General features: G+C 33.8%; 1 protein-coding gene and 1 pseudogene across 1 annotated transcript; both read left to right on the forward strand.

Moving 5' to 3' along the window:
• The first annotated feature begins 23,334 nt into the window (after nucleotides 1-23,334).
• On the forward strand, nucleotides 23,335-42,286 carry LOC120133693 (annotated as a pseudogene).
• Nucleotides 42,287-49,120: 6,834 nt separating this feature from the next.
• LOC120133562 (germin-like protein subfamily 1 member 13) lies at nucleotides 49,121-49,997 on the forward strand. The gene is made up of 2 exons (XM_039150127.1): nucleotides 49,121-49,281; nucleotides 49,369-49,997. Exons 1-2 carry the CDS (start codon nucleotides 49,158-49,160, stop codon nucleotides 49,920-49,922), a joined length of 678 nt encoding a protein of 225 aa, XP_039006058.1. The 5' UTR covers nucleotides 49,121-49,157; the 3' UTR covers nucleotides 49,923-49,997.
• The last annotated feature ends 19,368 nt before the right edge of the window (nucleotides 49,998-69,365 follow it).

Consider the following 69,365-nt stretch of genomic DNA (forward strand, 5'->3'; position numbering starts at 1 on the left):
ATTTGATATCTATATTTATCAAAATCTCCAACAAAAAATAAATAAATTAATTAATTTTTTAATTAATTTTAACTATTAAATTTTAATAGTTTTTTAAAACTATTACTGCTACGTAAAGTTAACTTTAAATCTAATATATATTTATTAAACTCTCCAATCAAAAAATAAATAAATTAATTAATTTTAACTATTAAATTTTAATAGTTTTTTAAAACTATTACCGCTACATGATACTTTACGATCCGATCACGTGAAATGTATAATTTTAAAAAATATATATAAAGAATTGTTAATATTCTAAAATAACTCTAAAAAGTTTAAAAATAAAAAATAATAAATTTAAAGAAATATCACTTGACAACATTATCGAATCATATGTGACTTCAGCTAATTTAAAAAAAAAAAAGTGTTCAATTTAGTGATTAACATCAATCAAAATGATAAATTGTGGAAATTTTCAAGTTGAAAGACTAAATTGAGTAAAACAAAAATTAGTGAATAATTAATATTTTTCAAACTTTTGAAGACTGTATTTACCTTAAATCAAAATATTAAACTAATAAATAATATTATTTATAATATTAATTTTAATTATATATTTGTATTTAACGCATTTTAATAAAGAATGTGATGTAAATGTTATTATTTGACTTAATTTTGTGGTTTAATTAATGAATAAACAAAAGTGAATAAATGTATATCGTTAAATTATAACGTTGTCGTATGATAAATAATATTAAACGTAATTAACCTGAAATATTGAACGTTTTCTTTTATTGTATAACTTCTCAATCTTATGTCTTTTTTTTTTGTTACAAAGGAAAAAAATTACGCCCCTATGGTCTATCTCTAACCATTGTGAGACCTCCATTGGAGGATCATCGAAGACCACAAAATCATCCTCAAGAGCCAGTCCCATCTTCGAAAGAGCATCGACACAAAAATTGCCTTCGCGGTAGGTGTGTTGGAAGACTAGCAACCGATTCCGTGATTTAAATTCATGAATATCCTCAATAAGAGAGCGGAGAGGGTGAGTTGATATGTCATTTGACTCTAGAAGCCGAAGAACAACTTGTGCATCCACCTCGCATTCGATATCGTAATAACCAGAACTCCAAGCAATGGAAAAATCGTAACGTAAGGCAAAGAGTTCCGTAACAACACTCGAACAAAACCCGAGATGTGCAGCAAAACCCATGATCCACTCCCCCGATGCACTACGAAGAACACCCCTCGTACCTGCAATACCCGGGTTCCCCTGACTTACACCATCCTTGTTCAATTTGACTCTTCCAGCTCGAGGGGGACGCCACATTAAACACTCGGAACAGCGGAACCGCAGGATGGAGGTCCGTGAACTTGCAACTGCTCTTTAGTTAACAATGTCTTTTAGTTTTATTAATTAATAATAATTTTCTTGATAATAAATCTTGTTTGAAATTAATCTTACAAGTCACATCGAAGGAACAACATTCCTAGACAGTATGATAAGCCTAAATACTTTTCTTTCCTAATAGTTTTATTTATAACGATTAGTGTGGTGATAGCTATAAACAATAATAATTGAATAATTAGGAGAATACCTGTGAAGTTAAAATGGGCATGCCTTGTGTTATGAAAGTTTTCGATAATATACTCAAAGAGGGGAGTATTTCTAACAAATGTTGCCGTAAACTCCTTTTATTAGAAAAAGTGTATCACTTGACATTGGTAAAGAGGACTCTTAAAATCATGTAATTAAACACGTGAATTCAAAGACAATCATTGAAAAGAGTGCTAGGACTTGAAATTATTGCCTCGTATTGACCCTTCACCTTTACTATCCGCTTAAAGATACTGACATACTTCAATTAACAAAGAATTATAAAACATAACAACATCAAATAAGTAATTTTTTGTTTTTGATATTGTTTCGTAATATTTAATTTAATTCATGCCAAGTTAAAACATATTTCAAACCATAAGAAAACATAAAATGATTCTATAGTAACTTTTGCTTAATAGAAAATATGTTCTATGTTAACAGCGTCTTTTTGTGGCTGCAAATTATATCTTACACTTTTGTATTTAAAACTACAAACCATTTCATATTGAGTATTAGACTTTTTCTATAGTTTTTATTTTGATAAATATCAAGATTATATATATTTGGATTGTTCTTATGAACTGAAATTAGAAATTCAATGGAATGGTGAGTAATTTAAATAATCTCTCAAACAAGCATTTTAAATATCATATAAATTTATGGTATTATTCTCACAAATTAAGAATCTTGACTAATTATTGTTACTATTATTATTTGATCATTAATTAAATTAAAATATTCACTATTTACTAAAATTATTTTGTCAAAACAACTTAAAGTCAATTAAACATTTTGATTCATTTCGCTATAAAAGGTAGGCGAGTTTGTCACATTCGTCGAGCAATGATAAACACCACTAACGATGAGCGTCATTAATTTAATTTATGAAAATTTAAAATTTTAAATGACTCAACGAATAAATATAAATTAGTTAAAAATTTAAAGGTAAATTATTTAAAATAAAGGATAAATTATACCAGTTACCACTAACTATTCTCTCATTTCATTTTGACCACCATTTTTGAAATTTTATCAATCATGACACTCAACTATTTAAATGCATTCAATTAAGTCACTTGTCGTTAATATTTATCGGAGAAGCTGATGTGGAAGTTAAAATATTTGGTATAATTGTCGAAACTTTTTTTTCGAAGGGGAAAAGGGGGTCTTGTTTCAAAATAATTCTTTGGTGATCGGTTAATGATAAAACGTGGTTCGAGGATTCGCTATCAATTTTTGATTTGGGTGTGATTGGGCCCAAAAACATATTTGTCATTTTAATAAAATATTAATTTTAATTAAAACAACAAACATGTGGTATGTGTTACCAAAATTCGAGTTTTGGAGTCGGTTACTTGTGGGGAAGGATTAGCACCCCCCACAGTGCCCTAAATCGGTACCTAGTCAATTAATTAGTTGTCTGTGCAATGAAATTTACAAGTTCGAGTCTAATTTAATTTAAGATCCTCTAAAAATAATATTCTTTGAATTTTTGGATGAAACATGATAATATATAATATTTCCTATTGAGAATAATTGATCTCTCAAACCTTAAAGCAATCGATTCTTACTCCAATCGAAATAAAGAAATATTAAAATTCCATTCTAAAGTTCACTATTAATTCGAAATAACAACACATAAAATAATTTTAAGAGTGAAAACGATAATATTTAATTATTTCCAATCGAGAATAAATGACCTTTCGTGCCTTAAAACAGTCATTCATTACCCTAATTGAAATAAAGAGATATTACTATTTCGTCTTAAAATTAGATATCGATTCAAGCGAAAACGATAACATCTAATGATTTCCAATTGAGAATAAATGACCTCTCATACTTTAAAACAGTCATTTATTGCTCATGTAACACCCCCAACCCGTACCAGACTCGGATACAAATCTGAGGTGTCACATTAACTTTCCAAAACTTTGACTTTTTGAAATTTGTTGATAATTTAAACTTTTATTTCAATATTAGTGGTGAAACTCTCATACAAAAGTAAATATCGAAAATTTATAATTCACAATGAAAATAAATACTTAATATATTTACATAAAATCAATATAGTATGTTACAAAACTAATCAGAGCATTTCAATTTAAACTTTTATGATACATGCCAACAAAATTACAAAATAATAAGAAACCTACAGTTCAAATCGTTCTGAACTGATATTCTTCAAGTGTATGATGCCTTTTCCTAGATTTACTCCTCGGATCTCTTTGAATCTACGTGTGAAACAATCACACGCTAAGTCGTAGACTTAGTGAGGCATAATGAGTATAAACATATTTAAAATAACTTGCATACAGAGATCAATGTACATTTCATGAAAATCACATATACTGTTACACATGGTTCAATTAATATCACTTTGTTTTATTAGCCCAATGCATATCACTGAGAACTCAAGGTATGTGAGTACATTGAGTTTGTGCACTATAACTGCAGTCGAAATTATCGCGTAGAATTTGCACCGAAGTGCCACGTAGAATATACACCAAAGTGCCACATAGATTTGTCCCAAGGGACCGCGTAGAATTGTCTCGAAGGACCGCATAAAATTGTCCCGAATGACTGCGTAAAATTATCCCGAAGGACCGCGTAGAACCCTTGACTTTTGGCATGCCAACTATACCTCTACTTCTCAAAACATATACTTTGGGCTTTAACCATATGATTATTTCACATGTCATTATTCAAAGTATCTCTTATTCACATAGATCACATTCACAAAGAACATTTTCACATAGAACATATTCATATATATCATATTCACATATTAATAAAATCAAAACATTACTTAAGAAATACAATTTATATAAAACATTATAAAAATATTGCATAATATAAATAAAACTATTTTCGATCGAAAACCTTCGAGGTTGGCTTATCACAAGTCATCCTCATATCTACTATAAAATAATAAATTGCACTCACATTTGCCTCACGTAAGTCTTAAACGAAATCTTTAACTTTCGTTCAATCTCTTTACTACGTCGCTTTGTTCGGTACGCTTTCAATCCAAATATACACACCAACATGTCCAAAATAAATATTGAATCTCAATTAAAGACTAACCAATTAGCATTTACATAAACTAATTAAAACCCCTAATTTAACATTTCAGACTGAATAGTATCGGTACTCTTCTTAAAGTACTGATACTTCTCTTCTATGGTACCGATACCTACTTCAGTATCGATACCATTTTGGCATTCTGGAATTTCATCTTTAATTACAGTATCGATACCTTACTCTTGATATCGATATTTCCAAATCAATATCGAAACTACTTTAATCAGTATCGATAATGTTCATCATATTCATACCATTTCTTTCAATCTAACCTTATATTATCGGTATTGTTCTTCTAGTACTGATACTCTTACCCAGAATTCAGTTGTTTTAACTCGAATTTTACCCAAAATTCACTTAAATCCCTTACTATTACCTTCATTCATTCACTCTAATTCATTATCACTTATCCCAACTAACTTACATCCATTAATCTCCTTTTTAATATCCAAATTTCTCCATAGAATACTTAAAACTAAAAATCATACCTATTATTCAAACATGTTCTTAATCATTTATAATACTTCAAATACCTTAATTAGATCCTTGAAAAGTCAGATATACCTTTAAAATCCACTAACTACTCAAATTTCATCATTTCCTTTCAAAACCCATTTTACTAATTCACCAATAATTCCTCAATCTCTTAGCTTCTAATCATCTTTAAGCTTCATTAAGTTTCTATACCACCCAAGGATTCAAAATCAAAGAAAAAATAAAAGAAATAACTAACTTCAATCACTTACCTTAGCAAAAGGGGAGGGTCACGGTAGAAAGGAATGAGAGAAGATGAAGATGAAGTCTAGATGTTTCTTTTTCCTTTTTCCCTAATTCATCACATTTTAAATATCCTTTAAAATGAATTTTAAATTCATTTCCTGCTAAAAATCCATAATGCCCTCCTTTTCTTCAAGCTTTAATAATAAGTCCTAGCCATAAATTCCCAAAATCAATCCTTGTACTTTTCAATTTATCAAATTTAACTGCTAAATTTTAAATCCTTACATTTTAGTCACTGACCCGATGTTTGGGGTATTACAATTCTCCCCCTTAAGAAAATTCGTCCTTAAATTTTCACTATACAAAGAGAAGAGAAAATTATCTTTTCATATCCTCTTTACGTTCCCATATCGCCTCTTCAACTTTGATACTTCTCCAAAGAACTTTAACTAATGGGATCATCTTGTTCCTTAGTTGTTTGACTTCATGTGCTAAAATATGTACTGGTTCTTCCTCATAGATCAGGTCACATTGAACTTCTATTTCTTCCCGTGCTATAATGTGAGAAGGATCTGATCGATATCTCCTGAGCATCGAAACATGAAAGACATTGTAGATCTTTTCCATTTCTAGAGGCAATACTAACTGATATACTATTGGTCTCACTCCTTTTTATAATTCTATATGGTCCAATGAATCTAGGAATGAGATTTCCTTTTCGACCAAAACGAAGAACTTTCTTCCAAGAATAGACTTTCAAAAATACTTTATCTCCTACCTGATACTCAATCTCCTTTCTTTTCAAATCCGCATAGGACTTTTGTCTGTTTGTTGCCACTTTAATATTATGTTGGATCATCTGGACTTTTTTTCTACTTTTTTAATCAAATCAGGTCCCAATAATTTCCTATATTTTAATTCAAACCAATTTAATGGTATACGACACTTCCTTCAATATAAAGATTCATAAGGTACCATATTGATACTCGATTGATAACTATTAGTATAAGCAAACTCTGCAAGCGATGGATACTTCTCCCACAATCCATGGAAATCAATCACACATGCCCTTAACATATATTATAAGCAAACTCTACAAGCGGCAGATACTCTGCAAGCGACGTAATTGAATCCTTTTTATTCGGTGTCAATGGTAATCCCATTACGAAATCCATCGTAACGCTTTCCCATTTCCATTGAGGAATAGAGATCGGTTATAAAAGTCCTGAAGGCACTTGATGTTCAGCTTTCACTTGTTGGTAGGTTAGACACTTTGTAACAAACTCTGTCATAGTTATTTTCATGCCTGATCACCAATATCGCCTTTTTATATCCTGATACATCTTGTTCCCTCTTTGATGCATAGTAAACGAACTACCATGAGCTTTAAAAAGTATATCTTTCTTTAATTTTTCATCATTTGGAACACAAATTCTATCTCTGTAGTATAAGAATCCATCATATTTTATCTCAAAGTCCTTGATTTTACCTTTTTCCACTTGAACCAATCTTGCTAAACACTTATCATCTCTCATCTACAATTCCTTTATTCGCTCCAGCAATAAAGACTTTAGATTCAATTCAGTCATCACAGCACCATTTTCCTTTAACGAAAATCGAGCATCTAACATGCGTAAAGCTGCAAAAGTCTTCATGCTAAGTGCATCAGCTACAACATTAGTTTTCCTGGGTAATAGTCTATAATTGCATCATAGTCCTTAAGTAGCTCGATCCATCGTCTTTGTCTCAGGTTTAGCTCATTTTGAGTTAGCAAGTACTTTAAACTTTTGTGATCAAAGTAAATATAACAACGCTCACCATATAAATAGTGGCACCAAATCCTCAATACAAACACCACCGCTGCTAACTCAAGATAATGTGTCAGATAATTCTTCTCATGTGGCTTAATTTGTCTCAAAGCATAGAATATTACTTTTCCATCTTGCATCATAATATAGCCCAGACCGTTATGGGAAACATCACTATAAATTGTATAACCCTTGCCCGATTCTGGTTGCACTAGCACTGGAGCTTCCGTTAGAACCTTCTTTAAAGATTCAAAACTCTCTTGGCATTTATCCGTCAAATTGAATGGTACATCTTTTCGCAACATTTTTGTCAATGGGGAAGAAATCATTGAAAATTCCCTTATGAACCTTCGATAATATCTAGCCAATCCCAATAAACTTCGTACTTCAGAAACATTTCTTGGAACTTCTCAATCTATAATAGCCTCAATCTTCTGAGGATCCACCCGAATCCCCTCTACAAATACCACATGTCCAAGGAATTCCACTTTAGATAACCAGAACTCACACTTAGACAACTTAGCATAAAGCTTCTTGTGTAGTGTTCGAAGAATCACTAGAAGATGGGCGTCATGTTCTTCATTCGTCTTTGAATAAACCAAGATATTGTCAATGAAGACGACCATGAACTGATCGAGGTATGGCTGGAATACCCTATTCATGAGATCCATAAACGTTATAGGTGCATTGATTTTCCAAACAACATTACCACAAACTCATAATGGCCATAATAGGTCCTAAAAGCCATTTTTGGAATATCCCTTTCTTGTATCTTCAGCTGATGATAGCCAGAGCACAAATCAATCTTGGAGAACACCGAATCTCCCTTGAGTTGATCGAACAAATCGTCGATTCTGAAGAGATGATGCTTATTCTTTATTGTCACCTTGTTTACAAATAGTACATGTATATCGAACCATCTTTCTTCTTTACAAATAGCACAGGTGTACCCCAAGGTGATACATGGGTCTGATGAATCCTTTATCTAATAGCTCTTGCAACTGAGCCTTTAATTCACTCAATTATTTTGGGGACATTCTATAAGGAGCCATCGAAATTGGTGTCGTTCCAGGCATTACCTCAATTTGAAACTCAACCTCTCTGTCTGGACGTAATATCGGTAACTCCTCTGGAAACACGTTTGAAAATTCTCAAACCGTCAGAATGTTCTCAAATCTCATCTCCTTGGCTCGAGTATCGATCACATTGGTAATGAAAGCTTGGCATCCTTGCAACATTGACTTCTTAGTCGATATTACTAATATCATACTAGCTAAAGGATTAAGTCTCTCGCTAACCACAAATACTTCTAATCCATCAGAACTTTTTAAAACTACTCATTTCAATCGACAGTCGACATAGGTATGATAATGATACAACCAATCCATTCCCAAAATAAACTTGAACTCGTCAAAGGGTAATTCCAATAGATTAGCAGGGAATTCAATTCGCTGAATCGTTATGGGACACCCTCGATAAATCTGGTTCACCTAAGCACTATGCCCTAACGGGTTAGTTACAATCACATCACTATTTATAGCTTCTAATTGGATTTTCAAACTCTCACCAATTTATTACTAATATAAGAATAAGTTTATCATGGGTCAATTAAAACCAAAACACATTTATCAACTAACTCCAAAGTACCTGTAAAGATCTCCAGATTATCACGATCTTCACTAGTCTGAAGGTTGTACACCCGAGTAGTCAAGCACATTTCAGGTTGAGTGGCCGATTCAGATTGATTCCTTCCTTTGCCTCATCTTCTACCTCTCTGAGGTACATTAGCAGATCTCTCTGACCGTGCAGGCTCACCGATCATCAATGGGCAATCCCAGATAAAATGTCACGTGTCCCCACATCTGAAACATGCCCTGGAGACTATTTGACATACGCCACTATGATTTTTGCCACAATCCTGAAATTGACTTGGCCTTCCAGCTCTGGATTCAGTAGATTGAGTCTACTTAACTCTCACCGGGTTTGATCATCTTCCTGAGGATGCAACTGATTCAGATTTAGACTGAGGTCGAAACCCGAACCTTGGATTTTCTTTGATTGTGATGCACTCGACGAGGCATCTGCTCTTTTAGTCAATTGGGTTTTTTGTTCCCCAAAACTTTCATTCTAAGTTTGCTCCAAGGATTTAGCTCAATTTACTACCTCTTGTAATGTAGAAAGGTTATGCACTATCAATAGTTTCTTTAATCTTGGGTGTAAACCCTCTATGAACCAATCACATGAATCTTTTTTTGTTAGGACCAACTCAGCTGCAAATCTTCTCAACTTATTAAGCTTGCACTCGTACTCATACACAATGCGATTATATTGCTTCAAATTCACAAATTCTTGTTTAATTTGTCTGATGAATTGATTATCGATATATTTGTTCTTGAACTCTTCCAAAAATAACGGCCATGTCACTTGGTCCCTAGGAGCTCTCATCATCACGTTAGACCTCCATATACGTGCTTGTCCTCGTAGCAATGAGACTACTACATCCAGTTTATCTATTTCAAAACAATGGAGACCCTTAAGCATAATCTTAACATCCTTTAGCCAAAAATCTGTAGAAACAGGACCTTCCTCAGCTTCTCCTCCAAACTCAGGTACTCCTAAACTCTTTAGCTCATTAGCCACATTAATCCTAGGAGCTAGGGGAGCAGGTGGTTGGAAACGCGTCATAATCGCATACAACGTCATGAAAAAGACCCCCTGATCTTGCACAGGCACTCCATAAGGCATCAATCAATTGACCATCACCAATTGGAACAAGTTAAATACAATTGTAACATTCATTCAATCATCAATCTCAATGCCCAAAACTCAACACCTTACCGGGATTCACTCAAATCACTCAATGTGTTTGGGGTATAGAAACGCTCAATGTCAGAACAGACACGATATTACTATAGGCCTGCAAGTAAATCATATCTTCATTCCTAATAAGAACAAGATGCATAAATCAAAGGGTCTTTTATTGGTTGTAACAGGGCTTAGGTAAATGTGGGAAAAATGCTAAATATATGGCTAAAATTCAAGAAAATGAACTACAAATAAGTACAAGTCCATCAATCGACTAAGTACAACAAGATAAAAAACACAATACCATCAAACAACACATTTCCTTTCAAATTAAATTTGAAATTTCCGCACTTTTATTGTTGTTTTGTTTTTCCATTTTTTATCATGTCTCTTTCTGTTTTCTTTTCTTTTTTTTCTTTTTTTCTTTTCGAACTTTTGGTTTTTTCTTTTTTTAAAATAAAAGAGTAACCTCTTTTTTCTCTCCTTTGCACATCACATCATACAAAAAATTCTTCTGTTCATAGAGCATACACTGGATAAATTGTTCATTTGTCCTGAAAATGGTAGAAAAGAGGGATAAAATAAAAAGGCTCAAGTTTATGAATATAGTGAAAACAAAAAATGAAAATAGGCTTAAGAGTGGTTAATTAGGGAAAATGCATGGGTAGGCAATTTTAGTAGGGAAAATGGAATAGTTAATCATAAGGTGCCCAAATCATTTTTAAGCATCATGTTCGTGTGTAATCTCGATCGTATTTAAAATGCATGTTCTAGAATACCAAAGTCAAATTTGACACACTAAATCCAACAAAATGAGAGCAAAATGATATGCTCGTAAAGGATCAAATCTCACCAAATTGTTTTCATGCATTTAGCTAAACACATTTCAACCAACAAAATCATGGAATACCACAATAAATCTAACTTGATCACAATTCATGGTATCCACTATCAATAATATCTTAACCTAACCAATTATGTGTTCTTAAACAATCATGGCATTCCAAAAAAATATTTAACAGGACAAAGAAATTAAATGGAACTTTTCGCAAATCCAATCAATACATACTAGCATCAAAACATAGAGATAAGCAAAGGAAAATTCAACCTAGACTCTACTCCCCATCACTTAAGGCGTTTTGTCCTAAAACTTAAAATTAAAGTTCAAGAGAAGGAATAGAGAACTCCCAAGATTTATTGGTGACCACGACCACAGTGGGAGGTGCTGGGACGAAGATATGAAATTTTTTTAGCAATGTTCGTCTCAATGGTGTTGAGGCGATTGTAGACTTCATTCATTTGTGTTTGTACGTCCTGGCGAGGTGTTGCAGGTGGCAGTTGTGGCACATTGTGATAAAACAAGAACTTGCTCGCTACGAGGAGTAAGGAAACCAGGTGGAATAAAGTACAGTGCGCTCGGGGTTCCAACAAGTAAGCCCATCGAGTCCAAAAATGGCTCATCCAAGACATTTGTAGAAAAACATAAGTAAATCTGGTAACATCAAAATTAGTGATACAAGAAGCTAAATGAGTAATATAAAAGCCAAGGATAAACTGGCGGTTAGACCGAATAATGATCTCAAAAGCCCGAACAAACCCAAAACCTAAGTTCACCAGCTGGCCGACTGATATACACCATAAAAAGAAAAGTTCAACTCGGCTCAAGGAAGAAGACGAGTAATTTCGGCTAGAATAATTGTAGGCGAGGAAGCGATGTATGTATCATAAGGTTGGGTCGTGTATATGATGAGCTCGAGTCGAACGAACATTGAACGTATGGCCAACTAAGCCAATGAGTGTCTCGTAAGCCATATCGGCATCAAAATCTTATGGAATCTTAAGCAGAGCAGTTAGATACACATGATTCATGAAATCCGTCATGAATCCCATAACAAGATTAAACTCAGAAATAGACATTGAAAAATGATTTTTGCATAATCGAAATATAACGACATCAGGAGAGTTAACATTAATAAGATGATTATGGGGAAATGTAAAAGTGGCGTAAAATTCAAAGACAAGTTCATAAAATGTCCACAATTAATCATCAGATATAATGTCCAACCAATGGTAGCAAAGTAAGCATTGACCGATTCACATAAGTGCAAAGTTTCTAAGGTTCAAGTCGGAATATATTTACCTACATGAAATTGACGATGTCTTACCGACTCAAAGCGTACCAACTCCTCGTTTATGAACTGTAAGTAACCTTCCAAAGTCTTTTCGGTAGGGATAGCATACGATCGACTCCATCGGTTGCGTTCAGGATTTTCATGGGCAGGTGGTGGACTTTCAAGAGAAGGGAAATCGTTCAGGATAGATGAATGAGACGGTGAAATGGGCTACCTTGGTTGATGCCATGAACTAGGGATCAGAATTTACCTGATGGTAAATTAGTAATGGTTAAATGGAAATAGGGATCAGAATTTACCTGATGAGTGTTTTCGGATGCCGTTGAATGTATGGAGCATGAAAAGAAGGCCATTGGTTATGGATGAGAGGAATAAGTAGCCAAAAATGGTATGGAATAAAAGGATAGGGATGGTGAACGCAATAGAGATGAACGACAGACAGTGCTCAGTACAGGGCGAAGGGAGGCGGTGGGTGCAAACGTTGAGTGATACGACGTGGATGAAGAGTTTTGTACGTGGCCTCGGCCTCGCATTGGGTGAGGAGCAGGTGGCGGCAAAAAGTAGTCAAAGACACTGGGCAACTCAACGAATGCCGGCGTCACCCATCGAGGATGATTGGTAGTGGCGTCGTTTCATGGTTCTGCTAGTTTCGTGTACGGACCATTGTAGAGAGGAGTGGACGGGTAGAAGCACATTGGCACGAACAAAGTAGTGTAGTAAGGTCGGTGAGGGTGAGCTTGATAGAGAGGAAGAGGCGATGGATGGGTTTTCGGGAATAGGTAACCAGTTTGGAGAAAAGAGATAAGTTTGGCTTTAATTTTTTTTTGTTTAAAAGAGAAGAGATAAGAATAGAGGTAGGGCCTGTGGTCAAAGGAAGAAGGAAGATGAGGGGGTGAAATGGGCGGCAGCAGAATGTCTCATAATGGGCTGCAAATATGACTTTGGGTTCGGCTAAAATACACCGGCCTTCAAAAGGACTTGCTAACGTTCGTTGTTTAATGAAACTGTGCGCACGGTAGAAACAAATTTTTTCACCTCGCAATTGCCATTGCTTCCTGGTTCCGAACTGGACACTGTTCGAATATAGATTGTGCGAATCTTCTTTGTTTAAGCTTGATTAAAAACATTTGGTTCATGAAAAATAAAAATAAAAATTAAATGAATTTTTCTTAGCCGAAATAAAATAAGAACAAAAATGCAACGGAATTAAAACAATAGATTGCCTCATACGAATCACTTTTGTTTAACGTTGTCAGCTCGACAACCTGGTTCAGACTACAGGTTCTTCCAAGTCGAGCTCTTCAATTAAGCAAACCTGACTATTCATATAATATAGTTTTAATCTGTGTCCATTGACTTTAAATCGAGTGCCTGAATCATCTTCAAGTTTGACTACACCATGAGGAAAATTTTCAGTTACCGTATAAGGTCCACTCTACTTCGATCGAAGTTTACCTGCAAAAAGTTTCAATTTTAAATTAAAAGAAATAATTTTTTATCTGACAGAAAAAGATTTAAAAATAATTTTTCGATCGTGAAATTCTTTTGTTTTGTCCTTATATATCCCGGCATTATCGTAAGTATTTCTCCAGATTTCCTCAAGTTCCTGTATATGTAACTTTGGTGCTTCGCCTACCATTTCCAACTCCATATTACATTGCTTTATAGCCCAATATGCCTTGTGTTCCAACTCGACTAGCAAATGACATGACTTACCGAATACAAGGCAATATGGCGACATGCTGATAGGTCTTTTATATGTAGTTCGATAAGCCCATAAGGCATCAATTAATTTTAAGCTCCAATCCTTGTGATTCAGCTTGACTATTTTTTCAAGAATTCTCTTGACTTTTCAGTTTGATATTTCTGCTTGTCCGTTCGTTTTTGGATGATAAGCCGTGGCAATTCTGTTAGTTACTCCATGCTTTTTCATAAGATCATCAATTACCCGATTGATGAATTGTGTGTCGCAGTCGCTTATTATCACTCTAGGTGTGCCAAACCTGGAAAAAATGCATTTTTTAGAAACTAAACAGTAGTTTTGGCATCATTGTTTCGATTGGCTTTGGCTTCTACCCTCTTCGAAACATATTCAACAGCAAGAATTATATAACAATTGCCAAAAGAAGAAACAAAAGGACCCATATAATCGAGTCCCAAAACATAAAAAAATTTACATATATGAATATGATTAAGGAACATTTCATTTATTTGGGTCAAATTACCTGCACGTTGGCATTTATCACAGGATTTACAAAATAAGTAAGCATCACGAAAAATATGAGGCCAAAAAAACCCGCATTCAAGAATTTTATGAGCAATCTGCTTTGGTCAGAAATGGCCACCGCACGAATAAGAATGACAAAAATTTAAAATGGCCATCATTGGTGGATTTAGCCGGATTTGTCCTTCGTGGGTTGGTTTTGTGCCTTATTCGGTTATAATTTTGTGCATACATGTGGATGGACTTAATCCTTTTATATCGGTGATGGTCCATCCTATAGCCTCTTTGTGTGCGCGCAAAGCCGTTATTAAATCTCTTTCTTCTTCTTTGGACAATCATTTCGATATGATCACTGGAAAAATGTTGTTCGCTCCAAGGAAAGTGTACTTCAAGTGATCCGTAAATAGTTTTAATTCAACTTCAGGCGCCTCCAAAACAGAAGGAAAAACCTTAGGCTTAAAAGAAATCAATTTTAAATTGACACAATTTGAATATATTTTTTCCAACTTCCTAATTTCCTCATCATGATCTTCTAACTCCCTGCATAGATCAAAAGGAAAAATAGTCCTTAAAAATTCATCGGCCAAAGGATCAATTATATCAACAGAATTTATACTCTCCACTTTGTCAGGATATCTCATTGCCTTATACACATCAAATTTAACGATCTCTCCATCAAACTCCATGGTCAGAATCCTGCTTCCTACATCAATATTTGTGTGTACAGTACTTAGGAAGAGACGCCCCAATAGAATATCAGAAGAAGTGCTGGTGTGATCATTCTCCATGTCAATTATATAAAAGTCAGCGGGAAATATTAAGTTGTTTACATCTACCAGTACATTTTCCAAGAGTCCTTCCGGGTAAATGACAGATCTGTCGGTAAGCTGAATTGATATTTTTGTGTCCTTCAAAGGCTTGTTAGTGATCATATTATAAACAGAGAGAGACATCACATTAATAAAGGCACCAAGATCACACATGGCTCGCTTTATCCTAACTTTACCAATTTTACAGGGTATTACAAACATACGTTGGTCTATCAGTTTTGATGACAACTTTCGTTGGAAAACAATTGAGACATGTTCTCCCAAATTAACTTTTTAGACCCCAGAAAACTTTTTCTTTGTTCTACAAAGTTCCTTGAAAAATTGAGCATATCTTTGAACCTTTCAGATAACCTCAAGGAGAGGTATATTGATTTCCACCTTTCGAAATATGTCTAGTATTTTCAGCTTGTTTATCCCTTTTTACTAACCTTGATGGAAAAGGTGGTGGCACATCATAGGAATATGGTGTTGGATTCGTTTGTGCTTTGTCTCTCTTCTTCTAGGATCCTGAGTCAACATTCTTCTTTCTTTTTTGGATTGCTTCATCTTCTGGAACAGGTGGAGTGACCACTGTACCACTCCGAAGAGTGATTGTGCTGACATTCTCCCTTGGATTTACCTCGGTTTGAGACGGAAGTTTACATTCTGATGTCAAACGTTCTATAGTCTGAGCCAGTTGGCTCATATGCTTTTCCATCTCTTTTAAGTGGGCTTCAGTACGAATCTGGAACTTTTCCTAGAAAAAAGCTAATCTTTCAACAATTGATTCTAACGATGTCTTCTGTGACTGTGGGAGTGGTGGAGGTGGCCTTGGTTGATAAGTTTGATTTGCCCTTGAGTTTTGAGCATAACTGAAATTTGGATGATCCATCCATCCCGAGTTGTAAGTATTGTTATAGGGATTATAAGCCCACTGGGGAGGTCCTATAAAGTTCCCCACTGCATTAACTTGAGTTGTTGTGTCATCTTGAATCAGTGAACAACCGTATGTTGGATGATCAGGTAATGCACATATTCCACATAATATGTTGGGTCATATCTTTCCTGCAATAAGAGAATTGACTACTTTAGTTAATTTATCTATCTTACTTTCTAATGATTATGAACTTATCTCATGAACCCTTCGAGGAGGTTCATTAGTTAGACAAAACTATTGATAATTTGTGGCCATTGTGGAAATTAAATCCCTGGCCTTAGTAGGAGTCATGTTCACCAACAGTCCCCCACTGGCAGCATTGATCATCTTTAATTCCAAGGGAGTTAATCCTTCATAAAAGTATTGAAGGAGTGTTTGTTCGGTTAACCCATGTTGTGGGCAACTAGCATATAATTTTTTAAATCTCTCATTGTAGTCATAGAGTGACTCTCCATCAAGTTGGTTGATTCCAAGTATTATTTTTCATAACTCAGTTACTTTCGCTGCAGGGAAAAATCTGTCAAGAAAAGGCGAGTCATTTGAGCCCATGTAATAATAGAATTTAGGGGTAAATAAAATAACGACTCCTTAGCCGAATCGGCTAAGAAAAAAAGGGAAAAGCTCTAAGTTTGATATGGTCCTTAGTTACTCCATGTGGTCTCATACTGGAGCATATCATGTGAAATTACGTGAGATGTTTATGTGGATTATCGTTTGGTAATCCGCAGATGGTAGGGAAGAGATGAATAAGGCTAGTTTTAAACTGGTATGGAGTTTTGCCTTAGGGAAAATCAATGCACAAAGGCTCTTGTTCAGTAGAAGCTGCTCTGATAGTAGGATCGACCATCGGATTTGGTTCGGTATTAACAGATTCACTTGAATTTAATTCTGAAATCAACTTTGGATTGATTATTGTCTCCTTCTTTCCCAAAGTGTCTCCGAGCTCTGGTTTTGATTTCTGGGTCTTACTCTACTAATTCACCCGGTTTTATCCTGGTCATAAATAAAAAGCAAACAAAAATTAGTAACTTTGGCGAAGTCCCTAACCACAACGCAAATTTGACAACTGTCATTTTGATGTCAAAATAATTTCCTTCTTCTCAATTAATAAATAAATGAATTACGTAGTAAAGAGAAGTAAGGGTCGATCCACAGGGACATAGAAAATTCCTAAATTTAGGTTTGAATTGCCTTGACCATGTGTTATGCAGTAGATAAAATGGGGTTTTGTAAAAATGATTAAATAATAAAAAGTGATTTAAAGTAAAAATAAAGAAAATAAAGAATGAAAAGTTGAAAATGAATATGGTAAAGACACCCTCAAGCCTTGCTTTGAATTAATTTTTTGGATTATCGAATTAGATTTTCCTATCGGGATTCACGTTGGTGACTTTGTCAATAGCGACAATCCTCGTGACTCTTCTTTGTATACCGAATACCCGAGGCAATCTTTGATTCTAGCTTTGGAAAATGATCTGATCAACATCAATTTTCGTAGATCAATAACCGTTTAAGTTTGTGAAGACCGACTCGGATTGTTGTTTCAATAACTAGTAATTTCGATCTCAATTCCCTCTTGGCAATCTTGCCAAGTGTGTTCTTAGGAAGTCAAATGTGCTTTCAATAAGCTGATCTTTCCTCCCACACATTTAATCACAACAGCATCTTGACCAAAGTCAATCTTTTATTTTGAAAGCTGTTTTGATTTTGAAAATAGCGCAAATATTGAGAGAGATATTCCGAAGTTATTCAAGTTCTTTTCAATTCTCACGTTGAAATTGAGTCATCAGTTTAGCCCTCGGATTATGAGAAAATTAGCTAAGCATGACAAAAGTCATACTTAGCATGTTTAAAAATAAAACTTAAAAAAAATGAAAATGAAAATGAAAACTTAAAAAGAAAAGAAAAGAAAGAACTTTATTAAACTAGAAATAAGAAAAATAGTGAAATCTGAGTTGTGAGTTTAGGCTTACCCCAAGAGGGTATTTATAGCTTTTAAAATCTAGAGATAAACACATAAATTAAAAATAAAAAAATCCTAAAGATAATTCCAAATGTTTTCTAAATTCAAACTTTAAATTTTAAAAATAAATCTCCTAAGATATCTCTGCCCGTCCACATTCCAGAAGGCTCTGACTAGATCTTCTAGAAAATTGCTACTGATTGGATCTTCTAGAAACTGCCACGTCAGACCGTGTCATGCCAGAGTCGTGGCCATGTCTCTATTAGTGACCAAATATTAAAAAAAATGTAGAATGTGCCCTATTTACTACTAATTCTGGAAAATAAGACCATGCACAATAATAAGCATAACACAATCAAATCAATATAAATAAATCCATAAGATTGAATAATAGACAAACAAATATTATCGATTTAGAACACTCATCACAGACCTGGTCCTCAACTGGGAAAGTTTCAATTCATGGTGACTGAAGGTATCATGTTGGGACACAAAATTTCTTGCCATGACATCGAAATAGACAAGGCGGAAATTGAAGTAATCGAGAAGTTACCTCCAACAACCACCATAAAGGGCATTTTAAGCTTCCTATGATATGTAGGCTTCTACAGGAGGTTTATAAAAGATTTTTCTAAGATCTTAAAGACTTTATGTACTTTGTTGTAGCAAAATATTCCCTTTGTTTTTAATAAAGAATGTTGTAGCACTTTTAAAGAGCTTAAGCAAAGACTTATCGCAGCACCGATCATGGTGAATCTATATTAGATAACACCATTCGAATTAATGTGTGACATAAGTGACTATACTATCGGTGTTGTGCTAGGGCAAAGAAGAGGTAAAATTCTTCATGTCATCTATTACTCTAGTCTCACCTTGAATGAAGCACACGTAAACTACACAACCACTGAAAAAAAATTACTTGTTGTGGTATTTCCTTTTGGTAAGTTTAGGTCTTACTTAATAGGCACTAAGGTTATTGTGCATACCAATCACTCGACCATCAAATACTTAGTGAATAAAAAAGATGGTAAACCTAAACTTATTAGTTGGATACTTATTTTTGCAAGAATTTAACTTAAAGATTATGGATAGGAAGGGCAATAAAAATCAAGTAGCCGATCACCTATCTACATTATAAAACAAGGTTGCATATGATAATAAATTAGAAATGAAGAAGGAATTCCCTAATGATAAAATATTATTTGTTGCAAAACTTCTGTGATACGCTGACATAGTTAATTTTCTTATTAGTGGTGTTTTGTCTTCTGATTTAAATAGCCATGACAAAAAGAAGTTCATACATGATGTGAGATCCTAGTACTAGGACAAGCCTTATTTATTCAAGTAATGTGTTGACCAAGTGATTTGAAGGTGCGTCCCTGAAGAAGAGCAAAGAGAAATTTTATTCCATTGCCACACTGCCCGTTGTGGAGGCCACTTTGGTGGAGTTAGGACTACTGCTAAGGTATTTAATTTGGCTTTTACTGGCCCACACTATTTAAATATATGCATGGCTTCTACAAAACATATGATTGCTTTTAATGCACAAGGAACATATAAAAAAAAGAAATGAAATGTCATGGAAAAACATTTTAGAAGTAGAGCTCTTCGAAATGTGGGGAATAGTATTCATGGGACCTTTTCTATCCTCCTTCGGTGATCTTTACATACTCTTGGGGGTTGACTATATATCCAAATGGATTGAGGCCGTGACAACTCCGAGAAATGACTCCAAGATCATGCTCAAATTCTTGCACAAGAACATATTCACCAAGTTTGGTGCACCGAGAGCTATTACCAGTGACAAAGACACCCACTTCAACAATAAATTGATTATTAAAGTATTACAACGCTATAGGGTATGACATAAAATTGCACAATACATCATCCTTAAACCAATGGACAAGCTGAAGTCTCCAACCGAGAGATCAAGTAAATCCTTGAGAAGGTGGTGAACCCAAAAAAGAAGTAATGGTCACCAAAGCTAGACAAAGTGCTCTGGGCGTATCATACGATATTCAATACACCACTAGGAATGTCACCATTCAAGATTATTTATGGCAAGACATGCCATATCCCCGTCGAGCTCGAGTATAAGGCATATTAGGCATTCAGGAAACTCAACTTTGATGGCCAGCTAGGAGGAGAAAAAAGATTACTAGAGTTGAATGAAATGGACGAATTTTGTGCGCAAGCGTACGAGAACACACATATGTATAAGGAGAAAACAAATAAGTGGCACGATCGAAAACTTTTGCCGCATCATTTTTATGCAAGTCAACAAGTCCTCCTATACAACTCCAGGTTGAAACTATTCCCAGGCAAGTTCAAGTCTCGTTGGTCTGGACCATTCCAAGTCCACAAAATCTACCCCCATGGGGTAGTCGACTTCATGAACCTTGATGATGGGACCATTTTCAAAGTAAATGAAAAAATACTGAAGGCTTACTATGGAGCCCCCATCATGCGAGACAAATTGGTAGTCTTTTTCCACGATGCTTGACAGTTGGGTCATATCCTTAAAAATATTTTGATATAGCATTTATTTTAGAAGTCTATTCATAAATAATTTATTTATTTTAATTTACAAGTGTTCTATTTTGTCTTTTCAATTTTATTTTAATCTTTATTTTTGTCTCTTATTTTTGCATCATGATAGGTGGTAGCTTAGGGTTGACGCAACGAAAGTTAGAAGATAAAACCATAGGGTTTAATTGTTTGGGAGGCAAAAAGAAGGGAACAAACATGTTTTATTTATTTTTTCCTTTTTATTATTTCAAACCAACCAATAATAATCTCCCTAATAATTACACCATTTTCTCTTTCTTACTTTTCATTAATTACCCTGCCCAAAACCACCCACTACCCACAGTTTTCTTTGAAAACCACCCAACTTCTCTTTTTCTTCTTTACTTTGCCTTTTCCTTTTCTCTTTTCACTTCCATTCTCTCATTCTTTGCCTCACCATTGAACCTCCATTTCTATCAAAACAAAGCATTCCTTCTCCCATTTTCTTTCATTTCTCATGTTACAACCATAGTACGAATAAAAAAACCCCAAAAGCCTCTTCTTCTGCTTGCAATACCGACCATTTTTTGTAGTTCAAGGACATAGCCGTATAGGCACATTTTCAAACTATAAAAATCGAACCGTCTAAATAGAAAATAGTTTTCTCTTTTCGGAGGAAGGTGAAGAATTGTTCAGACCTGAGGTTATGAAGGTGGTTAAGAATAACAAATGGGAACATTTCGTAAAACATCTTGGCGATGTGCCACCAGCAAAGTTGACAATATAGAGAATCGTCACGTAAAGTTCATCATTGAAGCCAATACTGAAACATACAATGGTGTTTTGGAAGATCTGTGGTTCCAGTTGGCCAAATGGAAAGGCAACACACCCAACAAAGTGAGTGTGGAACATAGCTTCCTTAAGCCTCATACAAAGTTATGGAACCACTTCCGAAAGAGTTATTTAATGTCGACCTCCCACCATACAATAGTGCTACTGCAGCTTTCACTCCTCTTGCACTTTATCATTTATGGGCAACCAATTAATGTGGGGGAGATTATTGTGAAGGAATTATATAAATGTGTAAAGAGGAAGAAATGTGCGTTGATTTTTCCAAACTTGATTACCGCACTGTGCAAAAAGAAGGTCCTTGAAGAGCCCTTTGAGGAGTTTATTCCAACCAAGAAGGGGATTACGAAGAAAAAAATCCTTGAACTCGTGAGCTTTGATGATGAAGCCCCTAGGGATACTTTAGAGAATAGAGCAAAAACTTTTTCCACGGCAAGAATAGCCGTTGTGTGACTGCTTCGAGGGAGACAAGAGAAAAGCTAGATAGACTAGAGGGCCAAATACGCACATTCTTAAATTATTTAAAGGAAATGGATGCCATGCTCTCCTTCTTCTTCAAGGAGTTGTTACATATAACCGCTGATGAACTTCCACCCTTTCCTGCTGAGCTTGTTGCCACTCCAAAGAATGTTGCAGCACTAAATGTCCCGGATGACCAAGAAAGAGACACTCCCGACCCTAGCTGCACCGACCCCTCCACATTATTCCCCAGTGGTCAAGGCCGAGGAGGATCAAGTTGGTGAGTAGAGTAGCCCGGTGCCCTCTGTTCATACCTAGGTGTTAGAGCCTAAACTATTTAATGATGATGGAATAGCCCAGCCAAAGCCCACTACACAAGCCACTAAGCAAACTACTGAGCCCCCTCCAGAAAATTTTCCATAGCAAGTGAACTCATCCAGGACGCGACGCCGCCTCAAACAATCTGCTGGACGGACGAGTACTCCCAAACCTTACTGAAGCACTTATTTCTTAGCTTGTCAAAAACTTGTTTTTCATCTAAGGCTCTAAACCCGAGCTCCAAACCCATTTTTAAGTGGGGGTGAAAGCGACACCTTCGTGAGAATTCATTCTCCACACTAGCCTAACAAGTAACCTTCGGGATTCATATACCTTATGTCTTCGTGTAAATTTATTCATCGCACAGACATAAGGGAATGTGTCCTCTCGAATTTAACTTAGTCCACACAAGCTTATAATGTGCTTAAGACTAAGGGTCTGGCAAGCCCAAGGAGGCACTAGCAATGAGAACTCGGGTGTCTTCTTTAGAACCTAAATCGGGAGACTACAGGGAATTAGAGCCCACCCCAAAACCTCATTTCAAACCCTAGGATGCTTTGATATTATTTCCTGCTTTATTTTATGTTCAAAGCATGTGAACTAGAAATTTATGCGGTTAGGACTTGTTCAAAATCAACTTGTGGGATAGAGATCATGATCGGGTAGGAATAATAAGCATGTGGGGTAGATATCATGTGACGTAGGACTTTTATTTTCTTGATTGTTTTGATTATTATCTTTACCTCACTAAATCTTTTCATTTTTTCTCTCTTTTATTCATTTTCATCATTTGCATTATTCAAAAGAGGTGTTAATCCACCAAAAATGTGTTCGTTGAACGTAAATAATCTACATTAATGGGCAAAGGGGTTATGATATAAGAGATGAAAAGCTCAGAAGTCCAGCTATAGTCAGAAAAGACTCAAAATGGACCGGGTTTACACCAAGGACGTCAAAAGTTAACTTTTCCAAAATGAGATGGCGAAAGTTGCTGGAGGAAGATAAGAAAAATGTTACAGACCTGGAGAGTCCTTTCAAAGACTACGAGAACAAGATGACAAAAACCCTAGCTGAGCTGGATATCATTACTGACGAATTCAAGAAACAAGCAAATGAACTTCAGATAGCTCTTAACGATGGAGGACTTCAATTGCATTTTCGTTAAGGAACAGACTCAACAAAGAGTGAAAACCAGAGATGCATCCATTCGAGATTTCTCAGGACAAGTACAAAAAGCATCTCAGAGAGGCCGAAATGGTTCGACAGGGTATTTAATAGGTGACAGAAGAAGCCAGAAGATGATTCAACCTGTTAGAAGCCGTTCGGGGTCTAGAAATGTGCATTTAAGGGTTTTTGTCTCTTATAGAAATAACATTTTTTCCCAATAAGGATTATTTATAATAACAGACACATTTTTGGATCAATGTCTCGATCATTTCATGCATCATGCATTATGGCATATTTCGCATTATTTTTCTCTTTTTCATTACCTTCACATGTCTCATTAAAAATGAGACCATTTTGATCCTATTCCCATGACTTATAAGGAACTTAACAAATAACTTGTGATACTCACGTAATGTCACCATACCTGGTGAAATCCATGAAGCCGCTATACCCCAGGTAGCATGATGAGAATGATCATTGCGAATATCATAGCGGTGTCCCAGGGCACACTATTGAGAACTACTTCGCATTCAAGAAAATCGTGCAGAAAATGCATAACAAGAGTTGGATCGACTTCAACAACTCAAGGGCATCCAAATAAGGAAGAAGATCATTTCATCATTTGCAGTATTTTGTGTGAATTTGTTTTTCTTCTTTTCTCAGTTCTTTTTTAAGGAGGTTTAAATGAATTTATGCTACTTTAAAGATGGTGAGCAATGAATCAAATTTACAAGACTTGAAATTCGTTGAATATCAAATGAATTAAAAACTCTGTAAATGATCGGAGTTACAAATCTTTGATAAAGTGACATGATCAAATAATGACCCTTAGTTTTACCCCAAAAGACACACTCGAACACCATATCCTTCTTTTACAAGAACCGACATAGCCTTCTCATTTCATAAGGGAATGAACAAGAGGCTTGGTATTTAGGTAAGTATAGGAGCGGGCAACATGGGGCTTCTTTTGCATATGACATTACTATACATTTTTAGATGTTCAGTGATGATAATGATCTTCACAGATAGAATAGTCAAGTAGGTGAATCTAATTTAAGTCAGTTGCTTGGAAATTAAACTCTAAAGATGAAATTTTTTACTTTCAATAAACACCTAGACTATAACAGGTTCTTCTTGACAATCTTAAGAAATTAAACCTGTAAAACTGAGCTATTCCACTAAGGCAATTGGTTATAGAGGAAACTCGAAAGCCCTGGCTTTATGAATAGATTGTGTTCAAACCATGACATTACTCGAACACTTGGAAACTCGGTGTTTGCTCCACTGGTATTGTCAGGCCAAAGACTTTGTGATGATTCAGTTAACCTGATAAAAGTGGTTATAATCTTAAGCTGTCCCTCTAAAGCAATTGGTTAAACGCCCCAGATTTATGGATTCGGCTAGCCAGACAATGGAAAATTAAATCAAATTTATCTAAATAATGAATTTTTGGTAATGATAGACTAAAGGAGTTAAAGAACACCTGTTATAGTCAATTTCACACGAGCACTTAAGAATTTCATTGTTAGACCGATATTTTTGCACTACCTTTGTTATAGGAGCCTACGAAGCTTAAACAAATGGAGGATTTCAGAGGACCGAAAGAAGGTTTAGTAATTGATCATGCTAGTTGCGTTATTTTGTCCGCATCAAATTAAAATGTCAAGCCAAGAAAAAAGTATGTTGCAATGACTGAAAAAATGACCTTTTTTTATGGCTGAAACCTTAGAAATTAGGAAGGCAACCTAGAGCCAACTTATCAATTCAGATATTTGTCAAAGAGCTATAACTCTGAAAGAATTAAAAGAGCTATTGATTCCTTTGATATACTTTGAACCCATGTTTATGATTTGATTCGATTGCAAGCCTGAATTAAGGAACAATGTTTTACAAATTTCCTATACTTTTTTCCTCCTAAAATAAGAGAAATGAAAAAAAACATTTTCAAACATGACAGTCTCAAATGTGAAAGGCTGCAACCTGAGAAGAAAATGAGGCATGGTCAATCCTGAGTACAAGATTGGCAGACAAAAATGAGACTTCATCCCGAAGATAAAATAACCAATTCATGTTGCATGCATCTTAGACTTACTTAAGAGCATCACATTCATCATTTTTTTTGCATACATAATTTTTTGCAGCTTTTAAAGTCAATTTCAACTTCACAATAAAGGATATTGGACTCAACAAACAACTTTTCAGTTTCATTCAGAGTCAATTTCAACTTCACAGCAAAGGATATTGGACTCAACAAACAACTTTTCAGATTCATTCATAGTCAATTTTAACTTCACATCGAATGATATTGGACTCGAAGCGACACAATTTACTCGAGATTGGATTTCAACTTCACGATGAAGGATATTCAACTCAAGATTGGATCTTAACTTCACGACGAAGGATATCCAACTCAAAACCAATTTGGTGAAAGAACCCTTGGATTTCAACTTCACAACGAAGGATATCCAATTTAAGGCTAAACTTCACAACAAAGGGGCTATGTACGATTTCAACTTCTCGAAGAAGGATATCGTGCTCACCAGCAACATTCATCTTTAGATTGGATTTCAACTTCACAATGAAGGATATCCAATTCAAGGCTCAACTTCACAACGAAATGGCCATCCACGATTTCAACTTCATAACGAATGATATCGTGTCCACCAGCAATATCCATCTTTAGATTGGATTTCAACTTTACGATGAAGGATATCTAATTTGAGGTTTAACTTTACAATGAATGAGCCATCTATGATTTCAAATTCACGACGAAGGATATCGTGCCCACAAGCAGTATCCAATTATAGATTAGATTTCAACTTCACAACGAAGGATATCCAATTCAAAGCTCAACTTCATAGCAAATGAGCTTTCCAGTTTCATTTAGAGTCAATTTCAACTTCACGGCGAAAGATATTGGACTCGAAACAATGCAACTTATACAAGATTGGATTTCAACTTCACGACGAAGGATATCCAATTCATGGCTCAACTTTGCGATGAATGAACTATCTATGATTTCAACTTCACAACGAAGGATATCGTACCCAAAGTGAATGACCTAACTTCACGACGAATAAGTCATCTGTAACACAGCAACACCGAAGTCTTTAGGTCAAGTTTTAGCTTCACGATGAAGCATCTTGGGCTAGAAGACGATCCATGAGCCACTTGCCAAAAGCTTTGAGCTCTGTTTCAACTTCACGACAAAGGATATCGTGCTCAGAGTTCACCAGTTCAACTCAACCTCACGACGAGGGTGCCATTTCGTGGTTCAATCCAAATTGACAAACCTATCTTAATATCATATTTCAACTCTACGACAGAGGATGTTCGATATGGACAAAATTTGTGTCTTTTAATCATTGCTCTATTCTTGTTACACGATAATGAGCAAAGAGGGGCACCTGAAGACACCAAATTTTGACCGATTAACATTATTATATTGTATAATTACAAATTATATTATATAATAATGTTTACATTTATTTTGTTTTTTACAGGGTCCAAATACAAATTAAATTCACCCCAAAAATTGGTAGTCCTACAATGACCATTACACGCGGCCCAACAGTGGCCTAAAGTGAAGCAACCCAAACTGTGACCCACTACCTGAATAAACCCGGATCCACTTGTGTCCGAACCGACCCAGAAGGCTAAGGTTTCCAGAACTCTAGCAAGCCATTCTCCTCTGCACCACATCTCTCCATGCCATACGAACCACACAACCTGTCGATTTTCACGGCGCCATCAACAACATGTTTCAATAGGACTCATCCACAACCAACGAAATAGAAGATTAGTTCAAATAGGATACTTGAAATAGGCTTAAAAATAGGATTATATCTACTATAAATAAGTTGTAAACTCTCATCATTTTTTAAATTGAATACACATAGAGATTACACACAAATACTCAAAAATACGCAAGATTCGAGCACTTGTAGCTTTCGAAAGCAAGAAAGAAATAAAGAAAGGTAGCATTTTTACCTTTGTTTCGATTGTTCTTGGCATTCATGTGATGTTTTTTTGCTTGTTTTTTTCCCGAAAAATCGTTCGACCGATGACAAAAAACGGTTATTTTCGAAACTATATTTTTTATATCTACGTAACCCTGAGGCCATTTTGTAAAAATCATTCGGATATTTAAAACTGGGGAGAATGGCCTTGTTTGAGTATAAACCTGAAGCAACAAAAAAAAGTTTAGAAATTTTTAGACCACAATTATTTACACGTTAACTGTACTTCTCTTTTTATACATTTAAACCATAACCTCAACCTTCTCTCCCTCTCAACAGCCCTTCTTCTTCCTTGCTTTGAATTGCATCTGACTTCTGGTGATTCAATAAGAAAAAAGAAAGAAAAGATGGGAAAAACAACAGCTCCTGGTTCTTACATGGTAAACATCAAAATTATTTTTGGGGATGCATGTAAACCCCTTCCCATAACTATTTCAACTCTACAATTAGCGGCTGCATGTAAATATCAATATCATTTTTGGGGCCTTTCTCACCGGGGATTATCATGGATAAGATGAAAGATGATTGTTTCATGCAAATCCAGGGAGGTAAATTGTATGGAACAAGTACAACAGGCCAAGTACTATACGAAGTACTCATGATTTTGAATGGATTAAACCCATCAGTTGCAAGACCGAGCCTGACATTTTGAGGATCTCTCGCAAAACTTGGATACTTGTTGTCAAATGACTTCCAAGCTGAAGAATCCGCAGGACACCGTAATAATCTATCATCGGTTCTACCATCATGATGCCACCTCATAGACTCAGTAGTCTTGGAGGACATAAACAATCTTTGTAGCCTAGGTATGAGAGGAAAATATCGGAGAATCTTAACCGGTTTCTTTCTCGATTGTGCTTGAGCTTCATCCTCAGTAACATTTTCTACCTCCCTACTCATCCATCGAGATTTTCTGCATACATGACAAGACTCCTAATTTTTTCGATCACCCCAATACAACATACAATCATTCGGACAACTATGAATTTTGTCATATCCAAGACCTAAATCTTTTATCATTTTCTTCATATCTTTACATGATTGAGGGACTTTTGCAAAAGGAAACAATTCTCCTAGTAACTCCAACAATTGCGTAAAGGAGTTCCCAATCCACCCTCCCAGGCATTTTAAGTGGAAAAGATGAATGCAGAAAGAAAACTTTGATCCATCATAAAGTTGTTCATTCATTTCATTCAGCAACTTGTAAAACTTTGCCGCTTCTCTATTTGGCTCTTCACCACATCCAATTCTTCCTATCTCAATGGAATCATTAACATCATTCTGCCAATAATTTTCTGTAACATAGGGATGACTCTTGTGCATATTAAATGCATCTCGTAATATCCCTTCCATGTCATCTTCTCTAAAAGTTGGATAGTGAGAAGGAGCAGGATAAGTCGAATAACTCTTGGAAGCAGATCTATCTGATACAAACTCTCCATGAAAGATCCATTTTCTATACCCCCGAACAAATCCAAAAATAACTAGATGTTCGTACACAACTTCACGAATGTGCCAGTTAATGTTAACACAATTCTTACAAGGGCAAAGAATCATATTCTCTTGGCTTGCATTCAGAAAAGCTAAATCTAGAAAGTTTTCAACTCCATTTCGATATTCGATGCTTACCCTTGAGAAATCCATCCAAGTCTTATCCATTTCGTATTTCTGGAGTTTAAATTTCAAATGTTAAATGGTAATATTATAGAAAAAGTTAAAACCTAAACATAAGCATTAAACTATCATATTTAGTGCATACTAATATTTGCATAGTATACAACTAATCACTCCTAAATTATAAGACCTTTAAATTTATAAAATGTTATGGGAGCAATTTTATCTCTGTTCTTTTATAAAAATATTTAAAATTACAATAAAGAAATTCATTAATATGAAATTGAGGGCATACCTCTAATCAAACAAGATGAGTTCTTCACAACAGATAGCAGTAGATCTAAGTGTAGATAATGCAAGACAAACCACCTATTATCGACAACCAAAACAACACAAATAAACCAATACTTCAATTGTCTGTTAAAATCAATATGAAAATGAAATAAGACAACAGTAAAAAATAAGACAACAAACAAACTATACCACTTTCTATCATGTACCCAAAATTCTCTCCCCAGACATACGCTCAAGCATCTACTCCATCAAATCATAAATTAACATTGAACATAGGTTTAAATAAGTGTCTAAAGACAACATGTATCAAATGTAATAAAGAAAATATAAAATCTTTTTTAGTTGTGAGAAAAATATATATATATGCATTTCATTTGTTTTATTTTATTTTATTTTTTAAAAGTTTATCCTTTACGTTATTACTGTTGAGTTAATCGATCGATGGAAGCGGCCAAGAAGGGGGTGAATTGGCAATTAAAATTTTGGTGGAAGCTTTTGCAGAAAATTGAAAGTAATTGCACAGCGATTTAGAGTGGTTCGACTTTGTCAATCAAAGTCTACGTCCACTATCTTAGCTATCCACACTAAGGATTTTGCAACAAATTCACTAATTTGTTCTTTCTTTTGAGGCCAAAGAGATAACCTTACAACTCCCTCAAGAATATACCCCAATTCTTGAGAACACTCTTTCTCAAAGAGAAGATTACAAATTTGCAAACTTACAAGCAAATCCTCACAAGGTAGAATGTTTTCAATTTCTAGAACAAAGAAAAGAACACTAAAAAATGAATACAATTGAGTACAAGTAGTGTTCTTGAAAGCAAAATGAATATTGAATGAAAAATAGGCTTGAAATGCTCAAACTTGAGGTTTGATGCTTTCTCTTTGATTCTCTCTTGATTTTAGTTGATTGATGTTTCTTGTTCTTGATCAATTGCTTCTAAGCTTGTTTAAATACACCTTCAATTGATTCGGAATGTTGGGGATGATTAGTGGAGTCAATAGAGTCGTTTAAGTGTGAAAACAATTAATATTAGTGGTTGGGAGCGTCTCATGCATCGATGCATACCCTAGGTGCATAGCTACATTAAGTGTAAAATTCAAATATTTTAACTGTTGGACTCTCAGTGCATCGGTGCACTAAGATTACATCGATGCATAAAATACATTCGATGTTTTGAAATAGCCTGAGTGCATCGATGCATGGTCTTGTGCATCGATGCATCAAATGCACTAAGTGCATCGATGCATGGTATGTGCATAGATGCATAAAATGCATTCGATGTTCAATTAATTCCATGGTGCATCGATTTATGGATTGGTGCATCAGTGCATCACTTTGAAAAATTGATTTTAGGCTTGATTTTGGTTCAAAATACTTTGTGAAAATTGTTTCAAAAATAGTTTAAGTATAAAACACAATTTTACACATTTAATTAGGTTTGAAATGATCTTGAAAGACTTGGAGTAATAATTTGATATTCGATTAATTGAATCGAATATACTTTAGAAAATCATTTGTAAAATATTAAAATTCATTTAATCTTAGTTTGTTATATCAAAATATCAAAATGTTTTCAACAATCTCCCCCTTTTTGTTATAACAAAACTCTTGAGTAATTTTAAGATTTTCTTTGAAAAGAAGTTTTGAAATCAATTTTGAAATTACTCCCCCTTACTATAACAATTCTCCCCTTTAAAACTTTTAACACTTCTCCCCCTTTTTGTTAAATCAAAAAGACTCAAAAACTGTGTGAAAGAAGGCTTTGAAAAACATAGCCAATTGATTAAACATTTTAATTGAATATAGCTTAAGCTGCTAAGATCAAAGATCAAAAGAGAGGTTAGCCATTAGTGTTCATAATCAATATTCAAATCAAATGTGAAATGGTAAATTGGTCATAATGCAACTAAGATGTCAATAATGAAAAAATTAATAAACATGAAGCTCATAAATATCAAACCAAATAAATAAAAAGTTCAAACATCCAACAATAGTTAAACAATTCAAAAACAACAAATTTTTTTAACAATCCAAGTTTTAAGTTTTAATCCCAAATACAATCAAAATAAAATAAGTCTAGTCATCCATAGAAGGATCGGGAGGTGGAGGAGGAAATCGGGCTTGCATCTCAAGAGAAAGAGAGAGCATCCATGCGTGCAAGCATCTCCCTTTGAAACTCCATCTGACGAGCTTCCAAAGTGTCTAAGCGTTGATTTACTGCTTCGTGAGTAGCAGTCAAGTGGGATTCGATGAAAGCACACCGTATATCAAATGTCTCCAAAAAATGAACGAAAATATGGAGGCAATTGATCCTCTTGTGGAGCTGGTTCCGGTGCAGGCTCGTCACTGGGTACGTGATAATCGATATCTTGCATAAGCTATTGAAATTCAGGATCATCGTCGGTAACTGGAGCCGGAGGAGGAGGAGGAGGAGCACGAGAGGAGCTAGGAGTAGCTCGTGAGGAACTAGCTCCCGGAGTTTGCTTACCGGATCTAAAAACCCATTAACCAGTTACCTCGTCTTGTTTCCAATCTGCTTTCTTCAAGGATGTGAGATTGATTGGGTTTTGGAGAGGAATAGGATTGTCAAGAGAGACATCCAGACCGTGTTTGATAAAGAGATTACTAAGAAGATAACCATAAACTAATGTTTCAACATGTTTAGACGGGATAATATTTACGGTATCGACTAGCACACTAAAGATAATATGTGGAAGATTTATTTTGATCTTATTCTTAATACAATACATCCGCCATAAATCCCTAGTACGAAGAGTGGAGTACCTACCCACAGATGGTCGAAACCACCATGAGATCATTAAATGAAGAAAACGACCGTGATGAGATCGAAGGGTACTAACACTAGCGTTTAGGAGATATGGATATTCCACAGTTTCTTTTTCGTCATATACACCATTGTCATCTAATCCAAATTTTGAAGCTATAGTTGCAGAATCAATAAGAATATATTATCCTGAAAGGTAGGATCTAATTCCTATAGTTCCACATTGAGTTTCGTTTTGAATACAGACCACATTAGAATAGAAAATGCGGACTAATTGATGAAAGACGGCAGGTCTAAGAGAAAATAGTTTATCAAACTTCCATGTTCTAAGAATCGAGAGGTATTCAAATTTAAAGTCTATCATGGCTTGTAGAGATGGAATACGTTCTTCCCTAATTCTATAAGATTGGAAAGAATCCATGTACCTATGGTACAATTCTTCTCTCCGACATTCATGCATATTAAAACATGTACTAATTATGGTCTTTTGAGGATTGTTTGGATTTTGTGGTGGAGGAACAGGAGGACGATTTTGGTTTGACCGACTCGAAGAGGACCTAGGACGTTTGGGATTTGACATTATTTAAAGATCGGAAAAAGGAAAGAAATAGATAACCTGAAAATTGAAAAATATGTATGCACAATAATCAATCCTAAAACTCAATTGAGTCCGCAATAATCAAGGTTCTCTAAAACAATCCTAATGGGCAAAGTTTTGAAAACTATTTGAAAATATCATTGGAAATATTGCAATGCATATAGTTTTCATAAAAAAACAATATAATGAAGTCAAAAAATCAATGATTTTCGAAAATATTTTTTTTAATTTCGAATTTCAAAGAAAATTTTGAAAGATTGTGTGTTTTTGATGAAATTTGTTGTAAAATCTAGTTTAGAATCATCATATAACCAATGCCCGATATAATTTTCATCCTAGAACTAATCAAAACTAACCCTAAGATCGAAAATTGATAAAATGAGTTTTTAGAAAAGTTTACCTTGAAATTTCGGATTGAGAAGGATGTATTGATGTTTTGCACGAATTAATGATTGAAGCAGGATTATGAGTTGAAAAACTCGAAGATTCCGATAAAAAACCAAGGATTTTGAGCAATTTTGAGGGTAGGAAAGAAAGAGGAGGCGAACGGCTAAGAGAGTTTAGTTTTAGGTTTTGAAACAAATGAGAAAATAAGCATTTTTAACCTAAAACCTGACGGATGCATCGATGCATGACCCTATGCATCGATGCACATTCAAGGCGTGCATTGGTGCATCAACAAGATGAATCGATGCATATTCAAAGGGATGCATCGATGCACTATTAAGTGAATCGATGCATTAAGCACAAAAATGTCAAAAATCCATTTTAAACACTCAAAATGCTAAATTAATTAGCTCTAGTGGTTTTGGTAACTCATATATTGAAAATTAATCATGTTCAATCAATCAAATTATTCCTTAAACTACATTTGAACATAAAATTAATTTTCACCAAATAACATAAACTCCCCCTAATTAATAGCATAGAATGCAATCAAAAATTATTATTATAAGCATTTTTCATTTATTCTTAAAAGTGCTAAAATTATTTTAAACACTAAGTGAAGATAGGTTGGTTAAACCTAATTCTCTCCTAAGTGTCTAAAATCTTTCCTTGTCTAAAGGCTTTGTAAAAATATCCGCTAATTGGTGCAAAGTATTAACAAATTCTAGAACTACATATTCCTTAGTGACATGGTCTCTAATGAAGTGATGTCTTATTTCAATGTGCTTAGTTCTAGAGTGTTGGATGGGATTTTTAGTGAGACAAATAGCACTAGTATTGTCACACTTGATAGGAATGATACCTACTTCAATTCCATAATCAAAAAGTTGTTGTTTCATCCATAAAACTCGTGCAAAACAACTACCGGCTGAAATATATTCTGCTTCAGTGGTAGATAATGCAACATAATTTTGTTTCTTTGAAAACCAAGAAATCAACATATTTCCAAGGAATTGGCAAGTAACGGATGTGCTTTTCCTATCTAATTTGCATCCTCCATAATCTGCATCAGAAAAGGCATGCAAGCTAAAGCTAGAGTCTCTAGGATACCAAAGTCCTAAACTAGGAGTGTCCTTAAGGTATCTAAATATTCTCTTAATAGCTAGTAAATGTGATTCCTTAGGGCATGATTGAAATCTAGCACATAAGCAAACACTAAACATAATTTCCGGTCTACTTGCATTTAGATAGAGCAAAGAACCAATCATTGACCTATATAATTTAACATCCACACATTTACCTCCTTCATCTAAGTCAAGCTTTGTAGAAGAGCTCATTGGAGTGTCATGAGGTTTCCCATTTTCCAGTCCAATCTTTTTGAGCATATCTTTGACGTATTTAGCTTGATTGATGAAGATGTCATCTTTTCTTTGCTTGATTTGAAGTCTCAAGAAAAATGAGAGCTCCCCCATCATGCTCATCTCAAATTCGCTTTGCATTAGCTTAGAAAATTCTTGGCAAAGAACATCATTAGTAGAACCAAATATTATATCATCAACATAAATTTGAACTACTAATAAATCTTTACCTTTATGCTTTAAAAAATGTAGTGTCAACCTTCCCTTTTGAAAAACCTTTTTCAATTAAAAAGTTTGACAATCTTTTATACCAAGCTCTAGGAGCTTGTTTTAAACCATAAAGTGCTTTTCTCAATTTAAAAACATAATCCGAAAATTTTGAATCTTCAAAACCTGAAGGTTGTTCCACATACACTTCTTCTTTAATAAAACCATTTAAAAATTCACTTTTAACATCAATTTGATATAATTTAAATTCATGAAAACATGCAAATGCTAATAAAATTCTAATTGCTTCTATCCTAGCTACAGGAGCGTATGTTTCATCATAGTCTATGCCCTCTTCTTGAGTATACCCTTGAGCAACAAGTCTAGCCTTGTTTCTCACTATATTACCACTCTCATCAAGCTTATTCCTAAATACCCATATAGTACCTACAGTAGATTTATTACTAGGCCTTTCAACTAGTGTCCAAACTTTACTTATCTCAAATTGATTTAACTCTTCTTGCATAGCCATAATCCAATGTTCATCATTTAATGATTCTTTAATATTCTTAGGCTCTATGCATGAGATAAATGCAACATAATTACAAATATTTCTAAGAAAAGATCGAGTTGTTACCCCTTTGGATGGATCACCTATGATTTCACCATCCTTGACATAGTTGTACTCTCTTGGGTAAGATACTTCCCTTTCTTCAATGGTTGGATTTTCGAGAGGATCATGAGTTTTCTCATCTTTCATTTCTTCCTTTGATGATGATTCTCCAACGTCATGTCTAACGTCATTTGTATTTATAATACCTATATCATCATTCAAACAAGAATCCTTCCTCGGAAGGAGATTATCATCGAAAATAACATGTATAGACTCTTCTACAACTAAAGTTCTTTTATTAAATACTCGATAAGCTTTAGAACTTAAGGAATAACCCAGAAAAATTCCTTCATCACTTTTAGCATCAAATTTGCCAAGATTGTCTTTACCGTTGTTTAAAACAAAACATTTACATCCAAAAGGATGAAAATAGCTAATGTTAGGCTTTTTATTTTTAAAAAGTTCATATGGAGTTTTCTTCAAAATAGGCCTAATCATTACTCGATTAATAACATAACAAGCAGTATTTGTGGCTTATGCCCAAAAAATATTGGCAAATTGTTTCACAAAGCATGGTTCTAACCATTTATTCTAAAGTTCGATTTTTCCTTTCAACAACTCTATTTTGTTGAGGGGTTCTTGGTGCTAAAAAATTATGACTAATACCATTAAAATTACAAAATTTAGTAAATCCAAGATTTTCAAATTCAGTTCCATGATCACTCCTAACACTAGCTATAGAGTAACCTTTTTCGTTTTGGATTACTTTTGGAAACGTGATGAATTTTTCTAATGCTTCATCTTTTTTACTTAAGAATATAACCCAAGTATATCTAGAATAGTCATCTACCAAGACAAATGCATATTGTTTTCCACCCAAGCTAGTAGTTATAGATGGCCCAAAAAGATCTAAATGGATCAATTATAATACTCTACTAGTTGATACATCATTAATGGATTTAAAAGAAACTCGCTTTTGTTTTCCTTTAGCACAAGCATAATAGATTTTATCATTATCAAATTTCAGTTTAGGCAGCCCTCTTACTAAGTCTCCTTGAATTAACCGTTGCAAAACACTCATACTAGCATGTCTTAGTCTCCTATGCCATAACCAACTATCATGCTCATCCTTAGCAACTAGGCATAAATTAGTCATAACAATAGAGTCTAAATGCACCATGTATATGTTTCCTATTCTATGACCAACAAGCATAATTCGATTAGATGCAATGTCAATAACTTTACAACCATTGGTTTCAAACATGACATTGAATCCTTTATCACATAATTGACTAATACTCAAAAGATTATGCTTTAATCCATTCATATATAAAACATTCTTAATTTGCATGGAAGAGGTATTACCTATAGTGCCTATACCTTCAATTTGACCTTTTGAGTTATCACCAAAAGTCAATTCTCCTCTATTTTTGGCGTTAAGCTCAATAAACTGGCTTTTGTCCCCGGTCATGTGTCTCGAGCATCCACTATCAAGGTACCATGAATTTGAATTTGTTTCACGTTCCTTGTAGCAATGCTCCTTTTCCTACAAACATAGATTAATTTTTAATTTTTGGTACACAAATTCTTTTGGTTTCATATTCATTAGTTTCCAAATCCTAGTCCCCTTAGGTATCCATTTGTGTAGGATATCTTTATCTTTAGTAGTAATGAGTCCTTTAGGAACCCATATACTTTTAACAATTTTTCCATTAGAGGTTCTTTGGGGACCTCTATGATTGTAGTTTTTAAAACCTTTTCTAACAAATTTGGATTTTGAATTTTCTCCTTTTCAAAATGTTTTGTTCCAACTTTATCAAAAGAAGCTTTAAGATCACCAATTTTCTTTTGATGATCATCATTGACCTTTGAAAGTAAATTTTGCAAATCCGAATTTTTCTTTTCAAACTCTTCTAGTTTGATTTGTAAATCTTTGATTTTACTTTCAAGATCGTTGTTGGTTTTGGAAATGAGTTTATTTTCATTTTTCAATTTTGAAACATCATTTTTATATTTTAAAAACAATTTCTCATAATCCGAAGCCAACCCCATTATATTCCTCTAATAGCTCATTATAAGATAAATCATCAAATTTAGATGAGTTAGAGGTTACCTTAGAATCTTCCCCGAATGCCATCAAACACAAGTTTGCTACTTCTTGTTCCTTTTCATCAGAATCCTCTTTATCGCTCCATGTAGCCACATGAGCCTTGTGCTTATTCTTCGATTGACCTTTTCTTTTCAATTGTGGGCAATCATATTTTACATGCCCCAACTTTTTGCATTCATAGCAAATGATCGGGTCTTTCTCTTTTGGATCATTTTTAGGCCTTCATTTCGTTTGAATTTTCATCCTCGGTAAGGTCTCATCATTTTCTGAACCATTTGGCAAACAATGCCATTTCCTCGTCATCTTCATCTTCATCCGAATCACTCTCATCTTTTGTGGATTTGAGAGCAACTCCAATGTTTTTCTTCTTCTCCTTCTCCTTTGGTGTCTCTTCAATCTTATCGAGGTCCACCTCATCTTCAAGCATCATTTCATGAGTGAGGAGAAAACCGATTAGCTCTTCAAGAGTTAAGGACTTTAGGTTCTTAGCCTCGGTGATTTCCGTCTTCTTGGATTGCCATGATTTTGGAAGTGAGTAAACTAACTTCCTCACAAGCTTCTCGTTAGGAATGATCTCTCCATATGATTTGAGACCATTGACAATAATTGAGAATCTATCCGTCATAGCTTTGATATCTTCATTTGGTTTCATCCTGAAATTTTCATAACTGTGTTAGAAGACTAATTTTAGATTCTTTTACCTCGTCGGTGCCTTCATGAGTGAGTGACTTGTAGTTTATCCCATATTTCTTTGGTGGTTGTACAAGATGAAACTCTTCCATATTCATATGGTCCAAGAGCACAAAATATGATATGGATAGCTTTGGAGTTGAGCTGGAACATCATTGTCTCTCCTTCACTCCACAATCTTGGATGAGTGAGAGGTTTGATATACCCGTCTTCTACAACATTCCATGCTCCCATGTCACTGGCTTGAATGAAATACATCATCCTATTCTTCCAATAGGCATAGTTAGCTCCACTGAAGAAATGAGGCTTGTTGACGGGCATCGAATCGAGACAGGAGTCCACGTTTGAAGTGGAGGCCATTGATGACTTTGATTATCGATGTAACTCTTCCCAGATCTACTCAAGAGGCGGTTAAACCTTCAAATGAGTCAAGCTCTGATACCAATTGTTGAGTTAATCGATCGATGGAAGCGGCCAAGAGGGGGTGAATTGGCAATTAAAATTTTGGTGGAAGCTTTTGCAGAAAATTGAAAGCAATTGCACAGCGATTTAGAGTGGTTCGATTTTGTCAATCAAAGTCTACGTCCACTACCTTAGCTATCCACAGTAAGGATTTTGCAACAAATTCACTAATTTGTTCTTTCTTTTGAGGCCAAAGAGATAACCTTACAACTCCCTCAAAAATATACCCAAATTCTTGAGAACACTCTTTCTCAAAGAGAAGAATACAAATTTGCAAACTTACAAGGAAATCCTCACAAGGTAGAATGTTTGCACAATTCTAGAACAAAGAAAATAACACTAAAAAATGAATACAGTTGAGTACAAATAGTGTTCTTGAAAGCAAAATGAATATTGAATGAAAAATAGGTTTGAAATGCTCAAACTTGAGGTTTGATGCTTTCTCTTTGATTCTCTCTTGATTCTAGTTGATTGATGTTTCTTGTTCTTGATCAATTGCTTCTAAGCTTGTTTAAATACACTTTCAATTGATTCTGAACGTTGGGGATGATTAGTGGAGTCAATAGAGCCGTTTAAGTGTGAAAATAATTAATATTAGTGGTTGGGAGCGTCTAATGCATCGATGCATACCCTAGGTGCATCGATGCATCAAGTGTAAAATTCAAATATTTTGACCGTTGGACTCTCAGTGCATCTGTGCACTAAGAGTGCAACGATGCATAAAATGCATTCAATGTTTTGAAATAGCCTGAGTGCATCGATGCATGGTCTTGTGCATCAATGCATCAAATGCACTAAGTGCATCGATGCATGGTATGTGCATCGTTACATAAAATGCATTCGATGTTCAATTAATTCCATGGTGCATCAATGCATGAATTGGTGCATCGGTGCATCACTTTGAAAATTTGATTTTAGGCTTGATTTTGGTTCAAAATAATTTGTGAAAATTGTTTCAAAAATAGTTTAAGTATAAAACACAATTTTACACATTTAGTAAGGTTTGAAATGATCTTGAAAGACTCGGAGTAATAATTTGATATTCGATTAATTGAATCGAATATACTTTAGAAAATCATTTGTAAAATCTTAAAATTCATTTAAACTTAGTTTCTTATATCGAAATATCAAAATGTTTTCAACAATTACCATTGAAGTTTATGTAATATTAATGAAAGACAATATTATTCCATTAACTCATTATTGAAATAAATATATAAATAAACGTAGTCTTTTTATACCTTAAATGCATTAACTCATATCATTGACCATATGTTTGACAGTGGATATTTAAACGTGCAATAAGGTACCATATAAACATGAGAACTTGCATGGCTCAATGCCTTACCTCTGTAGACTAAGCATAAGAGGATGAAAACTCGCCTACAAAAAAGGATTCATTAGAATAAAATTTTTCAAGAAAAAACTGTGCAAATCAATCAAGGGTCATGCAATAAGAGGTTAATAAATCACATCAGATGAGTTTATCACTTTTGAATAGTAATAGTACAAAATATCAGTGACTCTAAATTTACATGAAATTCCTTATAAGATGGCAGAATGAGCAACAAGAAAAGTAACAACATTATGTTTAAAGATGGCAGGAAATGAAACTACCTATTGGCTGAAGCAGCACGGTGAACAAGAGGAACTTAAAAGATAACCTGACGCAATCCAAAAATCTTGTTTTGTTTCTTACAAGATGCCATGCCATTATGGGAATCATAATGTGTCACAACTGATACAGTGCAAAAATTGCAATCATTTATTGAGTACGACATGCTTTGAGAATTGCTTACCACACCCCAAGTATTCAAGTATAATTAAAATTTGACTGATATAGGGTTGTCTAGCAATAGGGTTGTTTGCAAAGATGCAAAAGTTGGATGCATAGTTCTAAGATGGTGTAAAGTGCTAATAGTAAGTTATTGATTTGATGAATGCAAAATTGTGTTTCATTTGTTTTGAGGTCAAGGTGATGTGGGTTTGAACTGATTTTTATTTTTTGGAAATTATTTATTCATGCATTTAAACATATTTGCTTGTAGATTGACATGGAAACTATAAAAGTCAGCAACCTGAATAGACAATTTTTGTTTCGGCAATCCCATGTTGGGTAGTCCAAAGCCAAGGCAAGCACATTCACAAGCATTTTTCCTGTTTGCTTGCAGGGTTACTTATATAAGTTGATGATTTGTATTTTATTAGGTTGCTCGAGAGGCAGTCTTGAGATTCAGGCCCAACATAAACATTACACCATATCATGCAAATGTTAAGGAGTCTCGTTTCAACGTTGATTTCTTTAAAGAATTTAATGATGTTCTAAATGGGCTGGACAACTTAGATGCAAGGCTCCATGTTTGCTTGGCGGCGGATGTTCCCTTAGTTGAAAGCGGGACCACAGGATTCCTAGGACAGGTAATTTAGTTTTTTCATGTCTAGAAATGTTATATAACATTTATAGGTTACTCATATTTATTTTTCATCAATTTTTTCTTAGTTTGTGCAAGTACAATTCCAGTCAGAGTGCTTTGATTTTACATGCTATATAACTGATAATCTGAAGTACTGCTATTTTATGCAAATTAAAACTTATTGGTGAAACTCACTTCCAGAGCTAGTGACCTGTTTATCTTATATACAAGTAGTACCATCCTAAGTTTCTGTTTGGACATAGTCTATTTCTTATTAAGTTCTATTGAGGGCTTTATGAAATATTATATAAAATGAGTCCTATACTAATATTATCTATGCTGATATGCAGCTCTAAAATATGCTTGAAAAGTTGTTGTTTTTATCTTCTTCATTTGGTGGAAAAACATTAATGTTTTCTTTGTATAATTCAAATTTTACTTGTGTAAGAAAGTGTACATAGCAATTTAATTTTGCAAAAGAATGTCAAAGTGTCTGTTTGCTTGATTGTTTCCCTTTCTCTTTATTTGTTTTGTAACATGATCTTATGATTGCTCTAGGTTCTGAAGTCTCACCTATGTTTGGCTACTAAATTTGTTGGTTATTTTACTTGAAAAAAATGAGTATTGTGTTTTCTTTTATTTAGCACTTTCTCATATACACGCTATAAGATTATTTTTTGTTCTTATTTCTTGACCTTGTTTCTTTTTATTTTTGCTTGGCTTCAACATTGCTTTTATGTTATTAATCTGTCTGTGCTTGTGGTGATGAATGATGACCATGTCACCGTATTGTATAACTATAACTGGTGCAGGTTACTGTACATTTGAAGGGAAAAACAGAGTGCTTATGAGTGTCAGCCAAAACCTGTTCCAAAGACTTATCCGGTCTATACAATTACAAAATTGAGAAAATTTCTTTTGCTGGGGTTAGGGTGGGATTTCATTTATTTCGGTCAGAGTTAACCAGTAGTCACTACAATTATTATTTACATCTAGTTGTTTCCAAGGAAACTTCTATGTCAGAAGTCTTAATCATATTGTTTGAATTGTAGTTTGTTCATTGTATCGTGTGGGTGAAGGATCTACTTTTTGTAAAGTTGTTTGGGGAGAAGAATCAAGAAAACGATTTGAATGTGCACTCTAGTGATACTACAAACTCATTGGAACAGTCTGAAGATGTATTTGAATATAGAATATATGAAGATATGAAGATATTGATCGATATGGAAGAAGAATATATGATCATGTATTTGGTCATAACATAGAAGTGGCTCTGTCTAATGAAGAAACTTGGAAAAACCATAACAAACCAAGGCCTTTATATAGTAAGGACGTCTTGCCTGATATTTTTTATTCCTCAAACTAGTGAAATTGTTAGAAAAAGCAATTACATGGCACTAAGGTAACCAAAATGAAATTAAGTGCTCGAAGCACAGGACTACAAAAATAAACTCTACTAGTACAATCTAATGTTAATCAAGCCTAATACGTGAAAACGTTCAACTTGAAGTTAACGGACAAGAAAACATTAATCAACAACTTATTCTTAAAGGATATATATATATATATATATATATATATATATATATATATATATATATATATATATATATATCCAGCATATTAAAAATAAGGGTTAACCATATGCATGGAACAATTTGGAAACAAGTAAACAGTTTCAATTCCTGGAGTTGGACCAAAATTGGAACCAGATAAAATGGAAAATAAGGGGGGAAATAGTATATAATAGAAATTTGTGGAAACATACCTCAAAATCGGCCAACGTTGCCGTGACCTTAAACGGCCAACAACACCGACAATGTCAGTAGAAAGCAAACTCCAGAGGCTCCCACACCGAACCAGAGCCGATCAATCGTGAACCAAGTCAGCTAAGCCCTACCTCGACGAAAACCCAACCCCACGGTAGCCTTAATCGGCCAAAAAACACCCCAACGACGGTGATTGTGAGCCAAAGTTGTTGGTTTCGCACTCCAAAACAGCCCCTAACGACAACGAAAACAAGGGTCACAACGTGAGGGGCTTTAGGGAAGAAGACCGAGGACCTTACCCTTAAGAACGAATGGTGACGGAGATGGGATGAGTGGACAGTGGCGGGGTTGAAAGATAGAAAACAGGAGGGTGGGGGCGATACTCGTGAAAAAGAAAAAATGGATAGGTTTTGTGATATAGAAGACCATTTATTTTACGGCATTTTCTAACAAAAACGCCACGATTGATAAAGCCTATTGCGGCGTTTGGAAAAAAGTCATGAAATTACACTTTATACCGGCGTTTATTACAAAAATGCCACTATGAATGAAGCTATTGCGGTGTTTTTAGATACAAACGCCACTATTAATGAAACCTACTGTGGCGTTTGTATAAAAACACATATAAAGTAATCTTTATCATGGCGTTTATTGAAAAAATGCAACTAAAACTAACCTTATTACAGCATTTGTAGCACAAACGCCGCTATATTACTACTTTATCGCGGCATTTTTTTTGAACAAATGCCACTATTTGATAAACATTAAATTAAATATATGGATGTACCTATTGCGGCGTTTTTTTTATAAAAACGCCACTATTGATAAACCTATTGCGACATTTTTTGAGATAAAAGCCGCAAAATGTCATGTATATAGCGGCGTTTTGGATACAAACGCCGCTAAATACCTTTATTTATATAAGATTAACAGATTTTAAATATTTCAATTCTTCTCTACATAAACTAAATTTACTACCATATATTTTTATGTAATTAAAAACAACCATACTTTTTAATTAAGACAAAAGTTATGCATAAAACTACTTAACAACAACATACATTATAATTCAGAAACATTAAAGTTATGTATAAACAGTCTTCACCCATATTGTTCACTACAATTTAGTCTTCATTGCTCCTTCGTGGGCATCGTTAAGTTTTTCCTCCGTGTAAACTCTATATGGACAAACTCTTCATCCATTTCACCAAATAAATCCCCTACCTCTGGTTCACCAAGAAGACTCCTTGCGCGCTTCAGTGCTTCACTTGAAACAGATAACGACCATCCACATACAGTATGAAACTTGATCGGAGGTGGCTTGGGAACTGAATCAAACATTAAAATAAATTTAAATAGATGATATAAACGTTTACTTGGAGTAACAGTAGAGGCAACGTCGTCTTCATTGAGGATCGATACTGCTTTTGCAATTGAAGATTCTTTCAACGCCACAGAGTTGCCAAATTCAGTTCTAAACATCGGGTATTTATCCATTCCTCTATCATCGTTCTCAATAAGCTTCGAAGATCCTATATGCGTACGATCTATGAAATTTGAGTGAAGGTACAAAAACAAAATATAGCGGCTGAAAGATTCATAGATTATTACCTTCAAGTAGGAGATCGACCATGGAAGGGTATGGAGTAATAGGAGCTCCTTTCGAGTCATCATCGAGTTTCGACGGCGAGACCGGACCGATAGCCTCCCAACGATAATTTGATCCATCGTCAGAGCAAATATGCCACGTAGACATTCCGAAGATAACTTCTCTTACTCAAGGAAACACCTGCTCCTTTTTTTCTCCAATACATTAGCGAAAAGCTTTGGAAGAAGAGTTGAAATGATTTTAGGGTTCAAGTAAGAGAAAAGGGAGGATAATATATTTAACATTTTGCGGCATTTTTTAAAAACTCCACTATATCACAATTTTTTACGGTGTTTATACAAAAAAACGCCACTATTGATTAACAATATTGTGGTGTTTATCTAAAAACGACGCTAAAGTACTATTTATTCCGGCGTTTGAGGTATAAACGTAGCTAATTTATCATTCTATTGCGGCATTTTCGGTATAAACGCCATAAAATTTCTTCTCTATTGCGGCGTTTGTTGTAAAAACACCACTGTATGTCTACTAAATTGCAGCGTTTGTACAAAAAATGCCGCTAAAGTATCACATATTGATGAAGCATATTGTAGCATTTATTGAAAACGCCACTCTAAACAACCATATTGCGGCGTTTATAAACAAATGTCGTACCATTACCACTCTATAGCAGCATTTGTATAAAAACGCCGCTAAATGACTACTCTTTTGTGGCGTTTGTTGACAAAACGCCACTATAAATAACTCTATATCGACGTTTGTGCCATAAATGCCGCTAAATTACCACTCTACTACGGCATTTGTTAGGAAAACGCCGCTAAAGTAACATTTGGCGGCATTTTGATTATAAACGCCGCTATATTCCAAAATATTGTGGCTTTTACTCTCCAAACGCCACTATAGAACACTTTTGCTGTAGTGAGGAGATTATTGTGCTGATCAAAATAAACATCTGTATTGATCATATATAATTTGTACTGCAAATAAAATATTGTTTTTTTCCTATGGGAATGAGGTTTGAAGCTTATTCCGAGGATCTCTATTTGGAAATCGATAAATCAATCTTGCATTCAGTGTATAAATTGTATTACCTGCTTTTTCTGGAGAATCTGATGCCATAGTTTGTGCTATAAAAGATGCATTTTCTAATTCTTTTTCGTGTGTTCGAATGGTCTTTGGAGGGTCATATATTCATACCCTTTCCTGATATCCATTGAACATGTTCTTGTACATATGTCCATCGAGAAAAATGAATTGTTGGATTCTACATGTGCTGTTGGAAAGTTCTCTGCTTGTTGTATTCTCATATTTAAGTCTTCAATAAATGTTTTAGTTGCATAAATCTTGTGGGCAGTTGTTCTTACTGATGTTTTGCCCAGAAATGTTACATTTCCTCGAAAATGAATTGTTTATTATCCCTTTATCTACCTAATATTTAAATTTAATCAAAGGTAAGTAATTTGAATCGAGTATTTTAAATTTTAATTTTAATTTTAATTTTAATTTTCGCAATTAAGACATCTGACAAATTAAATGGTACCGAAAGGGCAGTTCAAGGGTGCTAATCCGTCCTTGACTGTAACTAACTCCCGAATCCGACGTATTTATGGTAAAACGTAGATCAGGTAAGATGGTGTTCAATCTACCTAAATATTGTTTTAAAATGATCGGTGGTGACTCTAACCCATTCATTCAAGTCGAAGCTCAATTTCGGGCCCACCCGAAAGACGGCCACAACACTACCCAAACATGATTTCTACCCACATGCTTTGTTTATAGAAAATCCTAACCTCATACCATCTATTTCGCATGCTTATTCGAAACAAATAAACCTAACCGTATGATCTCTAGTTCGCATACATTTATTCGAAAATTAAAATTACACCACAAAAATTAAAAGGCTAAAAAAGGTTTTTCCTTATGTACTCTCCTCATGGGATTCTTAAGGTTTGAGTAAGGCTCTATTTGGGTTCTAAGTTCACTATATGATGGGTTCGGCTCTAAAGTAAAAGGTTCTCGAATCGTCCTTGTCGGTGCCCCCTTGGGCTGCCAAACACTCAATTTTGGCCCATCATAGGCTTTTGGATCGAGTTCAATTCGAGGGACACACCTCCTTATGTCCATACAGAGGTGAAAACCATCACGATGACCATAAGGTGTGAGCCCCATGAGCGATCCACTATCCCATACGGAGGTGAAAACCACATGAGGGAGTAGTTTCTCACTCCTACGTAAATAGGAAAGAGCGGGGTTTTAGCTCATGTTATTCAAATATAGTTGTGCAGTGTGTGAGGAAAAGCGAAAATAAATCAAACAACACAAAATATAATCCTCAAAATCTTATATATTTATTTAATCTGAAAACATTAGCAAACAAAATCAATACAACTATATAGTGGTTAATCAATATTGCAAGCAAAACTTTTATTTAAACCAAACAAGGGATCAAAAATTAAATTAGAACGAATTCATAATTCTCATTGTAAAGACAATTAATTAATCGACTAATGGCATGACTCTCTAAAAATGTCCCCAGCAGAGTCGCCAAGCTGTCGAAATGATTTTTTTTCTTTAGGAAAAACACAAGTTTGATTTTTAAAATATGGTTTTTAAAATATCTCGTCTTGAATAATTTAATGACCGTTAATAATAAAAAGTGATTCGAGGAGTCGCCACCAACCTTTGATTAGGGTGTGATTGGGCACCCAAAAAGTATTTGTTGTTTTAATAAAAATATTAATTTTAATTAAAACAGCAAATGTGCAGTTTGCGTTACCAAAAAGGTGAGTTCAGGAGTAGGTTACGTGTGGGGAAGAATTAGCTCCCCACAACGCCCTAAATCAGTACCTAGTTGATCAATTAGTTGTCTTTGCAAAGAAATTTAAGAATTCGAGTCTAATTTAATTTAAGATCCCATACAAGTAATATTCTTTAAATTTTAGGATGAAACACAATAATATTTAATTATTTCCTATCGAGAAGAATCGACCTCTCATGCCTTAAAGCAATCGATTCCCACTCCAATTGAAAAAATAAAATATTATAATTATATCCTAAAGTTTAATATTAATTCAAAATAACAACACAAAATAATTCTAAGAGAGAAAACGATAAGATCTAATTATTTCCAATTGATAATAAATGACCTCTTATGCCTTAAACCAGTCATTTATTACTCCGATTTAAATGAATAGATATCACTATTTCGACTTAAAATTCAATATTGATTCGAGAGAAAACGATAATATCTAATTGTTTTCAATAGAGAATAACTGACCTCTCATGCCTTAAAGCAGTCATTTATTACTCCAATTGAAATGAAGAGATATCACCATTTTGTCTTAAAAATAAATATTGATTTGAGAGAAAATGATGATATCTAATTATCTCTAATCGAGAATAAATGACCTCTCATGCCTTAAAGCAGCCATTTATTACTCCAATTGAAATGAAGAGATATCATTATTATCAATATTAATTCAGGTGTTACTATTTTGAAATCCCATTGAAAAATACATGCAAAAATAAAACAAGTTAAAAGCATACACCAAGCAAGTACCATTATTTATTTTACCAACATTTAATGAGAATAAGGATGTTCAATTATTTAAATACATCGAGACGAATACTTAGAATCGATCTAACAGTCTTTTCTCGGTGAACTTAATTAAAAGAACACGATCTTTTTCTTAATCCCCAAATTTTAAAATGGATTCAATTCAATTCGTGTCACTTAATGGGATAGACTTTCATTTTAAAACTATCGAAAGTAACTTTCTTATACGTTAAGACAACCACTTTACGATAATATTAAAATGAACGAATATTACACTTAGTCAAATTAATTTGATTCAAGTCAATAAATGCTTATGAGGGTATCATCAAATTAATATAAAACCAAACTAATCATTGACTAAAATAAAATAACATAAAAGCAACATGCAAAAATTGAAATAAAACAACATTCAAATAGGACTAAAATATAAACAAACAAATCATCATGTCAAAAATTAAAACAACATAAAGTTAAAAGTGACTAAAATGAACACTTTTAATATTAAGTGCTAAAATTAAAAAGGATAAAAATAAATAAAACATTGGGACCAAATTAAAATAAAATAAAATTGTATGGTTAAATTAAATTAAAAAAGAAGATCATAGATCGAATTAGTTTGTCTTGTGCACTATTTTATATAAATTTTTTTATGAATTGTTCCTCGAAATCCCACTTGCTGCATATGCTTCTTACATCAGTATCTTTGTCATGGAAGTAGTCAATTCTGTCAGAAAATTATGTCTTTTGTACTAGCACTTGATCCATTCCAACGTTGACTTTGGAAGATATCCAAGGGCATACAATAATAACAATAGCCTTGTTGACAACATTTTGCCATTTGGCAGCTTTTAAACATATAACTGTACCTGCTGGGTAGATTCTCTAGATAGATAGGAACACTGCAACTTTGAAATGGTGGAAGAGGCTAATCAATTGGATGTTATTTTATTTGTTTTGTTAAAAGTCAATAGAGTAGTTAAAACAAACAAACAAGACATTTGCTGTGACCAGTTCCATTGCAAAATATGCATGCATGGGAAGTCTGAACTTGGACGAGGATCGACAAATAGAGTGGTTAAGGAATGATTCCACCAATTTTTCTTTTTAAACAAAAGAACCAGGAGACTTGGCAAATCTTTCATCTGTTTTCACTTTTCCTTTTCAACATGGAATTATTAAAGAAAGAAAATTATAATGGACCTGTTCAGTGCCTGCTATTTATAAATAGACATGCTTTCAAACCAGATTTCTCACCCCTCAAAAAGCAAGAATTTATTCAAGCTCAAGACTGCTACTCACAATAATGAAAGGTGTTGGATTCCTTGTAGCATTAGTCCTGTGGACTTTGGCTTCCAAACTTGCCTCAGCTTCGGATCCCAGCCCTCTTCAGGATTTCTGCGTAGCAGTTAATGATACTAAAGATGGTGGTATGTTCTTTGAAACTTCATCTTTGCAATATTTTCATTGAGAAGCAACAAAGTGGTAATATTTTTTTTCTTTCTATATTAATGCAGTTTTTGTTAATGGAAAGTTGTGCAAGGACCCAAAGCTTGCAGTCCCAGAAGACTTCTTCCTTCCGGGGCTCAACATTCCAGGAAATACATCAAACCAAGTAGGATCAATGGTGACTCAAGCCAATGTTCAACAAATTCCAGGACTCAACACTCTTGGCATTTCTCTTGTTCGAATTGACTATGCACCTTACGGTGGCCTAAACCCTCCTCACACTCACCCTCGTGCCACTGAAATTTTAGTTGTTGCGCAAGGCACCCTTTACGTCGGCTTTGTCACATCCAATCCTGAGAACCGTCTCTTCACCAAAGTCCTGTACCCGGGAGATGTCTTCGTGTTCCCTGTTGGTCTCATTCACTTCCAATTCAACATAGGCCACACAAATGCAGTTGCCTTTGCTGCTCTCAGTAGCCAAAACCCAGGCGTTATCACCGTTGCAAATGCAGTGTTCGGCTCTCACCCGCCCATCAATCCCGATCTTCTTTCCAAAGCCTTCCAGCTGGATAACAATATTGTTAAGCAACTTCAGTCCCGTTTCTGGTGGGATAACAACTAGAGCAATATTTCTATATTCCATCAAACTTATGTACTAGCTAAATAATTATTTTCTGGATAATGTTTGACTTGTTTCTCTGCTGAACTTAGTATTTCATTTATTGAAAAAAAAAATAAAAATTAAAGAGGTTTGCTTATCAAAACCTCTCTTAATGTTACTTTGGTTTTTAATTGCGGACTAAATTGTGAGAGTGGGAAGTACTAGTGCATAAGTGAAAACAGAGAAGAAATAGAAGGATCAAGTGTATAGTTAGACACTTGACTCAATTTTGTGGGATTTGGCGACTAACCCTGTTAAGTATTAACTTGAATTATTTTATTTCTAAATGTTTTGATTTTCTTAATATGAGAAATGTGTTAAGATTAAAAATTTTAAATGGAAAAATTCACGGATTAGGATTTTTCCCTAACTTATAGTTTGATAGAAGAGGGAAAGATAAAACATTTCATTGTATTTCTTATTAAACCCTAAACACCAGTGTAACAAAGCTTTCAATTACAAGTGTTTTGTTAATTAGTAAATTATACTATTAATCACCAAACTATTTAATCATTTTATTTTTGTCATCGATCTTTTAATTTTGTCAATCGTACCACCTAACTATTTAATTATTGTTAATTAAGACACTAACAGTTAACAATTGACGGAAATGATGACCTGGCAGTTAAAACAATTGGTATAGTTATACATTTAGTCCTTAATATTTTTATTAATTAACTAATGATTCAACCAGGATCTGAATGTGTCAGCACAAGATAATTACACGTGACATGATTGGAAGATATTAATTTTTTTTTTTAATTTTAAGACACTAACAGTTAACAATTGACGGAAATGATGACCTGGCAGTTAAAACAATTGGTATAGTTATACATTTAGTCCTTAATATTTTTATTAATAAACTAATGATTCAACCAGGATCTGAAATGTGTCAGCACAAGATAATTACACGTGACAATACATGATTGGAAGATATTAATTTTTTTTTAATTTGAATTTATGTAATTAAATAAATTTTCTATCTAATCTAGAAATCACACGTGTAACTACCCAATTCAAAAGAAAATAAGGATGAATGAAATTGTAGACTAGAGCGCCCCAGCAATCGCACCAAAGGCTACCGTTAAGTAAAATGTAGAAAAAGTTGAATTTATCTTTTAAAAACTTGTTAATAATAAAACAAAGTAGAAGCAAAAAGATTTTACTTTTTATATTTTAAAATTAAATATTTTTATGATATTTTTTAATATTGTTAAAATTTAAGACTATTATATTTTAATATCAATTAGGAGATGATACATGTAAATTTTAAAATATAAAAATATTATTATATATCTTAAATTTATTATTGCTAGAAATATTAAATTTATTATTAAAATAAAAAATATTAATTTTTGTTTTAAAATATAAAAAAATTCAATATATTTTTATTGTAAATATTTCATTAATTACTATTTAATATATATATATATATATATATATATATATATAATGTATTTCTAATTTCTTGTCACTTATATTTTCTTTTACTGTTAACAAATTTTTAAACCATACATAAAATTTGTTGTACAATTTAACAAAATGTGGGCCTTTGGTGTAGTGGTTGGGGCGGTGATCATGTTCCCGTGAGTATTGGTAACACATGTCACCTCTTGATTGAACGATTAATTTATTATTTAAATAATTAAAATTAATAAAAAAGTTATCTTCTAATCTTGTGTCGACACATGTAAAATCCTTATTGAATGATTAATTTAATAAATCAAATTTAAATTATGATCAATTTGAGAGAACATGTAAATAATAAGATCTAAATGTAGAATTATGTTAATTCTTTTAATTTCCACGTCAGCACTTTCGTCGATCATTAACAGGTAGTGGCTTAATTGATAATAATTAAATATTTAGGTGGTTTGATTAACAAAATTGAAAGATTGATGACAAAAGTAAAAAGTCTAAATAGTTAGGTAGTCAATGATATAATTTACTTTTTGTTAAACCTTAAATACCAATGTAAGAAACCCTAAATTTATCCCAATTTAATGGTTAAAAACACTAAATTGACCATAGAATTGTCAAGCCCAAGCCATTATCTATCATTCGTTTTTATTTGCATCTAAATAGTGTAAGTGAAAATCTAAACTCTAAACTTATTTAGGGTTCGTGTCAAATATTGATTTAGATGATAAATATACTTTTGAATTCACTTTGTTTTTGTCGGAGAAAAATGGCTTGATCAAATTCTCTAAAGCTAAATCGAAAGCTAAAGTCTCTGATTACGTGAGTGTAGTCATAATCGAATCTTTACAGTTATGCATGTGTTTTTGGTTTTGATTATGTATGTTGCAAAATGTTTTCTTTTGTAGTAAATCGTATGCAACTATGTACTTTAAGTGAGTTTCGATAAATTATTTTGATAATTTAAGTATATTAGATTTCTTTTCAATTGATAAATTCGATTATTGATATATGTTTATAGAGTTTGAACATGTGAATCAGATTAAATCATGCATTATACTCGTGCTTCATGAATATTTGATATTTTTGAATATATAATCTATGATACGAGAAATTGGGGAATGTCCTTTCGTAATAACCTAGTCAAGGGAATAACTATCATTGAATTTTTTATAAAAAAAAGCTTATATAATAATCCGCTAGGCCTAGAAAACTTTTAACCTCACCTACGTACTTTGGAGGTTTTCAATCTAAGATTTTTTTATTTTTCTTCGAACTAAATTGAATCCCATAAAAGACATGATATAGCTCGAGACTTTAAACCGTTAGAATTGATATTTACTAAATTTAGCATGCAATTGCTTATCTCGAAGTCTGAAGAACGAACAATCCTAAGGTGACTATTATGATCATTTCTAGTATTGAATATAGGGATGTAAAAAGCTAATCCAACCTGTAAAATGACTGAAACCGACTTAGGTCAAAACTGTTTGTGACCCGAGGTGGTGATAATCTGATATCGATTCTAGTTTGAATCAATGTTGACTTGAACTCAAGTTGGACTTGGTAATTTTGGGTCTAAACCCGACTTGCCATGAACCCGAATTGAACCTGATAATGTCATAAGAAAACGCGACTTGCATCTGACCTTATATGAATCCAAACCCAAGACTAATATGATAAATAATTGATATTATCCAACCTACTATGAACCAGACATGTAATTGACTCAATTTTTAAATGACTCGACTTATTATTAAACTGATCGGATATGATCCTACTTGGTATTTACTTGACTTGTAAGTTACAATTGATAAAGTTGTGAGATTATGAATTTATGATAATGTTGAAAACATTTTGATATTTCGATATAACAAATAAAGTGTAAATTAATTTAAGATTTTATATTCGATTCAAATATTATATTCCATTAAATTATTCGAATATTACAAATATTACTCCATGTTTTCAAATATAAATTTTTACTCCTTACTAAATGAAAATTTGAGGCTTATACTTAAAATATTTTTGATACAGTTTTTACGAAGTATTTCGAACCATAATCAAGTCAAAATTGAGTTTTAAATAGGGTAGTACCTATACTACCTTAACAATATCGATAGCCCCAAACATCAAATGCAAAAGAGTTACTGATACCCTACACGGTATCGATTCCCTTATATATTGTAGTACCAATACCCTAGCTAATGGTATCGATACTACTCCTTTTTTTTTACTCTGAGAAATAACAGATGCAAATAGTGTACCATTACCATGACCGGTATCGATACTACTTTACATAGTAGTATCGATACTCCTTTAGAGGTATCGATACCATTGGTTTTGCAACGGTCGAAATATTTGAATTTTATACAGGTAGTATCGATACCCCTATTAAGGAGTATCGATACCCATATGCTCCCAGTAGACTTTTCAAGTGGATTTCACACAACAACGACTCTATTGACTTCATGATCATCCCCAACATTTAGAATTGATCTGAGGAGTATTTAAACAAGTCTTGAAGCCATTGGTGATAATAACAGAAGCTAGAAAAACAAAAGAGAAAGCCTTAAACAACAAGTTTGAGCAATTCAAGGCCAACAACCATTCAATATTCATTTTTCTTTCAAGAACACAATTTGTGCTCAATTGTATTCATTTTTAGTGTTCTTTCATTGTTCTATAATTATGAAAACATTTTACCTTGTGAGGTTTTTCTTCTAAGTTTGCAAGTTTGTAATTTTCTCTTTGAGAAGAGAGTATCTCAAGAATTTGGGGTATAGTTCTTGAGGGAGTTATAAGGTTACTCTTTTTCCGTAAAAGGAAGAAAAATTTGTGAATTTATGGAAACTCCTTAGTGTTGATAGCTAAGGTAGTGGACGTAGACTTTGGTTGAGAAAGTTGAACCACTATAAATCGTTGTGCACATTATTTCTATTTTCTGTCAAAGCTTCATCCAAAATTTTAATTGTCAATTTAGCCCCTCTTGGCTAATTCATCCGATTGATTGACTCAACAATTGGTATCAGAGATACACTCGTTTGAAAGTTTTACCACCTCTTGAGAAGATTCGGGAAGATTTCAATCGTTATCTAAGTCATTCATGGCCTCTACATAAAACTTCGACTTTGTTCTTGATTCTCAACCCGTCAACAAGCCTCATTTCTTCAATGGAGCTAACTATGCCTATTGGAAGAATAGGATGAAGTTCTTCATTCAAGCTAGTAACATGGGGGCGTGGAAAATCATGATGAAAGGATACTCTGAACCATCCACAGAACCAGAAATATGGAGTGAAGAAGAGGCTAGATTATTCCAACTCAACTCAAAAGCAATCCATATTATATTTTGTGATCTTGGACCAGATGAATACGGGAGAATATCATCTTGTTCAACAACCAATGAGAAATGGGACAAACTTCAAGTCACACATGAAGGAACCGTTGAGGTAAAAGAAACCAAAATTAGTCTTCTTAATCATAGCTATGAAAATTTCAGGATGAAACCAGATGAAGCGCTATGACGGATAGATTTTCCGTAATTGTCAATGGTCTCAATAAATTCGGAGAAATAATCCCTATTGAGAAACTTATGAGGAAGATAATTTATTCTCTTCCAAAAGCTTGGCAATCGAAGAAGACTGAAATTATCGAAGCTAAATACCTAAAGTCTTTAACTCTCGATGAGCTCATTTTGTTCTCTCCTCACTCATGAAATGATGATTCAAGATGAGGTAGATGATGAGAAGAAGGACGATACAAAAAAGGAGATGGAGAAAAAGAAGAACGTTAGTGTTGCTCTTAAATCCACAAAAAATGAGAGTGACTCTGACGATGACGAGGATAAAGAAATGTCATTGCTTTCCAGAAGACTCAGAAAATTAATGAAGCCAAATAGAGGAAGAAAATTCCAAACAAAATGAAGGCTTCAAAAATGAGTCCAATGAGAAGGGCCCAATCATTTTCTATGAGTGCAAAAAGCCTGGGCATGTTAAATATGATTGCCCACAACTGAAGAAGAAGGGTCTTTCAAAGAAAGAACATAAAGCCCACTTGGTTACTTGGACCGAAAATGAATCATCCGATGAAGAGGAACAAGAAGTAGTAAACTTTTGCTTAATGGCCTTCGGGGAGGATTCTCAAGTAACCTCTAACTTATCCAATTTAGAAGATTATTCATTTGATGAGTTATTATAGAAATATAATGGTTTGGCCTCATATTATGAGAAGTTATTTCAAAATACAAGAAAGATACTTCAAAATTGAAAAATGAAAAAGATCTCATATCCAAGAATCATCAAGGATATCCATGGGGAGAGGAGAGGAGGGTTATTGAGGTCTCTAATACTAATTGCTAACCTACAACTATAGTTCAGACTATAGCATACCAACAAAAAAAAACTAAAGAAAGCGCAGGGGATTATGATATACGTAGTACATATGACCAAGCAGTGCAATCGGCAAAAATATAATTGTTGCACAAAACATTTACTAAAGTACAACAGAAACTAAGGTTATGTGTCTTAGTTATGCCCAGGTCAGTGCCTAATGATTTTCCCACTTCTTGTGCTGTAAACAAAGGGACCACAAAATATCCGTGAGAATCAAATATCAACACAACTGATGAACTATATGATTTGGACTAAGGGGAAAGCACCAACAGTGAAAGGCAAAACCAGTCATACCAGAACTGCAAACTCTGCCTTGTGCAATTTGGGAGGACAAAAGTTTGATCAACCAAAGACTAGTTCAACCTTCAACTTTGTTTTAGATGGTGTCTGCAAAAGTTTAGAAGTCATTAGTGCACCTAAATTTAGCTACCATCTTTAACAATAGTTGTCTATAGGGTTTAGAAGTATCAAGGTTGAGAGGGAAGAAAAAAATATCAACAAATGCCAATGGAAATAAGCAAGCAATAAAAAGAGGCTGCCATTCGTTTCATTTTCCATGCTCTCCTAAAAATGAGAGAGATGAGCATATAAACTGAGACATGCAAATACAAAAAGCTCTGAACCAAATTCCATAACACTTGTTTTGATTAAAAGATAACTTTGACCCCATAATTGTAAGAGTGACAATAGACTTATTTTTGAATAAACGTATATGCCTTTTTTCTGAGTAACTCCAACTACTTCAAGTTATTTTTGCAAGTTGAAAGACTGATTGGGGTGACTAGAACATCGAATTACATCATTTGAAAGGAAAGGGCCACAGTACATTACACGCTAAAGCAAATGCATGATATCAGATCTATAACTTTCCAAAAATCATACAAGAGTATAAAATGTACCATCCTTTAATATTTTTTGGGCACATCAGTTGGAATCAAGTTAGGGCATGTTACAAAGTAAAAGATTATATTATATATTGCAATATAACACACAGCCCAAGCTTCAAAACACCCTTGAAAGGAATCAACTAGATTGAATCCCATTGAAGGATGCCGAAAGCTCTGGCAAAACTTATTCCGTACAACACATAGGCAAAGTCTTGTACAAGGATGAGAATGAGTGACGATGAAAAATTTGTTAATCTAATGGTTAAGCTATGCAGAGTAACAAAGTGGATATGAATCTTAACCATTTGATAACACCACTATAAACAAGTTAGAATACTTAGCATTACCTTCTAGAATTGCCTTTCTTCTCGTAGCACAGGAAACTGGTTACAAAAACGAAGAAAGAGTTTACAGATAAGCAAGATTGTATAGAAAAGTAATGAGAAAAAGGGAAATTAAAAGGAAACTTGAGGAATCAGCGGAATGGCGAGAAGTGGTTCGACTTCCATTGTCAATGTCGATCCTTGAATCTTTAGAACGAGGATTAAAGCAAGGGAAACAACTCATCTTCTTTTTTCTTATCTCCACAATGTTGCGGTTTTCCCCAAGCAAAGTCAGGAAACCAAAGAATTTCCAGTATTTCGTTGAAATACCATCAAATTAAAAAGACGAGAAAGAGTATTGACCCCTTTGAAGCGAGCCAATTAGTCCTCCTTAGATGATTTTGGGTGCTTTCGTTTGGATTTTAGAGGGGTAGGGTTTGGGGAAGAAACATTCTCCATCTGATCTCTCAATATTGTATTTCTTGATAACATGAATGCAAAAGTGTGAACTGATGATTGAGGGGAAGAAGCGGGAAAGTATTAAAATTATTGGGGGGGGGAAATTAAAAGACGACTTTTACAGATGACACACAATTAAAAGTGTACTCCGTGTTTTTGCAAATTTTTTGGATTATGACTATTAAATATGATACACATTATTGTAAGTCATAAATCGTTCAGATTTTAAGAAACATGACATTTTTTATGACACACATGTTTTGCAAGTTATAAATTATCGTGTGTCATCGTTCGTGTGTCATTAAAGGTATATTTTCTTGTAGTGAGGGTTGTTTATAGAGCAAGTAAACCAATAATTATTACTGTTAGACCCAGAGTAGTGAATCCAGTGTCAGAAATATCGAATATGGTAATTATTGATCCTTTATTGTTTCTATTCAAAGACACTATAGAGGTTCCTTGAAACTATGTTGCTAGTGTATCTATGCCAGAAGGATCAGGGTCTGTTGAAATGCAGAAGTGACTGAAAGGGTAGAAACCACTATGGAATGAAAGCTAATAATGAAGATAGTGAATGAGGTTAGTCACTTTATAAGGAGTGGAAGATGTTACTCTCTCAAAATATCAAAAGAAACTGAGAAGGTGAGACAAAAGAAAGTAGCGGTTGTACCACCAAAGATATTTAAGGATGAACCACCGCCAGTGATTTATAAACTTGTGAATAAGCTCAAAAATAAGAGTTTTTGAGATTTCTAAAGCATAGTGAATGCAATGTGATTTGAGCAGCTGCACAAGCAATAAGAAAGAATTTCAATATTGGATTTATTTATGAATTTAGAGGTACATCGTAATGCTTTGCTAAAGGTGTTGAACCAAAAAAATTTCCCTGAGGATATATCTGTCAACAAACTTGATCAAATTATGGGGCACACAGTAGTTGACAATAATATCACTTTCACTAATGATGAGATCCCAAATAGTGGAATATGGTATATTAAAGCATTGAACATTACGACACAATGTAATGGTCATGTTCTGTCACGAGTAATGATTGATAATGGTTCTATTCTGAATATAATGTTGTTAGTCACTCTACTAAGGATGCCTGTTGATGTTTCGCATATGAAGCCCTATTAGAATGTCGTTATAGCTTTTGATGGAACTCAAAGAGGTGTGCTTGGGAAAATAGAGGTGTTGTTGTTGATTTGATCCATAATATATAATATTGAGTTTGTAGTTATAGACATTCACCCTACTTATAAATGTTTGTTAGGAAGGCCATAGATCCATTTTGCATGTGCAGTTCCTTCGTCTTTGCACTAGAAACTAAAATTTGTTATTGATGGACAATTGATTAGTTTGGGAGTTGAGCAAGACATCATTGTTTCTGTAATAATTGGTTCTCCTTATATTGAGACAAATGAAGATGCCCTTGAGTGTTCTTTATGAGCTTTAGAGTTCATTAAATCAACTTTTTTTGTTGAGGGAAATAAGATGTTGCGCCTTAGATTATCTAATTGCAGAAAAATGTTAGTGTGATGAACTTTAGGAAGAGGAGCTAAAACTGGAAAAGGTTTGGAAAGACATTTGTAAGGAGCTTTCCGTATAAAGACTGACATACAAAATAAAGATCGATTTGGGCTTGGGTTTAAGCTTGATTTTCAGCAGAGAAGGAAATAATTAAGGAAGAAAAGTGAAGAAAGGAAAGATAGATTGATAGGAGATGATATTCCTTGGGAGCGTATGCCTTTTCCAAACTTGAGGAATACCTTCAAATTTGGAGGGGTATATGATGTAGATCAGTAGTTGGCTAATGCACTCACTAAGGAGAAACAGTTGAAGGACTAAGATATGCTCTACAAGACTATGGAAGGGTTTTTCATCAATATTGTTGAGTTAATCGATCGACGAAATAGCCAAGAGGGGGTGAATTGGTAATTAAAATTTTGGTGGAAGCTTCTGCAGAAAATAAAAATATTTGCACAGCGATTTAAAGTGGTTCGACATTCTCAACCAAAGTCTACGTCCACTACCTTAGCTATCCACACTAAGGGTTTTCCAACAAATTCACTAATTTTTTATTTCTTTTGAGGACAAAGAGTAACCTTACAACTCCCTCAAGAATTATACCCCAAATTCTTGAGAACAGTCTCTCCCAAAGAGAAGAATACAAATTTTGCAAACTTACAAGAAAACCTCACAAGGCAAGATGTTTGTACAATTCTAGAACAAAGAAAGAACACTCAAGAAAGAATACAATTGAGCACAAATGGTGTTCTTGAAAGAAAAATGAATATTGAATGAAAATAGGCTTGAAAACACTCAAACGATAAGTTCAAGGCTTTCTCTTTGATTCTCTAGCTTCTTTTCTTGATTGTTGTTGATCAATGGCTCCTAAGCTTGTTTAAATATACCTTGGATCACTTATGAACGTTGGGGATCATTGGTGAAGTTAATAGAGTCGTTATTGTGTAATTATCATTTAAAAATCTGGTTGGGAGTGTGAGTGCATCAGTACACTCTAAAGGTGCATCGGTTCACTGTATGTAAAATTCAAATATTTCGACCGTTAGTTGACCTAGTGCATCGGTACACTTGGGGTGCATTGGTACACTAATTGCATTCGATGTTTCAAAAGAGCCAGGAGTGCATCGACGCATGGTCTGTGCATCGGTACATAAAATGCATTCGATGTTTCAATAAAACCTAGAGTGCATCGATGCATGGTATGTGCATCGGTAAACATAATGCATTCGATGTTCAATTAAATTAGGTGTGTATCGATGCATTCAATAGTGCCTCGGTACATCCCTTGAAAAATTAATTTTTGGCTCGATTAAGGTTCGAAATACTTTGTAAAAATTGTTTCAAAAATATTCTAAGTTTAAAACACAATTTTACACTTTAATAAGGATTGAAATTGACCTTTGAAAAAACTTGGAGTAATATTTATGATATTTGAATAATTGAATCGAATATACTTTAAAAATGATTATAAAATCTTAAAATTCAATAATACTTAATTTGTTATATCGAAACATCAAAATATTTTCAACAATCCCCCCCTTTTTTGATATAACAAAATAGTTGAGTAATTTTAAGATTTTCTATGAAAAATCATTTTTTAAAAAACTTGAGAATTACTCCCCTTACTATATTCTCCCCCTTTTTGTTAAATCAAAAAGACTCTATAAAAGTTTTTAAACAAGATTTTGTAAGAATAAAGTCAATTGATTTAAATTTAAATATAGCTTAAGCTGCTAAGATTACAATCAATAGAAAGATTAGCCACTAGTTCCATAAATCAATATTCATAAATAATGTGCAATGGTAAATTGGTCATATTTCAACTAATATGTAAATGATGCAAAAACTAATAAACATTAAGTTCAAATTAAAAATTCAACCAAACCAAATATATAAATATAAGCATTTAAGTTCAAACATCCAAGCATCCATATCAAACAAATATTCAAACATACAAAATATATCAATCCAAAAACATCAAAAAGTTTTAACAATGAATTCTAAGTCCAATCCAAGAAAACTAAGCAAGGAAAGGTCTAATCATCCATAAGAGGATCGGGAGGAGGAGGATAATGTGCTCTCATTCGTTGAATTTTCCAATTGTTGAGCCCCCATAGCGATTAAATGGGACTCTATGGATGCAAACCTCAGATCAAATGACTCTAAAAACGATCGAAAGTATGGAGGCATTTGATCCTCTTGTTGTGTCGGCTCGACCTCGGGTACGTGATCGTCAATATCTTACATAAGTTGTTGAAGCTCTGGATAATCGTCATCTGCCAGTGCCGGAAGAGCTTGTGAAGAGCTAGCTCCTGTTGTTTTCTCAGTGGTTCGAACCCATTGATCATTTTCCTTTTTCCATCCCGATTTATTTAAGGATGTGAGATTTATTTGGTTCTGTAGAGGGATGGGAATATCAAGCGAAACCTTAAGCCTGAGTTTGATAAATAGATTACTAAGGAGACAACCGTAAACTAAAGTTTTAACATTTTTGAATGGGACAATGTTTATGGTATCTAATAATTCACCGAAAATGATCTGTGGCAAATTTATTTTCTTTTTATGTTGGATACAATGTATCCACCAAAAATCTAAGACTCTAAGGGAGGAGTACCTACCTCCGTATGGTCTAAACAACCAAGAGATGATCAAGTGAAAGGTGTTCCACAGTCTCCTTTTCATTATCTAAACTTATGTTATCTAGTCCAAAATTGATAGCGATTGTGTCGGAGTCAATATAAACGAATTGACCTAGAATATAGGATCGAATTCCTATGGTTTTGGTACGAGCTTCTTTTTGGACACAAACCGCATTAGAATAGAAAATGCGGACTAGTTGATGATAAATGATAGGTTTGAGGTGAAAGAGTTTATCAAATTTCCAAGAATGAAGGATTGGAAGATATTTGAAGTTCATATCGACCATTGCTTGAATAGAAGGGATACGTTCTTCTCGGATTTTGTATGGCTGGAAAGAATTCATGTACCCTATGGTAGAGGTCTTCTCTACGATGACCAGGTTGGTTAAAGGAAAAATTAAGAAAGGTCATTTCAGGTTCGTTTGGATTTGAATTTTGAGGTGGAGGAGGAATTTGAGGTCGGTTTTGGTTTGAAGACCAACTAGGGGATGACCTAGGGCGTTTAGACCTGATTAAAGGTCGGAATGTGTAAGATTACCTGAAAATTTGAAACACATTTATGCAATATAATCAATCCTAAAACTCAATATGAGTCCTCAATATTCAAGGTTCTCTAAAATAATTCTAATGGGCAAAATATGAAAACTAATTTTGAAAAATAATGTTTGAAAATCAATATGTAGTTTTCAAAACAACATAATTAAAACAAAAACAACAATATTAAACTCAAAACATTTTTTTATTTCGAAATTAAAATTTTTTGATAAAATCTTGAGTTTTTGATGAAATTGGTTGTAGAATCTAGTTTAGAAACATCATATAATCAATTCCTGATATCTATTTCAAACTAGAACTAACTAAAACTAGCCCTAAGTTCAAAATCAATAAAATAGTTGCTTTTAGAAAAATAACTTGAAAATTTTTGGATTGAGTGGAATGTAGTGACGATTACACGATTTTGTTGATACGTTGAAAAATAGATGAATTCCGACAAAAATACGTTAATTGGAGGCAAAGATTTGGCCGAGAGAGGAGGCGACGGCAGATTTTTTTGGGTGTTTAGTTTTTGGCTAAAAGTGATATATTAGGGATTTAAAGCCAAAAACCCCGACGAGTGTATCGGTACACTGCATAGTTATCGATGCACATTAAAAGAATGCATTGGTGCACCTTCATAGAGCATCGATGCACTGTCATAGTGTTTTGGGATGTATCGGTACACTGTTATAGTGTATCGATGCATGGGGATCGAAAATTAACTATGTTCAATCAATTAAATCTATCCTTAAAATTTTATTTGAACATATAATTAATTTTCACTAAAGATCATAAACTCCCCCTAACTATTAGAAAAGAATGCAATCAAAAATATTATTTTTTATAAGCATTTTTCAATTGTAATTAAAAGTGCTAAAATTATTTTAAACACTAAGTCAAGGTAGGTTGGTCAAACCTAATTCTCTCCTAAGTGTCCAAAATTTTTCTTTATCTAAAGGTTTTGTAAAAATATCCGCTATTGAGCAAAGTATCAACATATTCTAGAATATATTCCTTTAGTGACATGATGTCTAATTTCAATGTGCCAGTTCTAGAGTGTTGGATGTGATTTTTAGTGAGATAAATAACATAGTATTGTCTCTCCTAAGTGTCCAAAATTTTTCTTTATCTAAAGGTTTTGTAAAAATATCCGCTAATTGATGCAAAGTATCAACATATTCTAGAACTATATCTCCTTTAGTGACATGATGTCTAATTTCAATGTGCTCAGTTCTAGAGTGTTGGATGTGATTTTTAGTGAGATAAATAACATTAGTATTGTCACACTTGATAGGTATGGTACCTACTTCAATTCCATAATCTAAAAGTTGTTGTTTCATCCATAAAACTTTTGCACAACAACTACCAGCTTAAATGTATTCTGCTTCAGTGGTAGATAATGCAACATAATTTTGTTTATTTGAAAACCATGAAATCAACATATTTCCTAGGAATTGGGAAGTACCGGAGGTGTTTTTCCTATCTTTTTGCATCCTCCATAATCCACATCAGAGAAGGCATGCAAGCTAAAGCTAGAGTCTCTAGGATACAAAAGTCCTAAACTAGGAGAGTCCTTAAGGTATCTAAAGATTCTCTTAACGGCTAGTAAATGTGATTCCATAGGGCATGATTGAAATCTAGCACATAAGCAAACACTAAACATAATGGCTGGTCTACTTGCGATTAGATAAAGCAATGAGCCAATAATGGATCTATATAATTTAATATCTACACATTTACCTCATTCATCTTTGTCAAGCTTTGTAGATGAGCTCATTGGAGTGGCATGAGGTTTTCCATTCTCTAATACAAACTTCTTGAGCATATCCTTAACGTATTTTGCTTGATTGATGAAGATACCATCTTTTCTTTGCTTGATTTGGAGTACCAAGAAATATGAGAGCTCCCTCGTCATGCTCATCTCGAATTCACTCTGCATTAGCTTAGAAAATTCTTGGCAAAGAGCATCATTTGTAGAACCAAATATTATATATCATCAACATAAATTTGAACTACTAATAAATATTTACCTTTTCTCTTTAAAAACAATGTAGTGTTAACCTTCCCTTTTGAAAAAACCTTTTTCTATTAAAAAATTTGACAATCTATCATACCAAGCTCCAGGAGCTTGTTTTAAACCATAAAGTGTTTTTGTCAATTTAAAAACATGATTTGGAAATTTTGAATCTTCAAAACCAGGAGGTTGTTCCACATACACTTCTTCTTTTATAAAACCATTTAAAAATGTACTTTTAACATCCATTTGATATAATTTAAATTCATTGAAACATGAAAATGCTAATAACATTCTAATTGCTTCCATCCTAGCTACGGGAGCATATGTTTCATCAAAATATATGCCTTCTTCTTGAGTATACCCTTGAGCAACAAGTCTAGCCTTGTTCCTCACTATATTAACACTTTCATCAAGCTTATTCCTAAATACCCATCTAGTACCTACAGTAGATTTATTACTAGGCCTTTCAATTAATGTCCATACTTTAGTTCTCTCAAATTGATTTAACTCTTCTTGCATAGTCATTATCCAATTTTCATCATCTAATGCTTCTTGAATATTCTTAGGCTCTATGCATGAGATAAATGCAACATAATTACATATATTTCTAAGAGAAAATCGAGTTGTTACCCCTTTGGATGGATCACCTATAATCTCACCATCCTTGATATAGTTGTACTCTCTTGGGTAAGAGACTTCCCTTTCTTCAATGGTTGGATTTTTGAGAACATCATGAGTTTCCTCATCTTTCACTTCTTTCTTTGATGATGGTTCTCCAACTTCATGTCTAACGTAATTTGTGTTTACAATACCTACATCATCATTCTCACAAGAATCCTTCCTCGGAAAGGGATTATCATAGAAAACAACATGTATAGACTCTTCTACCACTAAAGTTCTTTTATTAAATACTCGATAAGCTTTAGAATTTAAGGAATAACCCAGAAAAATTACTTCATCACTTTTAGCATCAAATTTGCCAAAATTGTCTTTACCGTTGTTTAAAACAAAACATTTACATCCAAATGGATGAAAATAGCTAATATTAGGCTTTTTATTTTTGAAAATTTCATATGGAGTTTTCTTTAAAATAGGCCTAATCATTACTCGATTAATAACATAACAAGCGGTATTTGTGGCTTCCGCCCAAAAATATTTTGGCAAATTGTTTTCACAAAGTATGGTTCTAGCCATTTTTTTAAAGTTCGATTTTTCCTCTCAACAACTCCATTTTGTTGAGGGATTCTAGGTGCTGAAAAATTATGGCTAATACCATTAGAATTACAAAACTCAGTAAATCCAAGATTTTCAAATTCATTACCATGATCACTCCTAACACTAGTTGTGGAGTAACCCTTTTTCATTTTGGATTACTTTTAAAAACGTGATGCATTTTTCTAATGCTTTATCTTTAGTACTTAAGAATAGAACCCAAGTAAATCTAGAATAGTCATCTACCAAGACAAATGCATATTGTTTTCCACCCAATCTAGTAGTCCTAGTTGGCCCAAAAAGATCTATATGGATCAATTGTAATACTATACTAGTTGATACATCATTAATGGAATTAAATGAAGCTCTTTGATGTTTTCCTTTGGCACATGCATTACAGATTTTATCATTATCAAATTTCAGTTTTGGCAATCCTCTTACTAAATCTCCTTGAATTAGTCGTTGTAAAACACTCATGCTAGTATGTCCTAGTATCCTATGCCATAACCAACTATCATGCTCATCCTTAGCAACTAGGCATAAATTAGTTATATTTATGGAATCTAAATGCACCATATAAATGTTTCCTATTCTATGGCCAATGAGCATAATCAAAATAGATGCAATGTCAATCAATTTTGAAATCATTTAAAATAAGACATTGTATCCTTTTGTCAAGTTCATTATTCAAAAGATTATGCTTTAACCGATTCACATATAAAACATTATGCAATGTCGATTATCAAGATTAAGAGCATATGCATAAAGTTTTGAAAATGTTATGCATTAAAAATTTTTGAATTCTATGCATAAACATTAAAGAGTTTAAGGTTAAAAATTTGTAAATCCAAAGTATTTGGAAAATCGATATCAATTGTTAAAGAGATATGAATTTCATTTAAAAACAATTTTGACCAAAAATTATTATCATGAACTAGAGTTATGAAAAATTTAGATTGCTCATCATAAAGCATTTTTCAACATACAAGAGATAAAACACAATTATTTAAGATTTAAAACCTCATGCATGTAAAAACTAAATGAGCAACCAAATAAAATAATAATATTAAGTTTAGAGGTTACCCATTCTTTTTTGCTAGAGCATTTGAATATCATCATTTTCATCATCATTGCCCTCGCACACCTACAAGAGACATTTAAGTAGATTTTGGTATCCAAATTGCTTTGGATCCTATAATGTTAGTTTCAATGCCCCTTGTTTCTTTTGGAACCCATACTTGTTTAATTTTAAATCGTTTTCCTTATGACCATTATAATGACAATGTGAGCAAATTGTCATTATTGAACTAGATGAATTATTTAAAATGATTTCTTTTTCTTTTGTTAAGCATTCAAGCTTATCTTTTAAATCAAAATTTTCTTTTTCAATACTTTCAAAATTAATTTTTGAAATCTCTAAATCCTTCTTCAAGATTTCATTTTGATTTTCAAAATCCATTTTCGTTTCTAGAAGAAGTTTGTTTAATTTGAAAATTTCTTTTTCAAAGTTTTCAGATTTTATCTTTGAAAGCTCTAACTCCTTTTTAACATTTCATTTTGATTTCCCAAGTCTGTTTTAGCTTTCAAAAGAAGATCATTTTTAGCTATAAATTTAGAAATCAAATTCTTATATTTGGAGTTCATGGTCTCAAACTCCAAAAATAATTCATCATAGGCATCTTGTAACTCATTAAAATAACGTAAATTTAGCTTATTTGAGTTTGAAGATACCTTTGGCTCTGTTAGATCTAATAGAGACATCACTGGAATTTGCTCTTCTTTCTGGTCTCTATATATTTCCTCAAGCTTATCCCACAGTTCCTTGGCATTTGAACAAGAAGAAACTCCTTTATAGATTTCTGGATCAATTGCACAAAACAACATGTGCATAGCCTTTGTGTTTTGTTAAGCTTTCTTCCGTTCTTGATAACTCCACTTCTTTGCCTTCTTCGTAAGAGAAGAATATCCTTTTTTGATTATCATCCAAGCTTCCATATCATGTTCTTGGATAAATATCATCATGAACCTCTTCCAACAATGATAATTTATTCCATTGAAGTAAGGAGGTACGTCAATTGGTCTGGTTTCTTCTATGGAGAATGAACCGGAAGTGGACGCCATTTTTATCGATTTAACTCTTCCCGAATTGACTCAAGAGGCGATTAAACCTTTAAATGAGTGAGGCTCTGATACCAATTGTTTAGTTAATCAATAGGCAAAATAGCTAAGAGGGGGTGAATTGGCAATTAAAATTTTGGTGGAAGCTTTTACAGAAAATAGAAAATATTTGCACAACAATTTACGGTGGTTCGACTTTCTCAACCAAAGTCTACATCCACTACCTTAGCTATCCACACTAAATATTTTCCAAGAAATTCACTAATTTGTTCTTTCTTTTGAGGACAAAGAGTAACCTTACAACTCCCTCAAGAATTATACCCCAAATTATTGACAACAATCTCTCCCAAAGAGAAAAACACAAATTTCGCAAACTTACAGAAAAACCTCATAAGGCAAGATGTTTGCACAATTCTAGAACAAAGAAAGAACACTCAAGAATGAATACAATTGAGAAAAAATGGTGTTCTTGAAAGCAAAATGAATATTGAATGAAAATAGGCTTGAACATGCTCAAACGATAAGTTTAAGGCCTTCTCTTTGATTCTCTAGCTTCTCTTCTTGATTGTTGTTGATCAATGGCTCATAAGCTTGTTTAAATACACCTTGGATCACTTCTAAACATTGGGGATCATTGGTGAAGTCAATAGAGTCGTTATTGTATAAGTATCATTTAAGAATCTGGTTGTGAGTGTGGGTGCATCAGTACATTGTGTGTAAAATTCAAATATTTCGACTGTTAGTTGACCTAGTGCATTGGTACACTTGGGGTGCATTGGTACACTAATTGCATTCGATGTTTCAAAAGAGCTAAGAGTGCATCGATGCATGGTCTGTGCATCGGTACATAAAATACACTCGATGTTTCAATAAAACATGGAGTGCATCGATGCATGGTATGAGCATCGGTATACATAATGCATTCAATGTTCAATTAAATTTGGTGTGTATCGATGCATTCAATAGTGCATCGGTACATCCCATTGAAAAATTAATTTTTGGCTTGATTAAGGTTCGAAATACTTTGTAAAAATTGTTTCAAAAATATTCTAAGTTTAAAACACAATTTTACACTTTAGTAAGGATTGAAATTGACATTTGAAAAAACTTGGAGTAATATTTGTGATATTCGAATAATTGAATCGAATATACTTTAAAAATGATTATAAAATCTTAATATTCAATAATATTTAATTTGTTATATCAAAACATCAAAATGTTTTCAACAAATATGATTGATGGAGGTAGCAAGCCACAAAAGTTTTTGGATGGAATTCGCCCCTGCTTCCTAGGTGAAAAGCTCAATAATTAGACTGTAGATGATCTCCCTGTAGTTTTTAAGATTGACTCAAAGTAATACTCAGAACCATCTCTTATGTTTATTTCCCGGGAACATCAAAGGATTTTTTTAAGGGCAACTTGTTAAGCCTACTTGTTTAAAAATAAATATGTTTTTTATTTCTTAAATGGAAAACAACCTTTACATTCTTTAATCTTCATTATTTACATTCATTTAATAAATTTGGTCTATTCTATCCAAGTATATATTCGATCTAAATTTCTATTGTAGGTGTCACAATGTCAATAATATGAGCATTACTGAATTCAATGGTGAGGTAAATTTTAAGTGTCCTGTGTGTCTGAAAGAAATCAATAAGTGCGAAGATGAGGCAGAAAGTGATGTTCCTAACAAATTATTAAGGCTGGTGGAAAAGGAATACAAGCAGATTTTGCCTCATAAAGACGAAATTGAGATTATGAATATGAGAACTAAAGAAGAAAGAAGAGAAGTGAAGTGAAGATTGACACTACTATGTTAGCAAAAATAAGATGTGAATTGATATGTTTGCTCCAAGAGTTCAAAAATAAGATG

The sequence above is a fragment of the Hibiscus syriacus genome, unplaced genomic scaffold (genome assembly GCF_006381635.1).
Source record: "Hibiscus syriacus cultivar Baekdansim isolate YM2019G1 unplaced genomic scaffold, ASM638163v2 tig00110584_pilon, whole genome shotgun sequence".
In the NCBI taxonomy this organism is placed as follows: Eukaryota; Viridiplantae; Streptophyta; class Magnoliopsida; order Malvales; family Malvaceae; genus Hibiscus; species Hibiscus syriacus.

Excerpts from the sequence above, each read along its gene's own strand:
- LOC120133562 (XM_039150127.1), top strand. The coding sequence starts at position 49,158 with ATGAAAGGTGTTGGATTCCTTGTAGCATTAGTCCTGTGGACTTTGGCT. Across the intron at positions 49,282-49,368 it reads TAATGATACTAAAGATGGTG|TTTTTGTTAATGGAAAGTTG; the intron begins GTATGTTCTTTG and ends ATATTAATGCAG.